General features: G+C 48.1%; 1 protein-coding gene across 1 annotated transcript; it reads left to right on the top strand.

The window, feature by feature from the left end:
* The first annotated feature begins 24,691 nt into the window (after window positions 1-24,691).
* On the top strand, window positions 24,692-62,637 carry LOC140424868 (phthioceranic/hydroxyphthioceranic acid synthase-like). Its single transcript, XM_072508406.1, has 6 exons — window positions 24,692-24,761; window positions 37,177-37,330; window positions 40,640-40,800; window positions 41,308-41,511; window positions 56,062-56,243; window positions 56,360-62,637. Exons 1-6 carry the CDS (start codon window positions 24,704-24,706, stop codon window positions 61,934-61,936), a joined length of 6,336 nt encoding a protein of 2,111 aa, XP_072364507.1. The 5' UTR covers window positions 24,692-24,703; the 3' UTR covers window positions 61,937-62,637.
* The last annotated feature ends 9,452 nt before the right edge of the window (window positions 62,638-72,089 follow it).

Here is a 72,089-nt window from a genome sequence, read left to right as displayed (position 1 = left end):
GAGGAAGAGTTAAGGAAATACTTAAAGAGGAAAGGATGGCCGAATTTTTGCGCTAATGATGAGTCAGGTCCAGGAAATCATAGAATTTACAGTGCAGAAGAAGGCCATTCGGCCCATCGAGTCTGCACCGGCCCTTGGAAAGACCACCCTACACAAGCCCACACCTCCACCCTATCCCCATAATCCCATAACCTAGTAACCCCACCCAACACTAAGGGCAATTTTGGACACTAAGGGCAATTTAGCATGGCCAATCCACCTAACCTGCACATCTTTGGACTGTGGGAGGAAACCGGAGCACCCGGAGGAAACCCACGCACACACGGGGAGAACGTGCAGACTCCGCACAGACAGAGACCCAAGCCGGGAATCGAACCTGGGACCCTGGAGCTGTGAAGCAATGTTGCTAACCACCATGCTACCGTGCTGCCCTCAAGGTAGGACAGACGTGGTGGGAGAACCCAAGCGAGGTCCACAAGAAAATGTAGGGAAAGTCATAAAGCCGATGGCAATAGTGTCCTGTTTGGCACAGTTGCGAGGCACAGAAGAGGTCGGGAAGAACTCTATAGGCAGTTAATTGAGAAGGAAGAAAAGAACGAGGGAAACAGTAACAAAAGCGAGAAGATAATTGAGCAACTCCGGGAACAGTTAGCCGTTAAGGATAAGGAAATGGCCGATGTAAAACGCGCACATCAATCCTGTCTAGTTCACCTTAGTAGCTTCCAGACCCTGTATGATAAAGCCTACCAAGATAAAGAGCAGTCCTGGTAAGTGAGGAAACAGAACAACAGGTCGCCCAGCTAACAAGCAAATGCGCAGGTTTAAAAGCAGCTTTGAGAGCGCTCCACAACTCCACTAAGGAACAGAGGCAGAGAACCATTGACCATGCTAAATGCCGACAGAAGATAGAAAGGTTAGAGTCGCTACTCTCAGTATAGAATGGCTTCAGGTACACTTTCGGGCAGGATTTAGATGAGGAAGATGCTCGATTGGCAAGAGTTAAACGAAAACTCCCAGAAATACGTAGAGGACACGGGAAATCAAAATCGAACGCCCCATGCCCCAAAAAGAAAAGCACCCGCAGCACCGACTGCACAGACAGCACACCCCCCACTCACAATTCGACCCCCATGAATCCGGTTACCACAGAACGCAGGTCATCAGATCAGGAGGAGCCCCACTATCCATAACCCAATTAAGAGACACATGTATGAAAATTATTCCATTCCAGCCCACTGCAGACCCACACAGCTTCTTTGAGGAGGTGCGCCAACAAAAAGTTATGTACGGCCTAGATGAGAGGGAGGAAGTAAAGCTAATAGTTATGAGCCTTAGCCAGTCTGTAAGTTCAGCTTTGCTAGAACCCCAAAATGTAGCAGGAGGAACCCTACAGGAATTGAAAACAGCCATATTAGATGCCATCAGGTATAACAGAGGAGATCCAGTCGAGAGTTTAAATCACTGAAGGCAAAAGAAGGGAGAACACCCGACCGCGTTTTCTGGTCGCCTATGGATACATTTCATGGCAGTCTACGGACAATTGAACCGCGCACACCTAAATGAGGAGGACACCACTAAATGGTTCTGCACCTTAGTCTCGCATGCCACAGACGCAGGTCAAAGGGCTTCTGTAAACTACGACCCCGCAGACCACACACACAATGAGGTTTGGGTATTGAAACGACTTTCTAGAGCATGGGAACAAACCCTACACCGACAGACAGATCAGGACAAGATAGAAGCAAACATGCACCCAGTTAGGCCTAGCCAGGACCCAGCATGGATAAACGAGGGTAGACATGAGGAACAGTACCCCAGAGCACAGGCACCACAAGGTTGTTACAATTGTGGGCACGTAGGACATTAAGCCCGCGATTGCTGACAAAACCCCCCGAACCATCAACGATACCAACAACCAAACCCCCCACCCAGGAACAATGTTAGGCCCATGCATAATGTTCACACCCGTTCAGACGACTTAGCGTTTAATTCCCTCGATTGACGGTGTTTGGATCCCTAACTTGGGTCTATAACACATGCTGGGACAAATCAGGCAGACCAGTCGTTACAGGCACAGTCCGGGGACATACAGTCGTTTTTCTTTGGGACACAGGAGGATCCCGCACCACATTAAAACTCATCCTCTATGTTTCAACAGGACAAATGGCCCACCACAGACACCATCAACTTGAGTGGATTCACAGGCCACATGCAACAAGGATATATCACAGCTCCCGTACCCATCCAGATAGGAAACATTAGACCCAAACACCCCGTCGTTTTAGTTGATTTACCCCAAACCGCAGAGCACATTTTAGGCATTGATTTATGAGCTCCCATAACCTTTTGTTTGACCCAGTAAACAAATGTGTATGACGAATGGCTAAAACAGCTAGGGCTCCCGCTCCGCTCACAGTAGGGTATTATGAAAACAGGATTTGCTCAGTAGGGGACTATTGGTTTAATCCACAAACAATAAGTGCAGACCAGACGATTAGAGATGTCCTCATAAAACACAAAGCTTCGTTCACACAACACAAACACAATTGTGGGAAGATTCAGGTACAGTGAAGATTTCAGGTCCTGAACCAAAGCCGTAAAAGCAATACGGTTTCCCACAGCATGCCCAGGGTAAGATTTTGAAGGTTATTAACAGTTTGTTAGACCACGGAGTTATTCGACCCGTAGCTTCCACAAATAATGCCCCAATTTGGCCCGTAAAAAAGGCCGATGGTTCCTGGCGACAAATGATCGACTACCGAGAACTAAATAAGGTAACCCTTTTAGCAGCCCCCACTGTTGCCACGGGTAACATGACCATGCTCAAACAGGGAGTACAGGCAAAGTATTTCACAGGGCTGGACATCAGCAATGGCTTTTGATCCATTTATACTGGCCTGCCAGTATAAATTCGCATTTACGTTTCAAGGGCAGCAGTACACGTGGGCATGCCTCCCACAAGGATTCCATAACTCCCCCTCCATTTTCCACCGACAGTTGGCCAACGGACTTTCTAAATTTTCCCGCCCCGAATGCCTAATACAATATGTAGATGACCTGCGCTTGCGAACGGACACAAAAGAGGAACACGTAGAGCTCTTATCTGAATTACTAGGCCTACTGCAATGAATCAGATGTAAGGTAAACTCCAAAAAGGCCCAGATTTTAAAGGAAAGGTTCTTTATTTAGGCACCATCATCACCCACGGGAAAAGAGAAATTGAGCAAAACCGGATTGAGACCATCGTTAAATTGTCCTTACCCCAAAATGTCACAGCACTCCGTTCATTCCTAGGTTTGGTAGGATATTGCAGAAATTATATAGATGGTTTTGCCACCAAAGCAGCCCCACTCTAAGAGCTCCTTAAAAAGAACGCCCCATGGGAATGGCTTCAGCAGCACACAGACGTCTTTGACGATTTAAAACTCACCCTAGGCACAGCCCCCTCTTTACAAGTTCCAGACCCAGACTTGCCCTATGTCATCGAAGTAGCAACCACCGACCGAACCCTATCAGCAATGCTCCTGCAAGAACGACACGATCACTTAGGACCCGCAGCCTACGCCTCAAGAGTGTTAGACCCTGTAGAGGAAGGATTCTCAGGCTGCGAACGGCACTTGCTTGCAGTCTTTTGGGCAGTACAGTATTTTGCGTACATCACAGGCCTCAACCTGATGTACGCAAGTCACGATCTTGACCGAGCACACCCCCACTCAGCTATTACTAGACGGTAGATTAAAGGATGGTTCAGTCAGCCAAATCAGAGCAGCTCACTGGACACTACTGTTACAAGGCAGGGACATCACGGTAAAACGCACCAAGACCCACACATTTCTGGCTGATAATCTCCAATATGCAGGGACCCCACATGAGTGCCAGATCATAGCAGCCCAACACCACACAGGACCCTTTATCCCAAATTCACTACACCCCCCGAGCAGGCAGTAGGACACAGAATTCCAAAGCCACAATCAAAAATAGAGTTAGAATGACTGGTTGTGGAAGTTACGTGGAAGACGCGCAGGGACACCCACTAGAAGAGATCTCTTTAACATTGCCCGGCCACCCAGGTTCACAAGCAGCAGAACTCACAGCCATAGCCTATGTAATTCAGCACCCCGACTCTTTTCCAACCCTGACAGACATACATTCCGACAGCCTGTATGTGTGTAACAGTTTAACAGAATTCCTGCCCCTGTGGGAATCTCAAGGTTTTGTTTCAGCCGATGGAAAATCCCTACCCTCTGCCCCATTGTTAAAGCTTGTTCTCAAGACAGCCTCAGATCATTAAAGTAAGAAGCCATCATCGCTCCTCCCCACCCGGTAATGTAAAGGCAGACGCCTTAGCCAAAGCAGGATCACGCCATGGTCACTCCTGGCAGCCACCCGAAAGCGAACCGATCGGCTCAGTCCAGGTTTCCCAGACCAATATTGAGGATCTATCTCAAGCCCAAAAAGCAAAGGACACCCTCAAACAGGTTTTAGACGGCACCTTCCCAGCTGCCTATGATAAATGGAAGGACGCACTGACTGTACAGAACGGCATAGTTTTAAAAACGGAATTGATGTGGTCCCCACCCAGGACAGAAACCAGCTCATTTACCAATTTCATGATGGACACGGACATCAGGGGATAGACAATACTATTGCCCATTAAAGACCTTTGGGTTGGTGGCCTGATTTAAAAAGCGATGTCACCTAGTATGTCGAGAATTGCCTTATCTGTGCTCAGAAAAATCCCGAACGTTACTCAAAGAAAGAACTATTATGTCACACCCGACCTGTGAATGGCCCTTGGACAAATTTGCAAATCAATTACATTGGCCCCCTTCCCCCTTGCAGAAACAGTTTCAAGTACGTGCTGGTTGTAATCGACACCTTTACTAAATGTGTAGAAGTATTTTCCTCACGGACAAACACACCAAAGGCCACCGCTAAGATTTTGACCCAACAGATATTCACACGCTGGGGTCTCCCCTGCAGCATTGAGTCAGACCAAGGTTCCCACTTCACCGGCAGAGTCATGCAAAATATTTTAACAATTTTTGGGATCAGGCATAAATTCCACGTAGCATATCATCCCCAATCCAGTGGCATAGTTGAGAGAATGAATCGAACTTTAAAAGTGACCATTAGGAAGATGGTGCAACAGAACAATACCATGTGGGACACAGTCCTCCCATTTGCTCTCATGTTTATTCGGAACACCCTTTCCAGTTCCACATGTTTCAGCCCCACACTCTCATGACCAGACGGCCCATGAAGGGTATTGAATATTTATTAGGCCTCGATCTGGCAAGCCCTACAGTAACCGCCCTCACCCACGAAAAAGCAGTCCAACAGGTTACAGATAACGTTTAAGCGGCACAACTCGCTACAGCTGTCCGATTGGCGCTAGAAAGCAGAGTAAAGCCTGCTTTGACAAAACCGTCCACCCCAAGGAGTACACAGTCGGTCAGCAACTCATGGTTTCACTTTACAACCCCAGTTCTTTCCTCTCCCCCAAATTTGCAGGACCCTACTCCATTTCAGACAAAGTGAGCCCCTCCGTGTACTCGATAACGTACCCGAATGGTAAAACTGGTTGGTTCCACATCAACCAACTCAAAGTCTATGGATCACAATGTAGCCACTCACACCACATCTCTCTGGCAATAGGAGACGATTACGCCCTGCCCATCGACAACCTAGTTCAACTCCTATGCCAACCATCCCCCAGTCTTGCCGGCATTGATCCCTTGTCTACGCCCACAGACCCGAACTTGTCTCTGCCCACAGGTACAGACTTTCACCTTGCACTTGATTCCGATGACTGCGAGAGTCTCCCGAATTTGATTACTATCCCTGAACACTGGCGCGATCTCTCTGCCACCAGTCACCCCAGCCCCCGGAACCACGACTTAGATATCTTTGACCCCCTATATGCCCTTCCCCAGCCACCGCCACAGCCACCGCCTGACCACAGTAACTTGCCCTCCACTCCCACTGCCCCTACGCTTCATGACAAACAAGCCCCTCTTTGGCACCGCGACAACTCTTGCAGACTGGTAAGGCATGACGATTTGGACCATCCGACAGCCCACATGGCTAAAGCACAGAAACGGCAGACACGAGTCTGGCAACCGGGAGTTGGTGATGATTCAGATGCTGACTCTCGTTTCGGTAACGGTTTTACAACACTGTTTGGTACAGAACCCGGAGGTGTCCAGATGATGAGAAAGAGACACCGTCTAAGTATTAAAAGATGTCCAAAGTTCTAATGGAGCCTGGCCGCCTTTTTCCTTCTTCTTCTTCTACCACATGGTTTTAATTCATGTCACCCAACACAAAATTACTCTTCTGATTTGAGGGTAAGATGCCCAATGTCAGTTAAAGGCACACATTTGTTGGGAAACAGATCACTGTTCTCCCAGTCTTTATCACAGGTTTCCACACGACTACAAACTCTTTCCGTCCACCCAGGTCAACCAGGTAGGGAGTAACAGCACTAATCCCCGCCCTACCTGAGGACCCCAAATTCATGCAGTCAGGCAAGCTCGGGTAGTGGAATAATGGCACTAACACCCGCCCTACCCGGGGATTCCACCCATTCTTCTCCCACAACGGCCCACACGCACCTCATGTTCCCTTCACTTCATACGCTCTGGAATGGTTCTCTACACTCTGCATTGCCTTTGGCAGGCCTTAGTTTCACCTTCTCTGCTCTATCTTTGGTTGTGGTATAAAGAATGCATTTTGCCACGTTCCGTACGCTCACCCCTTCTTTCCTTTACTTCCCGTGATCCCCTGGTCATTCTCCACATTCTATTTACACGTACGATACAATTGGTTGCTGCTCACTGCTGCGATACACGCTGCTCCACGTGAACTACCTCTGAGTCCTGGGACGAAACTCTATAAAACTGGCCGCCCTGAAGTTCGGCTGATTAAGATAAGCCTCAACCACCACTGGTTGCAAGTAAAGAAAGACTGGTCGAAGAATTGTCTGACCACTCCCCGAATCGACCACAAGCTGCGAGAGTCTCCGTACTTTAAAAATTTGCATTTCTTGCCTCTCCAAAATGGTATTTAGAACACAAAATGAGGGAGTCATACATGGTGACAATCATAACGAGTAATTGGAGTAAGGAGAGAAAGACTAATAAAACGAGATATTAACCAAAGATAATAACAGATACGATGCTTGCACCCCCAGGAATACACAGGAAACAGACAACACAGGATGAAGCAAGGACTGCTGACATGGGTTTGGATCATCGCTGGATTTCTGCAACTGTGCGCGCAACAGAATTTTGTCACAAACCCCACACCAGCCCCGAACACAACCACCCAACAGGCCACCACCAGCCCGGACACTACACCACACATAAAGACAGACATCGAAACCCCCACCTGGTGCGAAAACATTGCCAAATTGAACCACCTTTCACACAGAGTAATTGTAATAATTTACAGTGTCATTCAGACACTCCGACTCTGTAAATGGCGAGCAAAAGCCTCCCGCTCCCCGATGTATACAGTCCGAGCCCCCTTCTTTGGAATTCAACAAAATTGAACTCATGTAAGAATCATTGCTAAAAATAAACCATGTACCTCTTTAACTTTATTAGGATTAAGTGGAAATGTGATGCTGCTGTTTTAAATTTTGTACTGAATATAAGTTCTTTTATATTCACCAGCAGCATGAGAGTAGCTTAGATAGCGTTAGCTTGAGATCAATTGTGCGGATAACTTAAATATTATAGTGACCTAAATTATAGTAACCGTTAGAGATGAATTAATTTATGAATCGGGTCCACCAAGATTGAATAGGGATCAACAGTGTGATCCACCACGCTTCGCTTTCAGGATCAAAAGGACGGAATGTAGCCATTTAAGATGGCCACCTGCAAAGGACCATGGGAATTATGGCCAACCCAGGACTCAGACAGATACACAGCCTATGTGTATCTAAAACACAGGTAACCAGACCTGACCGAAACCTCCCGCTCGTTTACATTTTAATGGCCCATTTTCCCAGGACAATAAAACTCAAATCAAGCAACCGGTACAGCCACAGACTGCTCGGCTCCACTCCCCTTACTCAGAAAGTACAACTGCCGAGGTCAATGACGGCTAAGGACCTGCCCAGCTACCAAGGCGCCTTTATTGGCCGAATTCGAAGAGAGTGATCAGAGCCCTGTCGAACTATTGGGTCCAAGGTTAAGGACCGTCCCAAAGAGCGTGAAATCCCAGGGGGATAAAAGAAAGCACAGCCATGTGTTCTGTCTCTCTTGGATCCAGCCTGTGCCACCCAATTGCAGCAGGAACAGCCAGCTAAGTTCAAGACCAACAATCGCTACCTGAGGGAAGAGCCCAGCAGAGACAGAGCCACTTTCTTCGAAACAGCCAAGTGAAATCTAGATAAAGGCCTTTATCCATTTGCACAGTGCTGGTTGCCCTGAAGTTAAGTATAGGATATTGTAGCTGATAGGGGTAGTTTACCTTGTAGTAGATATTGTGTTTGCATGTTGAGATAACTCTTGTGTATGTAAATAAACCATCTTTTGAACTAACTAACTGGTTGTGTGGTCATTTGATCGATATAAAGGAAAGGCTTGTAGGTCACCGAGATAAATAAATAGAGCAACAAGTTCAAGCTTTTTTATGGTCTTTGTGAATACTACGCCAATCATCCTGAAATAAACAACACAAAGAACACCTCAATGGGGAGCCACAACTCAGCGGGGTCTCACTTGCCCTCCACCCCGGCGACCTCCCTTTCCTCGGGGCCACTGGCCACGTTCAGGCCCTCTGCTCGGGCACGGTGAGGGGCCGTAAGTCTGGTGTTCCTCCTTCGGTCTTGTCCCGCTCCCGGCAGTTGTGCGTGGCCTTCTCCTGGGGAGGGGGAAGGGAGAGAACACATACAACAAAACTGTTAGACGGTCTGACGCATGCAGCCCAGGTGTTAGGTAGATGGTGGCGTCAATCGAGGATGGCATGCTAGTCCAGGTGGCGCTGACCACCTCTGCCACCTGCGCGCAGGCACGGTGAACGCCGGCGCCTGGCGGCCTTCTTTCCAGGCCCGGATACAGGGTCATCCGCCTCTTCTCCACTGTGTCCAGGATGGTGTCCAGCTCAGCGTCCCTGAACCGTGGCACTGCTCTGCTTCCAGCCAACCTGTTGGCTGGGACGGTGTGTCTGGGGGGGAAGGACGGTTTAAGTGCAGCTGCGGTGTGCGAGCCTCATGTGTGCCAATCATGGATCCGACATATCCGGCACCGTTTTTCGTGGAATTGATTGTGCTCCACGTGGCGCCGGTGCTAGCCCATTAAAGGTTGCTGGATCGGTGCAGGTGTTTCGCCGATTTCTTTGTCGTAAAACTCCACACATCTTCCGCTGGCATCAACACTTCGCCGCAAAAACAGTGAATCCAGCCCATATTGTCCCAAATGGAGAATCCCACCCCCTTAATCTGTGCACCCTGGTAACTGACCCCCTCAGCCAGGGGAAATAAGTCTTTCCTGTTTACCCTGGTCGGCCCTTCATAATCTTGTGTACCTCAATTACGTCACCCCCCCAGCCTTCTCTGTTCTGAGGAAAGAAACTCTAGACAATCCAAACTTTCCTCATGGCTGCAATTTTCAACACTCGCAACATTCTTATAAATCTCTTTTGTGAGAGCTACAAAGAGTCCAGCACAAATTTGTAGAATCAAACAGAAAGTAACTTTTATTTACAACAATATTTACACAGTACCACTAGTTCACTACTGGTTCTCTCTCTAGCCACTACCACACTGGCCAGCTCTATTTATCCAACTTAAAGAACAAAGAACAAAGAAATGTATAGGACAGAAACATGCCCTTCGACCCTTCAAGCCTGCGCCAACCATGCTGCCCGAATAAGCTAAAATCTTCTACACTTCTGGGGTCCGTAGCCCTCTATTCCCATCCTATTCATGTATTTGTCAAGATGCCCCTTAAACATCACTATCGTCCCTGCTTCCACCACCTCCTCTGGCAGCGAGTTCCAGGCACCCACTACCCTCTGTGTAAAAAGGTTAACAATTACCCTGCCCCTTTATCGGGGGAGCTCATATTCCCCAAGGTTCCTGGGGTAACCAAATGTCCCCAACCAATAGGACCCGGGCAGATTATAACAATCTGCTCTGTAATCTCTCCACAGCTGTCCTTCCTGTAAAGTGATGACCAGAACTGAATGCAAAATTTTTGCTGCGGCCTAACCAGCATTTTATATATTCCATCATTACATCCCTGCCCCTGTATTCTGCACCTCATCCAATAAACAAAAGCTTTTCATTTGCTTTTATAAAATCACCTTGCACCTCACCTACTACTTTCAGGGAGCTGTGGACATATCTCCAAGGTCTCATCCTTCCTCGACCCCTCACAATATCTTCATGTTTATTTAGTATTGCCTTGCTTTGTTTACTCTCCCAAATTCAATACCTCACAATTCTGTGGATTGAATTTCATTTGCCACTTTTCCACACACTGAGCCCTGTGGAATGCCACCGGAAACCTCTTTCCATTCACAAAAGCATCCAATGATCTTTTGTTTCCTGTCACTGAGCCAATGTTGGATCCAACTCACTGCATTCCCTTGTATTTGATGGGACCTTACTATTCTGACCAGTCTGCCTTTTGGGACCTTGTCAAATGCATTTCTAAAATCCAAGTAGACAACATCCACTGCACACCCCTCATCAATTCTCCTTACTTATTCCTCAAAATATTCCATTAATTTACTTAGACATGACCTTCCTTTAACAACAAAATGCTGTCAATACTCTTGAGGGTTCTACCATTCACTGTATATTCCCTACCTGTATTAGACCTTCCAAAATGCATCACCTCACATTTTTCCAGATTAAACTTCATCTGCCACCTCGCCGCCCAAGTCTCCAAACAATCTAAATCCTGCTGTATCCTTTGACAGTCTTCATCGCGATCTGCAATTCCACCAACCTTTGTGTCATCCGCAAACTTACTACTCAGACTTCTGCATAGGTCTCAGTTTGTTGTTTGCAATCCACGGAGGCTGTGTCCTGTCTATGTCCCAACCTGACCACAATGCCCATCATCCTTTATGAGTAGCCATTTTAGATGGCCACAGACACGACCCCACACCCCCCAAGTGAGGACACCCCACTATGTGGTCCCTGGTGGTTCCCCCTCTTCAGACCCCACCAAACCCCCTTGCAGTACCCCCTCCATTCTAGGACCCTCACCCATCACCGACTTAATCTCCTGGAGGCCCCTACTTTCCTTCCCTGCCTTCCCCCAGCCTTCAAACCCTACCTCCACCCTCATTTCATGTGCATGGCCCCCCTTGATCCTTGACCCTTGTCAGTGCCACCCTGCCACTCAGGCACCCTTGCACTACCACCCTCGCACCCAGGCAGTGCTCCTGCTGGCTTGGCAGTGCCATTCAGGCACCTTGACAGTGCCAGGGTAACAGTGTCAAGATGCCATCTGGACAGTGCCAAGGTGCCTATGTTCCCGGGGGAGGGCCAGGGAGCCACCCTGCACTTACCCTGACCACACTGGGTTCTCTGGTGGCTCGGGACACCCCTGGGTGCTGTTCCGCTTGATCCACGTTTGTGTGGGCCAGCACAGATCAGCGCCTGTCTGCATCGTTGCTGGGGAGGCTGAGAAATCACGGGAGGCTGCTGGATCCCACGTGAGTAAGTGGTAAGTAGGCTTACGACCTAATGCCATGAGCGTCATTCGGTCATGCCCATTTGGGATGGAGTTCCGACTTCGACATCTCGTGGGGCTTCGGAGAATCCCAGGAGGTGCAGAGCATGTCAGGAGACTCACTGCAGGCCTCTCCTGGCATTCTCTGGCTGCGTTGGGCTCTCACTTGAGCCCAACACAGCCAGAGATTTGCTCCCTTAGAAATTGTTTGGTTGAAGTCTGCCCGGAAGCTCCAAGAGACAAGGATGATTTGAGAAATGTCTTTGTTTTGACCCAGCTTGATCCAGTACATGAGATCTGTCATGCTCAACACAAGCATGTCATAATGGCTCTTATAAAATTATCAACATTACTTCTCAGTCAATAAGTCGGTTGTGATAAAAATGGAAGTTTTCTGAAGGCTATTATAAAGCTCAAAATTATTTGAGGTTTGTGGTGATTCATATTGCAACTGGAGAACAAAGAACAAAGAAAATTACAGCACAGGAACAGGCCCTTCGGCCCTCCCAGCCTGCACCGATCCAGATCCTTTATCTAAACCTGTTGCCTATTTTCCAAGGATCTACTTCCCTCTGTTCCCCGCCCGTTCAGATATCTGTCCAGATGCATCTTAAATGATGCTATCGTGCCCGCCTCTACCGTCTCCGCTGGCAAAGCGTTCCAGGTACCCACCACCCTCTGCGTAAAATACTTTCCATGCACATCTCCCTTAAACTTTCCTCCTCTCACCTTGAAATCATGACCCCATGTAATTCACACCCCCACTCTTGGAAAAAGCTTGTTGCTATCCACCCTGTCCATATCGCTCATAATTTTGTAGACCTCAATCAGGTCCCCCCTCAACCTCCGTCTTTCCAACGAAAACAATCCTAATCTACTCAACCTTTCTTCATAGCTAGCACCCTCCATACCAGGCAACATCCTGGTGAACCTCCTCTGCACCCTCTCTAAAGCATCCACATCCTTCTGGTAATGTGGCGACCAGAACTGCACGCAGTATTCCAAATGTGGCCTAATCAAAGTCCTATACAACTGTAACATGACCTGCCGACTCTTGTACTCAATACCCCGTCCGATGAAGGCAAGCATGCTGTATGCCTTCTTGACCACTCTATCGACCTGCGTTGCCACCTTCAGGGTACAATGGATCTGAACTCCCAGATCTCTCTGTACATCAATTTTCCCCAGGACTCTTCCATTGACCGTATAGTCCGCATTTGAATTAGATCTTCCAAAATGCATCACCTCGCATTTGCCTGGATTGAACTCCATCTGCCATTTCTCTGCCCAACTCTCCAATCTATCTATATTTTGCTGTATTCTCTGGCAGTCCTCCTCACTATCTGCAACTCCACCAATCTTAGTATCATCTGCAAACTTGCTAATCAGACCACCTATACCTTCGTCCAGATCATTTATGTATATCACAAACAACAGTGGTTCGAGCACGGATCCCTGTGGAACACCACTAGTCACCCTTCTCCATTTTGAGACACTCCCTTCCACCACTACTTTCTGTCTCCTGTTGCCCAGCCAGTTCTTTATCCATCTGGCTAGTACACCCTGAATCCCATGCGACTTCACTTTTTCCATCAACCTGCCATGGGAAACTTTATCAAACGCCTTACTGAAGTCCATGTATATGACATCTACAGCCCTTGCCTCATCAATTAACTTTGTCACTTCCTCAAAGAATTCTATTAGGTTTGTAAGATATTACCTTCCCTGCACAAAACCATGCTGCCTATCACTGATAAGTTTATTTTCTTCCAAATGTGAACAGATCCTATCCCTCAGTATCTTCCCCAACAGTTTGCCTACCACTGACGTCAAGCTCACAGGTCTATAATTCCCTGGATTATCCCTGCTACCCTTAAACAAAGGGACAACATTAGCAATTCTTCAGTCCTCTGGGACCTCACCCATGCTCAAGAATGCTGCAAAGATATCTAATAAGGCCCCAGCTATTTCGTCCCTCGCTTCCCTCAAAAACCTGGGATAGATCCCATCCGGACCTGGGAACTTGTCCACCTTAATGCCTTTTAGAATATCCAAACCTTCCCCCTTCCTTATGCCGACTTGACCTAGAGTATTTAAACATCCTTCCCTAGCCTCAACATCCGTCATGTCCCTCTCCTTGGTTAATACCGATGCAAAGTACTCATTAAGAATCTCACCCATTTCCTCTGACTCCACGCATAAATTCCCTCTTTTGTCTTTGAGTGGGCCAATTCTTTCTCTCGTAACCCTTAACCCTTTCCTTAACCCTGTTAGCCAAAGATATTTCATGACCCCTTTTAGCCCTCTTTATTGTGCGTTTGAGATTTGACCTACTTTCCCGATATTCCACCAAAGCTTCATCAGTTTTAAGTCGCCTAGATCTTATGTATGCTTCCTTTTTCATTTTAGCTAGTCTCACAATTCCACGCATCATCCATGGTTCCCTAATCTTGCCACTTCTTTCCCTCATTTTCACAGGGACATGTCTGTTCTGCACTCTAATCAACCTTTCCTTAAAAGACTCCTACATTTCAAATGTGGATTTACCCTTAAACAGCTGCTCCCAATCCACATTTCCTAGCTCCTGCCGAATTTTGTTACACTTGGCCTTTCCCCAATTTAGCACCCTTCCTTTAGGACCACTCTCGTCTTTGTCCATGAGTATTCTAAAACTTACAGAATTGTGATCGTTATTCCCAAAGTAATCACCGACTGAAACTTCAACCACCTGGCCGGGATCATTCCCCAATACCAGGTCCAGTATGGCCCCTTCCCGAGTTGGACTATTTACATACTGCTCTAAAAAACTCTCCTGGATGCTCCTTACGAATTCTGCTCCATCTACGCCTCCAACACTACGTGAGTCCCATTCAATGTTGGGGAAGTTAAAATCTCCCATCATGACCACCCTATTGCTCCTACATTTTTCTATAATCTGTCCACATATTTGTACCTCTACTTCACGCTCGCTTTTGGGAGGCCTGTAGTAAAGTCCCAACAATGTTACTGCACCCTTCCTATTTCTTAGCTCTACCCATATTGCCTCAGTGCTCGAATCCTCGATATTGCCCTCCTGAATCATAGCTGTGATATCATCTCTGACCAGTAATGCAACTCTTCCACCCCCTTTACCACCCTCCCTATCCCTCCTGAAGTATCTATACCCTGGGATATTTAGTTGCCAATCTTGCCCTTCCCCCAACCAAGTCTCAGTAATACCAATAACATCATGGGCGCGATTCTCCGCTCCCGCGCCGGTTGGGAGAATCGCCTGCGTCGCCAAATTTTCCCGCGACGCCGGTCCGACGCCCTCCCGTGATTCACAGAAGCGACGCGATCGGCACAATCGCGTTTTGCACGGCGTGGTACAGTGAATCGCCCGAGACAGCCAAAATGGCGATTCACCGGTACCCCCGCGATTCTCCGGCCCGGATGGGCCGAGCATCCTGCCCAAAACGGCGGGTTCCCCCCAGCGCTGTCCACACCTGGTCGCTGCCGGCGGGAACAGTGCGGGAACGCTGGGGGGGCGGCCTGCGGGAGGGCAAGGGGGGATCCTGCACCAGGGGGGGCCTCAAATGGGGTGTGGCCTGCGATCGGTGCCCACCGAACGTCGGGCCGGCCTCTCTGAAGGAGGACCTCCTTTCTTCCGCAGCCCCGCAAGATCCGTCTGACATCTTCTTGCGGGGCGGACTCGGAGAGGACGGCAACCACGCATGCGCAGGTTGGCTCCGGCCAACCCGCGCATGCGCGGGTGATGGCAGTTATGCGGCGCCAGCCGCGTCGTGTATGCGCGCGTAAATGACGCGGCGCCACTCCTAGCCCATTATTGGGCTCTGAATCAGTTGGGATAGGGGCCGTTTCGCACCGTCGTGAACCTCGCCGGCGTTCACGACGCCGCAAACACTCTGCCTCAATTTCGGAGAATCCAGCCCCATATTCCCAGGTACTAATCCAAGTTCTAAGTTCATCTGCCTTACCTGCTACACTTCTCGCATTAAAACAAATGCACCTCAGACCACCTGTCCCTTTGCGTTCATCATCTCTTCCCTGTCTACTCTTCCCCTTAGTCACAATGAGTTTATTATCTAGCACCTTACTGGCTTTAGTTGCTGCCTCTTTACTGACCTCTAACTTCCTAATCAGGGTCGTCATTCTCCGCCGGCGGGAGTCTCCGTTTTGCCGGCGCCCGGGGGTTTCCCGATGGCGTGGGGCTGCCCCACAATGGGAAACCCCATTGACCGGCCGGTGTAACGGAGCATCCCGCCGGCGGGCCGGGGCAGAAATGTGGCGGGGCGGGATGGAGAATTTCGCTCCTGGTTCCCATCCCCCTGCCACATTAGTTTAAAACCTCCCCAACAGTGTTAGCAAAAGCACCCCCTAGTACATTGGTTCCAGTCCTGCCCAGGTGTAGACCATCCGATATGTAATGGTCCCACCATCCCCAGAACCGGTTCCAATGTCCCATAAATCTGAACCCCACCCTCTTGCACCATCTCTCAAGCCACGTATTCATTCTGACTATACTTGAATTTCTACTCTGACTGTCTCGTGGCACTGGTAGCAATCCTGAGATTACTACCTTTGAGGTCCTACTTTTTATCTCCTAACTCCCTAAATTCTGATTGTCGGACCTCATCCTGTTTTTTACCAGGTGCCTATATGCACCACGACAACTGGCTGTTCACCCTCCCACTTCAGTATGTCCTGCAGCCGATCTGAGACATCCCTGACCCGTGCACCCGGGAGGCAACATACCATTCGGGAGTCTCGTTTTCGACCACAGAAATGCCTGTCTACTCCCCTTACGATTGAATCCCCTATGACTATAGCCCTGCCAGTCCATTTCCCACCCTTCTGTGCAGCAGAGCCAGCCACGATGCCATAGGGCTGTGAACTTTCATTATTAAACTAAACAAGTTTAATAATTCAACCAATTAAAATTCCCCCGGTGATAGCTGCGAAAAATAACACTACTTCCTCTTGTGAGGTAATTTATATGGAACTCCGTGAGGTAAATCACTGCACTGTTCTCTCACAGAGCCAGAGAAAGCAGGAGAAGCATGTGAGGTAGGAACCATCGTTTCTGATGAACTTCCATCTAAAAGCAGGTCTCGCTTTACTATCTGAAAACATTTCATGCTCTCATTTCCATAAATTGATATTATTTTTGCTAATTATGGTAATTTATTTCAAGGTAGGAGAGTTTTGTAAATTATGTAGTTTATTAGAAAGCCTGAAATGATTTCACATTTGTGTTGATTGAAATTTTCATCTTGACCACACGGATAGTATCTGTCCGAGTGGGTCACCCACTTATTCAGACAGATTTCAATGGATTGAAAATTAGCAATCTCTACAATGGGTGATCACTCTTCCAGATTACAGGCCATGTGGCAAAGTAAAAAAATTACACAATATATTTTTGGGCATTTCTAACTTTGGGTTGGCTTTTATTTAAAGTGATTTAAAGTGATTTATTTAAAGTGATGGGTGCAAAATTCACATGCCCTAATTTTTAGGCATGTGTGCTGCAATCTGTGGTGTGCCTGTGCCTATTGAGTTGAGGTGAGTAATGCTACTTGAATGATTTATGTGCCGGTTCCTGTACCTCGACAGCAGGTTGGCCCATTTCAATGTTGCTGGAGAGCTCAGCACAAAGCAGAAGGTGCTGGCAGCATTCCAAAGACCACATGCACAGTCAGCCTGGATTTTCTTAAAGACAGGTGCTGGATTCTCCGTCAGCCGATGCTGAAATCGCGAATCGCGATCAGGCGGAGAATAGGTTCCGAGCCTGACTCGGGTTTTTCGCCAAATTGGGATTCTCCGGCCACCCAAAAACGACGGATTTGCGGCACCCGCCGCACGGCCTGAAAGTACAGTACGCATATCGTTAGCAGGCCTGACGACCGATTCTCCGGGGCATCCACGATTCAGTGCCTTACATGGGCCAATTTCCTGACGGCGTGTTTCTAATGTGCTACCAAAATTTGTGAACCTGGCAGAGAGAGCAGGTAGGAAGTGGAGTGACTCCGGGCTCCCAGCTCGGACTCCGGCCGTGCTGGCTGCGGGGTGGGGGGCCCCGCCAGGGCCGGGGAGGGGAGGGGAAGGGGGGGGTCAGTCAGACCAGCTGGGAAGCACCCCAAGGACAGGGGCGGTGCTCAGGAACAGACCTCATTACGGAGGCTATCTTGCTGGCCACCCACCCACGGCCCCTGGGTGCACACAGTGACAACGGCCGTATGAATTTCCCCCCCGCCCCTCCCCCCCTGACCACCCCACCAAACCAGCAGCCACCTATCAGGGGACCACCCAGGGCCACACTCACGGCAACCCCCAGAGAGGGCAGTGCCATCCAACGGTGTTCCCGGCAGCAGGGACAGGCGCCAGGACCGGGTGCACCGACGGGGCCGGGGTGCGGGGGTGGGGGCATGCGTGGTTGGGTCCCGCGGTGCCAACTGGGTCCACCGTGTGGCCCATGGTACCTGCTTGGGCATGGGCGTATGCGCCATGATAACATGTTGGCCTTTCACCCCCTGCAGGAAGTTATGGCTTTCGGACACCAACCCGTGATGTTGGCCGGCGTGGCGATGGCCACTGCCCTGCAGACAGCCCTGTGGCAGCATGAGCGGGAGCGGCTCAGAGGAGGCGGAGGCTGCAGCAGAGGAGCGGGCTGCAGAGGGGCAGGTGGCAGCCGCTCAGACTGGATGGCTCCCCGCCCAACAGGACGAGGAGGAGGATGTGCCAACGAGGCGCCGGATGAGGCCACACGTGTACTGCGACCGCATGTCATTTGAGAACCTTCTGGACCGGGCATGCAGAAGGAGACTGCGGTTGAGCAGGGAGACAATGCAACACATCTGCCAGAGGATGGCACACCTGGCACCGCATGGGTATGGGGAAGGACACCCGCTCCTGGTGGCCATCAAGGTGGCGTTCGTGCTGATTATTTATGTGATGAGCTTGTTCCAGTCGCCGAGTGGGGACCTGTCCAGAATTTCCCAGGCATCGGCACACAGATGCATCCGTGCCGTCACTGACGCCCTGTATGCCCAGGCGGAGTAGTACATTGACTACCCCGTGGACCGCACCCACCAGGATTCCCGGGCAGCGGGGTTCGCTGCCGTTGCCATGATGCCCCGGGTCCAGGTGTTGATCGATGGGGTGCATGTTGCCCTACAGCCTCCGGGGGATAACAGGCTGTAGGGTGACATGCACCACACTGAGAGTTGGTGCCACATCAGCCAGTGAGTGGGCCGCATACCTCAGGGTGTGGGCCGCATACCTCAGGGTGTGGGCCACATCCCTCAGGGTGTGGGCCACATCAGCCAGATGGACTCCTCCACCTGTGCTGTAGGTGCTGTACGCTGGCCGTCACTCCCTCCCACAGTCCCTGGGTCCCTGCCTGCACCTGCACTGTGGATGGGACTGGATGTTCCAGGAGCCCAGGACCCGTCTGGGCGGTAGTTGGTTCCTGGGGCCAGCCTGCGCTCCGACTGTCCGGCCCCTCAGCTGCTCCTACCTCCACCTGCTGTACCGGAACGACTGTGTGGTGCGCACCAGGTAGTGTCCCAGCAGCCTCTTCACTAGTTTACCAACCAAGGTGATAGTCTCTGAGATGGTGGAGGGTGTTGGAGACAGCAGTGACGGAAAGTCAGTGTCCACCTCTGACCCGAAGTCCGGGGTCTTCTGAGTCTCGGGCAAAGGGCTGGTGTTCGGGCTGCTCTCCCCGTCGGTACTCTTCCGTCCGGGGGGCACCGGCTCTGGCACTGGCTGGGGGCCCCAGGTCCATCTCCGGCATGTCTTGTAAGACACAAGATGCCAGGTGTGGTTAGGCATCCGGCCGATGGTGAGGTGTGGGTTGGGGAGCTGAGGGGGATGGTGAGGGGGGTGGGGGGTGAGGGTGTGTGTGTGTGAAGGGGGCACACATGTGTCATGAGGATCCGAACAAGTCTCACTTCCTCGTCCTCCGTCGACCTTTGCCTCGGCCTTTTTGCACCCTCAGGCTGAAGTTGATTATAATTGTCCATGGCACAATTTCCAAAACTAGGTGATTTGTGGTCCAGTGTCTTCAACTGAAGTTACTGAAAAAGAGAAGGAAGAATTTCTACCTGGAGGCAGCAGTAGATTCTACCAAAAGAAACGTTAAAACTACACTGATTTATTGGACAGCTTCTTACTCGTAAATGTTCAGTGAAGTAAAAGTAACTTTATGTCTTGTGGCCTGGGATAAAAGTCACCTTAATTTTAATCATAAAGTTTTAATGCCCAGAAAGTGGCCAATTAACAAAGGTTGCAGCGCCCTCTTGAGGCCATGATGTAAATTGTGGTTCATTGATGCCAATTTGCAAACGTTATTGAGACTTTTAACTGAAAATCATTATAAATTGCACTGATTAGTACCCCCTTCCCCCTTTCAGGCGGCTGCAACTGGATATGCTTTAATTATTACCGTGGGGCAGCACGGTAGCACAAGTGGATAGCATTGTGGCTTCACAGCGCCAGGGTCCCAGGTTCGATTCCCAGCTGGGTCACTGCCTGTGCGGAGTCTGCACGTTCTCCACGTGTCTGCGTGGGGTTTCTCTGGGTGCTCCGGTTTCCTCCCACAGTCCAAAGACGTGCAGGTTAGGTGGATTGGCCATGATAAATTGCCCTTAGTGACCAAAAAGGTTAGGAGGGGTTATTGGGTTACGGGGATAGGGGGAAAGTGAGGGCTTAAGTGGGTCGGTGCAGACTCGATGGGCCGAATGGCCTCCTTCTGCACTGTATGTTCTGTGTTCTATATTAAACTAATCAAGTGATTAAACAATTTCCAGTAAATATCTGTGAAACTTCCTCTTGTGATATGAATGATTTAATAGAATTTTTTGAGATAAATCACTGCACCGCTCTCAACGGAATCAGAGAATATGAGGTAAGAACTATCATTGCCAATGAACTTCCCTCTTAATACAGTCTTACTTAAGTATTTGAAAATATTTCTGCCTCTCCCTTCCTTAAGTCAATTGTTACTATAGTTTTTTTAATAAAAGGAATATTTTCTGAATAATGTAGGTTGCCAGAAAGCTCAAAATGATTTGATGTTTATGAGGGTTGAAAGGAATAAATTTTCATCTTTGCCACGTAATATGTCAAAGTGGATCACACACCTGCTATAGACCCTGTCCAACTCTCTATTCACTTATTTCACTGGATTGAAAATGAGCAGTCACTCATGGACATTTACTCTGCCAGATTACTGCATGCCAACTTCATGATGCCTGCTCATTTGAATGATAGCTGCTTGCTGCCAGTGCGAACCACGCTGTTATAGACTGATTGCTCAAGATGTAACTGGCTCGTACCAGGTAAAACAAGCTTGACCAGGGCCTCTTAAAGGCGAGGTGTGTTGTGGCTGAAGCAGCCACGTTGGCAGACATTCAGGAACTGAATTTGACTCGGGAAACAATGAAGAATGAACAATGTGGGAGATCACAGGCATCCAGGTTTTTAGGAGTTTTTGGGAGCAATCTATCGGCCGCGTTGTGTCTGAAAGGTGGCATGGTCGGTAGATGCCAGGAGATCCCTATTCCGGGATCTACCTGACTCACCGTCATTTCAAAGGTGTGCATTGGCTATGTTAAATTGCCCTTAGTGTCCAAAAAGGTTAGGTGGGGTTATGGGTTACGGGGATAAGGTGGAGGTGTGGGCTTGGGTAGGCAGCTCTTTCAAGGGCCGGTGCAGACTCGATGGGCCAAGTAGCCTCCTTCTGCACTGTAAATTCTATGATTCTATGATTTTATACCATGCCTCACGAGTTCTAACGTGATCTCTCTGAATCTTGCCCATTGTGGGTGGGATCACGATCTGGTAAATCTGCATTCTAAGCAAGGCAGTCTCACTCTAATGTGCATTAGCCAGGTCTACCAAGGTCCTGGGATCTAAGCCTTGGTCTTGGGAATATGGTCGCCTTCCTTAATCCTAATTCCGTTTGCTTTAGAGTCGCCAGGTATCTTTTGATACCGCCACAAGGTTCAAACCCGAATACTGATCAAAGAGCCAAGACACCAGTTAGTTAGTTCAAAGGCAATACTATTTATTTACATACACAGCAATATCTACTCATGCACTCATGGGCCCATGCACTCATGGGCATTATCGACCACCCGTGTTGCACCCGAAAGGCGGCGCATGCGGCCAGTAGATGCTGGGAGATCCCTCCCCGGGATCCACCCAGACTAAACTATCTCTAATGCTAAACGCCTATACTTAGCTTCAGGTGCCCACTCAGTCAGAGGAATAATGGCCGTTGTTCGGATCTGAGGCTGCTGGGGTCGAAGTGGTACAAGGGAACAGCTAAGATCGTCCATCTGGTAGTGAGCATTGACCTTGGACTTACTTGCTTCTGGTGTGGCTGGTGGAAGGGTCTCTGCGCTTTGAGAGCCGATTCCAAGAGAGCGATTCTCTCTCGGGGCCTTCTTCTTATACACGAAGGGGCTTTGCGTGCTTTTGGGCGGGCCTTGAACTTGGCCCCAATCAATTGGACCGTATCTTGATCACTTGTATTGATCCTGACCAATAAAGGGGTGGGTGCCCTGATGGCTGGGCGTGTCCTAGGTGGCCGTTGGCCTGGTTTTGTTTGTGCTTTCGGCTTGGGGAACTGGCACCGTGAGGTCTGGAGCCAGATCGGTTACTTGAGTATTTCCCTTTGTTCCCGGAGATAGGCCATCAATATGCTAATGTACCTACAGCTTCAGTCTCATCTGGGAGCTGCAGTTCCAATACACGTACAGGCTCTGTGCCTGCCTGCGTTCCCTGTGCCTGCCTGCTTTCCCTGTGCCTGCCTGCGTTCCCTGTGCCTGCCTGCGTTCCCTGTGCCTGCCTGCTTTCCCTGTGCCTGCCTGCGTTCCCTGTGCCTGCCTGCGTTCCCTGTGCCTGCCTGCGTTCCCTGTGCCTGCCTGCGTTCCCTGTGCCTGCCTGCGTTCCCTGTGCCTGCCTGCGTTCCCTGTGCCTGCCTGCGTTCCCTGTGCCTGCCTGCTTTCTTAGCATTGTCCATAGTTCCCTGCAATCTTTTCAAACTTCCATTTTGTATTCTGGAAGTGGCCATCCCAGATGGCTACATGTTTAGTCCCCATCTTTGGAGTCCAGCACTGAATGGCACTTGCCCGAGGTCTCCGAGGCGAAGGGGTTAGATCCCAGGGCCTCGTTAGATCCGGCAAGTGCATATTAGAGTGAGACCAGCTGTCTCACTCTAATATGGAGATTTACCAGAGAGTGATCCCGCCCACAATGGTCTGGATTCAGATTGCGACAACACACGAGGTTGCGTTAGATCTTGTGTGGTGAGCTGGGTGGATCCCGGGGAGGGATCTCCCAGCATCTACTGGCCGCATGCGCCGCCTTTCGGGTGCAACACGGGTGGTCGATCATGCCCATTACCTTTAAGTAATAGAATTGATAATCCATCCTTTTAGCACTTGTCATTTATGTTATGTTTCAAATACATTTTCCCTCAGGCTGATGACTGGCACAGTGTTAACAATAATAATATGTCACAATTTTAAAATGAATAATTGCAGGACTTTCAGTAATAACCAAAGAACCAGGATATTCATCTGAAGCAATTGCAAAAGAGAGTAACAGAATTTGTGTCTCACCTTGAAGGAGAAGTAAATTGCGATCTTTGACAAAACTAGGCAGTTTGTACAATACAAACTCCCACCGGCTTGTGTGATTTAACTGCAGTCTAACCAATGGCCCTAGGAGGCCACCCAAGAAATATTAAGTTCAATTATCCTAATATAAATGGGGATAGCAACTGAGGTGACAGAGAGGAAGAGGATTTTCAGCAGAGAGTTCCAGAGTTCTTGATTCGTATGTTTCTGATGTAACAAACAAAGAAGGAAGCATTGCTGGATCTGGTTTTGTGGACTGAGGGGATCAACTAGGTCAGTAAGGTAACATTGAGGAAACAGCGATCAAAGTAACATCAGGTTGGTAGACACAATGGAGCAGTGATTAGCTCGGTGCCGAGGACCCGGGTTCGATCCCAGCCCCGGGTCACTGTCTGTGTGGAGTTTGCATATTCTCCCTGCGTCTGCATGGGTCTCACCCCCACAACCCAAAGATGTGCAGGGTAGGTGGATTGGCCACGTTAAACTGCCCCTTAATTGGATTTTTTAAAGTAACATAAGATTTAGATTGCCTGTCGAAAAAAAAACATAGCACAATCCTGAATGACAATACTTATTGGAGGAAGTCCAATTTGGATGGTTTGAGAATGGAGTGTCCCTGGTAAATTAGAATAGAAGATCCTTTATTTCAGGGAAAATGTGGGGTAGTGGGACTAGCTGAATTGATCTTACAGAGAGCTCGCACAAACTCAATGGGGTGGATTTGCTCTGTGCTGTAAGCATTCCAGGACTCTATAATTGTCAGTCCTTGTTACGTTGTTGTCGTACCCTCAATAATGGCACAAGAGTGCAGATTGGCAAATGAAGGCCTGCTGCCGAGATGTGTGCTTACTGGGTGCCGCCTACAGGGCGTCACCTTATAAACGGCTCCCTGGTGGGCGGAGCCGGAGGCGGAGTGCCCCAGGGTTCCAAACACGGTCTTAAAGGGGCATCACCTACATGATGTTAAGGGTACAGTAACCATTCATCACATTTGTTCTACATTCTTAATGGAGGCAGGAATATCAAAAGTACTCGTGGCAGGGCAGCACGGTGGTGCAGTGGGTTAGCCCTGTTGCCTCACGGCGCCGAGGTCCCAGGTTCGATCCCGGTTATGGGTCACTGTCCCTGTGGAGTTTGCACATTCTCCCCGTGTTTGCCCTCACAACCCAAAGATGTGCAGGTTAGGTGGATTGGCCACACTAAATTGCCCCGTAATTGGAAAAAATGAATTGGGTACACAAAATTTTTTTTTAAAGTACTCTTGGCAGTCTGATAATAACCAAGTATTATTTAAAATAGTTAAAATTTTGCTGTATTCTTTTTTTTACCAATAGACACAAACAACAAAAAATGGAGAACAAAGGTGAAGAAATAGCAATTGTTGGAATAGGATGCAATTTTCCTGGAGGTAGGTAAATGAGGATTGGAATTACGTATTGTTATTGACATTATTATACAATGCAGATGAATTAGGGCAGATTTTACTCTAATGCTTGAGCATAAAGGGCTACTTGCTCACAGGTGTGATAACTCACTCGCTCGTCATGGGACCAATTAATTTTCTGCCCATTTATTTGAACACAAATGTAACTTCCCCTCCCGAGTCACTGTGTATGGATGACCCTGATAATCCTTTATGCCCATGGACAATATAAATCAGAGGATTAATCATAAATTTCCAATTTATACACAATTTATATGTTCAACATTCAGTTTCAACTGGGGGGAACAGTGAAGAGCAGAGAATTGTTAGTTTTGTTTCAATGAATCAAATTAACTAAGATCAGTTGGTGCCTCTTTGCTGCTCTGGTGACTGAAAATGAAAGAACAGTCCATCTCATCCTGATTTCCAGACACAGTGACTGCGATGCAGGCTGTTGTATCAGCTTTCAGGATGTGACAGCTGCCATTAGACCAGCCAATCCACTGATAGTTGGGGAGATTCAAGACCCAGTACAATGGCAACAGCTCTCGACCTTCCCAAAACTGCTGGACAGGATTCTCCGTTTCTGAGAAGTGTTGACGCCAACGGAGAATCCGTGGACTTTTATGACAGAAAAACTGGCGCCGCACCTGGACCGATTTCACACACGTGATTCTACTGAGAAATGGTGCGGGTTACGCCGGGTTCGTGATCGACTCTGGGGAGACTGACAAGCTGCAGCTGCACATACACATTACACGACCCACACACACTCACCCCAGCCCAAAAAATGGCACTGGTTGTGCTGGAACACACCCATACAGCTGACAGGTCATCTGGGGCCAGAGGGCACCCAGGGGGTGCACTGGGGGGACACCTCTATGACCAATAGCACCAGGTTCAAAGCGGGCTGTTAGCGGTAAGTGCAGCTGCATGGCTGCCTTGCCAGCTGCGGTGTTCCATGTCCGTCCACCCTGACTCCACAGCCCACCTCCTGGCCAACCCACACTACTCCCCCCAGCCCTGACAGAAGCCCCCCAGCTAGCGGCACAACTGTCAACACGCTATGCCCATGTTGGACATTCTCCGTACCCTCTCTCTCTCCCTTAGCAGCTGCCACTCTAGTTTCACGATTTTTAGAAGCAAAAGTGAACTACGCAGATAGATCCTCTTATCTCTTACACAGGAGGAGGTACTCAGTCCGGTTGAAGAGGTACACAAAGCAATTATTTTCAATAATTCACTTGGTACATTTGCATAAAATTAAATCAAAAAACTTTTGAGAAAACATTGAAAGGTCCTTGAGATGCTGAAGAGTGAAAGCAAAAAGCTTCAACGTAAAAGTAACTCCAGATTTACAAAATAAAAGTAATTTCAACAAAAGGCTTTTTTAAAAGTAATTTTTCACGATTGCTTCAAGAATATCGGAAGGCTAAAATTCTTCTTCTAATCAGGCACATGGATCACATTCTCAAGGAATTCTTTATCTATGCCTCAGCCCCTTATTTACTTCATTGGTTCTAATTCTCAGCAGAGGCTATCTGATTTATTCAAACAACTGTCTGTCACTCAGAACATGATTTGTTATCCAGGCATTGGTCGTTACTTAAAATTCACGAATGTCCACCAAATTAATTAAGTGTCTATGTGCATCTGCCATGTTAGCCATTTCTACAAAGGTAAGGAGCTGGATTCTCCGTTTCAGCAGCTAAGTGCCGGCGCCAGCGGAGAATCTGTGGTCTTTACGACCAAAAAATTGACATGCAACCCTCACCGATTCCGGGACCGGTGAGGGTCGAACACTGGTGGCGACTGAACTCCCGCCTACCGTGCCGAAAACAGCTGGAGAATGTCCGGGTCACAGGCCATGCACGAGCAGGGATGACGACCTACACCGGGTGCACCGTACAACATGGCGCCAGCCATGCGTGACCCCAACCTGCCAAACTCGACCCCACTGCCCACCCCCTGGCCGACACCCCACCAGTACCCCCAGCCCTTGCAGAATGCCCCCCCGGCCACTGGCACGAATCCCTAGATTTGGCGGCGCTGGACACAGTCCACAGCCCTCACCCTGGCTTCCCACACGGTTGGGACCACATGTGTCCCACGCCGTTGATAACTCGGCCAATCGGGGGTGAAGGACCAGCTGATGAAGCGCCAATGGCATTTAAACGGCGCGCAGCACACATCCGCATTGTGATGACGCCAGTTTGGGTTGCGGAGCATGGCAGATGGGTGTCAAACTGGCGCCGGCCACGATTTTGACGCCAAAATCCATTCTCCACCCGATTGCCGAACGTAATTTCGGTGTCTGGCTATGGAGAATCCACTGCGCATGCGCAGACCTGCAGCGCCCATCTGACGCCGGGATCGGCAGCTGGAGCGCCGTGGGTCGTTCCAGTGCCGTGCTGGCTCCCTGTAGGGGTCAGAATGGCTGCTCCCGAGGCGATGTTGATGCCGTCGAGAAACACGACAGCGTTTAGCCTCAGGATCAGAGAACCCGCCCGTTGACTTTGTTTGCTGGGCACTCGCTTGTAGATTGATAGGTTGATTGATTGATTGATTGATTGGTTGATTGATTGATTTATCTATGTATCTTTATTCCACAAACAGGCTTACAGGAACACTGTAATGAATTTACTGTGAAAAGTCCCTGGGCAGGATTCTCCAAAAATGGGGCTGTGTCCCCATGCCCGCCGGAAAACGGGTGCGAATCACTCCAGACTTTTTTTGAAAAGTCCGGAGTGATTCTGCGCCGTTCAGGGAGCTGGCAGGGCACCGATGTGCTCCCCGCAGCTGCTGCTGTGGATATGGGTCCCTGCACTTCCGACCGCGGATCCGCGCACGTGCATGGCGGCCGGCCGCGGGTCCACCATGTTGCGCGGTGGCCGTATTCGCGCCGGCCACCGCGCAACATGGTGGAGCACTACAAGGGTCCAGCCAGGAGGAACATAGCCTCCTCCCCCCCCGGAATGAGCGCGCCCGCCGATCGGTAGCACCCGATCGCGGGCCTGGCCACTGTGGAGGCCCCCCCCCCTGGAGTCAGAACCCCCCCCCCCACCAGGACGGCCCTCGCAGCCGCGATGCCGAGGTCCCACCAGGTGGGACCATACGCGAAGGAGCTGGCGGGACTCGGTGGATCCCGATGGGCACTCGCCCCGTCGAGCGCGGAGAATCGCTGCGGGGACGCGTCAATCGCGCACGCGCAACTGCCGTGATTCTCCAGTCGCCGGGGAATCGCGTTTAGGCGTGGGAGCCTATTTTGGGTAATTCTCCGCCCCAGCACTGAGCGTGATTTCGGCGCGGAGGGTCAGAGAATCCCACCACCTAGTCGCCACACTACAGCACCCGTTCGGGTGCACAGAGAGGGAGAATTCAGAATGTCCTATTCACCTGACAAGCACGTCTTTCAGGACCTGTGGGAGGAAACTGGAGTACCTGGAGGAAACACACGTGGAGAACATGCAGATTCCACACAGACCGTGACCCAAGCCGGGAATCGAACCTGGGAACCTGGTGTTGTGAAGCAACAGTGCTAACCACTGTGCGACCGTGCCGCCTAGTCATGAGGGTTCTCCTCATGGTTGCAGCAACTGGTTTCATTTCAGTTTAACAAGCCTGAAACCATCATTCCTCTAATTTATTTCCCCTGCATAGTGATTGCAGAATTATGGATGGTGTTGAGTAAATGATCTCCTTTGACACTGCACTGTGACCTTGAGCATTGCTTTAAAAAAGAGCCTGAACAAGGATGTTGAGGAACTCCTAGGTCCTTTCCGGGCCAGTGGTACAGTAAGTGTTGATCTGATGATGACCTTTCTTTTTGCGGCCTGACCTTGCTGCACACCAGAAAGTGGTCAGCGTCTCAGTCAGGGCTGCGATAGCTACGAATGATGAGGACACTTTTGAGGGTTGGATGTCTGGTGATGATGGAATCTAGCTGGTGTTAGTGGCGTGTTCTCGGATGTCTCCAGGACACCTTGTGGCACAGCTTAGTTTGGAAGTAACCATTTGTCACACAGAATTCATAGTAATCGCATAGCTCCAGTAACTTCTGTCCATTTTCATTCATTTTGTCAATTTGCTGGTGTCCTACACACATTGGCCAAGCTGTGTAGTTGGTACTCACTCTTGCATTGAAGATCCCAAGAAGATACAGGGCTGGAATCTCCGATCGTCAAGCCAGAGATTGAGTTTTTACGTTAGGGCCTGTGCTTGTGGAAAAGCAAAGAGCACAAAGTCAATTTGAGCCTTCTGTGGGACAGTGCGGGGTACATGTGCAATTATCAGTAGGGATAATTTACTGCAAATCCAACTACATGCTCAAGTGTTTCCCTGCCAGAAGAACATGTAGTATTTCTCTTTATGGGATCCACTTTGAGTGAGCTTAGTTTTGTCAGCACAGCAATGTCCACATTGAGCCTTGTAAGTTCTTTGATCACAGCTTTCTTGCATGTGTCATCAACCTGCAGAAGGTTATTGCTCAGGCCAAGATGCGTGGTCCTTACGTTACAGCTTGAGATGCAAATTTGTCTTTGTTGTTCATCCTGCCTGGTGCATAGATTAACAACCCACCTGGCAAGAGATGACACTCTTAAGGTCCAAGCGTTCACTGAAGCAAGCAGGCTGTGGAGGAACAACACCTACCTGACTGGGGGATGCCCAGCTTGAGGCGAGCGGTAGTCATCCAATGAGGTGCTATGATCTCTTCCACTGTTGGAAGTAATCTCTGGTGCTCATGTTCTACACCAATCGAGTGAGAATCCGCATTGTGCCAATGTGAACCAGGAAGCTGGAATGTCCTCTCCAGGGCTCAGGCCTGGGGAAGAAGCATGGAAACCCTGACTTGCCCAAGAATTGCTGATGGTGTCCACGGGATTGTTTGGTACAAGCTCAGCTGCAGGAGCTTCCAGAAATTTAGCAGATTACTGCCTACGTGACTCCACTCTGGATTTTCTGTCAGTATTTAGTCTTCTGATCTCCTGGAACACCCACAAAGCAGTGGAGCAATTTACCCAAAACTTCTCGGCCTTATGCCTCAAATTAGGTGTAAACTCTGAGTTGTGAGCCTTCAGTTTTTGGGTAACCCTGATGCCGGCTTCGAAGTGATGACGACAATGGTAGTGATGAATAATAATAATCTTTATTATTGTCACAAGTCGGCTCACATTAACACTGCAATGAAGTTACTGTGAAAAAGGTGGGGGTAACCTCAATGCTCGCTTTGGAGTAATGACAACGATGGCCGTGATGAAGAAGACAGTAATGAAGACCATGCTTGAACTTTGCTGTAATTGTTGCCCCTTAATGCTGGTCGAAAGGAGCAGCAATGCCCTGGATGAGGAATAGAGTAGAATAACAGCACCATTTGAGAATAACCCAGCCTTCCCTGGGTACACGGCTCCCCTGATGTCACCCAGTTCGAACAAGCGTCCCCGGGCAGAACAGGATTGTTATCTCAGGCCTGAGAGTGTGTAACAGTCTGCAAACACCACGGGTATGCAGAGCGCATTCAGGAAATTGAACATTAATAGACTTTTGCGCTGGTAATCTAAAATAGTTAAATGGGTAAACAAATTGACACCATAAATGTGCAGAGCATTAAATCCATTTTGTGATGTGTTTTTGCCTTGGATTACCTGGCCAGTGTCAAAGTTGACCTGCTGTTCCTGCAGGACTGTGGGACACTACACCTCGGCAACGATAGACAATGATCAAGCTGATGGTCTCACAGGCCATTGATCTGGTCAGGAGGAAATTATTGCTGTTCCTCTGGTCTGGATACTCTGCTGTGGGAGGCAACTTCACCAGCACCAAAAATAAGATGGTAGAGGGTAGTCGCCCCTTCGAAACAGACATAAAATATAAATGCTTCCCTAAGAATAATTAATGTGTGTACCCCAGCTGTAAAGAATGAACACTAGCCGGCCTTCAGCAGTTCCCACTGCAACTGGCAACATCCAGGCCGGTCGTTCTGGGCAGTGACTTCACCTCCATCATCGGTGCAACTGTATGATCCAGCAGGGCTGACAGCAACTTAGATGTCATGTCCAGACTCCTGATGGAAATGGTAAAAGATCCTAAGCTGCACGATATCTAAAATAAATTTAAAAATAAGTAATCTTTGTTGTCACAAGTAGGCTGCATTAACACTGCAATGAAGTTACTGTGAAAATCACCTAGTCGCTACACTCCGGTGCCTGTCCGGGTACATAGAGGAAGAATTCAGAAAGTTCAAATTATCTCATTTCTTTCGGGACTTGTGGGAGAAAACCGGAGCACCCGGAGGAAACTCACACAGACACGGGGAGAACGTGCAGACTCCGCACAGACAGTGACCCAAGCCGGGAATCGAACCTGGGACCCTGGCGCTGTGAAGCAACAGTGCTAACCACTGTGCTACAATGCTGCCCTTGGATCACTGCGTAGATACAGATGGTTATGGCCAGATGTGCTCATCCATTCCAGGATAGATGTCCTGTTTGTGACCTGAGTATTCACAGTCAAATCCACTGATGTGCAAGCCGATGTTCATCTCTGACCACTGCCCCCTACTGGCTGACTGTCACTTACAGGAAGACCAGGGAGTTACATGACTTTGTGACACCATGTTAAAAACTCTGGATAGAGGGGGGAGTTGAAATGTGTCAAGCGTTACCCCATCCTGATGGCGATCTTTGTCTGCAGCTGCATCAAACTGTGTGTGAACCCTGTGTCACATCACCTGTCCCTCGTAGAAATGTTTGTACAGAAGAACCACTTTGGCCACTTGCCCATCAGGAATTGTGTTGCCCATAACATACTTGAGGTCCTGGGGGAATAGGAGATGTTGGGTCCTGATAGATTGTTCCCTGAGCAGACTGTCAAAGTCATTTGGCAGAATGTCTCATCGCCAGAATTTCCAAACAAGAAGCAAGATGTAGTTTGACGGGTGATGAGAAGTGCACTCCCCATCAGATCCTTCATGTATGACCAAAGTCTTTGCACCATCGCATGTTGTCCTCAAAGCAGCTGTGATGGGGAAGAGACTCACACACCTTCTTCAGGAATGAGCCATTCCAAAAATGTCTGGAAAGACATGCAGTGGTGTGGTAGTACCAGGTATTGCGGTACCTAAGAGGCTGATGACCATTGGTTAGACCCAGGAGTCTACCATTGGCTGTTGTACGTAGCTCTGCCCTGACAGGCGGAGTATAAGAGACGGTGCCGTCCCAGCAGCCTTCACTTTCTGTATCGAAGCTGCTGGGGAAAGAGTTCTAGTAGATTAAAGCCTTCAGTTATGAAATCATTTTGCCTTGAGTGTAATTGATTGCGCATCAATTTAATCTACTACAACTTAAGTTGGAAGGATGGATCAAACAGGAGTGCCTTCAGCTCAGCCCCCACGCGGAGAACTCTGCTGCAATTTTTAAACACTGGCTGGCGTGCTTTAAGGGCTACCTCGAGACGGTCGTAGGCACCCCAACGGAAGGACAGAAAATGCATTTACTGCGCTCACGGGTCAGCCCTGGGATCTACCCCCTTATCGAGGAGGCGGCGAACTATGCTGCCGCGATCGAACTGCTAGAAGGACATTATAGCCGCCCTATAAACCAGGTCTACGCTCGTCACCTGCTTACGACTAGGCGGAAAAGCCCCAAGGATACGTTGGAAGATTTCTAGCGGGCGCTATTGGTGCTGGGCCGAAACTGTGGCTGCCCGCAAGTTTCGGGGAGTGAGCACACGGAACTTTTAATCAGGGATGCTTTCGTAGCAGGTATGAGCTCCCCAGATATCCGCCGAAGACTCCTAGAAAGGGACACTCTGGGACTTAGAGAGGCACAGGCCCTGGCAGGGTCCATGGACATTGCCTACAAATACGCGCAGTCCTTTGTGCCCGACCGTGCGGCGGCCCCCTTGGCTGCGTGGCACCCTGCAGCGGCAGCCCCACAGACCTTCCGCCTGACCCCGCAGGCGTGCGCTACGAGATGGCCCGCTAACGCCGCCGGGCCCTGCTGTTTCTTCTGCAGGCAAGCGAATCATCCGCGCCCGCGCTGCCTGGCCCGCACCGCCGCCTGCAAAGGGTGCGGCAAGAAGGGCCACTTTGTGGGGGTCTGCCAGGCCTCACCGTGGCCGCGGTCTCCAGTGACTATGGACCGCCGCGGCAACCCCCCCTTCAGGCCCCGAACGGCCAGCGCTCACCACCACCCCCCTATCCTAGGGCCACGTGCGACACACGGGCGCCGCCATCTTGGCCCCCGGACACCACGCTGGATGGGTGGGCACCGCCATTTTGTCCATCGTCGCCGCCATCTTGTTAATCCCCAGACGCCATGTGCGACCCATGGGTGACGCCATCTTGGATGGGGCCCGAGGCCCCCAGCACGGCCGACTACACTCTGTCCGATCAGAACACGCAATTGCTTCATCTGGCCTCGGTGACACTGGACCAAAGTCGACCCCGGACACTCGCAACAGCTACAACGACGGTCTTCATTAACGGCCACGAGACGTCTTGCCTGATTGACTCTGGGAGCACAGAAAGCTTTGTTCACCCCGACACGGTAAGGCGCTGTTCACTTGTAGCCCACCCTGTAAATCAAAGGATCTCCCTGGCCTCCGGGTCACACTCGGTGGAGATAAAGGGGTTCTGCCTAGCGAACCTCACTGTCCAAGGCAGGGAATTCCACAATTTCCACCTGTACGTCCTGCCGCACCTCTGCGCAGCCACCCTCCTGGGGCTGGACTTGAAATGCCATTTGCAAAGCCTGACCTTTAAATTCGGCGGCCCTATACCTCCCCTTACTGTCTGCGGCCTTGCGACCCTTAAGGTCGACCCGCCTTCCCTGTTTGCGAACCTCATCCCGGATTCAAACCCGTCTCCACCAGGAGCAGGCGGTACAGTGCCCAGGACCGGACCTTCATCAGGTCAGAGGTCCAAAGGCTGCTGGGGGAAGTGGTCATCGAAGCGAGTAACAGTCCCTGGAGAGCTCAAGTAGCAGTGGTAAAGACCTGGTCGAAGCATAGGATGGTCATTGACTGCAGCCAGACCATTAACAGGTTTACGCAGCTGGACGCGTACACTCTCCCCCGCATAGCCGACCTGGTAAACAGGATTGCACAATGCAAGGTCTTCCCCACGGTGGATCTCAAGTCCGCCTACCACCAGCTACCCCTCCGCACTAGTGACCGCAAGTACACTGCCTTCGAAGCAGGCTCTATCAATTTTTAAGAGTCCCCTTTGGTGTCACTAATGGGGTCTCGGTCTTCCAGCGAGAGATGGACCGAATGGTTGACCGGTACGGCTTACGTGCAATGTTCCCGTATCTGGATAACATCACCATCTGCGGCCATGACCAGCAGGACCATGACACCAATCTCCACAAATTTCTCCAGACCGCGAAAATCCTTAATCTGACATACAATAAGGATAAATGGGTGTTTAGCACCAACCGTCTAGGCATTCTAGGCTACGTAGTGCGAAGTGGAGTCGTAGGCCCTGAGCGCATGCTCCCTCACTGCCCCAAGGCCCTGAAGTGCTGCCTCGGGTTCTTCAGCTATTATGCACAGTGGGTCCCAAATTACGCAGACAAAGCCCGACCCCTGATCCAGTCCACAACCTTCCCCCTGTCGACGGAGGCCCGCCAGGTCTTCAGCCGCATCAAAGCAGGCATTGCAAAGGCCACGATGCGCGCCATCGACGAGTCCCTCCCCTTCCAGGTCAAGAGTGATGCGTCCGACGTCGCTCTGGCGGCCACCCTCAACCAAGCGGGCAGGCCCGTGGCTTTCTTCTCCCGTACCCTCCATGCTTCCGAAATTCGCCATTCCTCGGTCGAAAAAGAGGCACAAGCCATAGTAGAAGCTGTGCGACACTGGAGGCATTACCTGGCCAGCAGGAGATTCACTCTCCTCATGGACCAACGGTCAGTTGCCTTCATGTTCGATAATGCACAGCGGGGCAAGATTAAAAACGACAAGATCTTGCGGTGGAGGATAGAACTCTCCACCTTCAACTACGAGATCTTGTACCGTCCGCGGAAGCTAAATGAGCCTCCTGATGCCCTGTCCCGCGGCACTTGTGCCATCGCACAAGTGGACCGCCTCCGATCCCTCCACGAGGACCTCTGCCACCCGGAGGTCACTCGCTTATTCCATTTTGTCAAGACCCGCAACCTGCCCTACTCCATCGAGGAGGTCAGGTCAGTCACCAGGGACTGCCAAATCTGCGCAGAGTGCAAACCGCACTTCTACCGGCCAGAGAGGGCGCACCTGATAAAGGCTTCCCGTCCCTTTGAACTCCTTAGCATGGATTTCAAAGGGCCCCTCCCCTCCACCGACCGCAACACATAATCCCTGAACGTGATTGACGAGTACTCCCGATTCCCATTCGCCATCCCCTGCCCCGACATGACCACAACCACCGTCATCAAGGCCCTCCAGGGTATCTTTACACTGTTCGGTTTCCCCGCGTACATTCACAGTGATAGAGGGGCCTCCTTTATGAACGACGAACTGCATCAATTCCTGGTCAACAAGGGCATCGCCTCGAGCTGGACGACCAGTTACAACCCCCGGGGAAACGGGCAGATGGAGAGGTAGAACAGAATGGTCTGGAAGACCGTTCTACTGGCCCTACGGCCTCCCGCTGGCAAGAGGTCCTCCCGATGGCCCTCCATGCCATCCGGTCGCTGCTCTGTACAACCACAAATCAGACACCTCATGAACGTCTCCTTGTTTTCCCCAGGAAGCCCTCCTCCGGGACCTCGCTCCCAACCTGGCTAGCGACACCCGGACCCATCCTGTTTCGGAAGCACGTGCGGGCACACAAGTCAGACCCGTTGGTTGAGAGGGTCCACCTGCTGCACGCTAACCCCCAGTATGCCTACGTAGCGTTCCCTGACTGCCGGCAAGACACAGTATCCCTTCGGGACCTGGCGCCCGCCGGAACCCCACGCGCACCCGAACCATTGCACCCACCCCCACCTCCCCCACAGCACCTCACTGGAGGGTCAGTACTCTCGCCGCTCCTGCCTAGGCCCGACCACCCACCGCCGCCCCCTACAGGCGCCCCCCCCCCCCCTCGTGTCAACCTTTTGCCCCCACAGCTCCGCCTAGGGGTGACAAAGCTGCCAGGGAGGACGACACCACGCTCCCGGAGTCGCAACCACCGGGACCCCCATCAGAACCACCACCGAAGCCCAGATGCTCCAGAAGGATGACCAGGCCACCCGATCAACTGATTGCTGCACTGTGAACACTTTGTAAATATCCTCAACATCACGGTACCTCCATACCTGGTCATACCATGCTAAAAGCGACTATTAACGCTGGCCACCACCTCCGCCGGGCTCTTTTTTAACAGTGGGTGAATGTGATAGTACCAGGTATTGCGGTACCTAAGAGGCTGATGACCATTGGTTAGACCCAGGAGTCTACCATTGGCTGTTGAACATAGCTCTGCCCTGACAGGCGGAGTATAAGAGACGGTGCCATCCCAGCAGCCTTCACTTTCTGTATCGAAGCTGCTGGGGAAAGAGTTCTAGTAGATTAAAGCCTTCAGATATGAAATCACTTTGCCTTGAGTGTAATTGATTGCGCATCAAGTGGTTTTTGTCAAGGTTTATCCTGTGCAGTTCCGTGACTCCACGGGATGTTCTCAGGGACACATACTGAGACAAATATCAACCATGGCTGGAGGATTATCAACTCAGTGAAAGACACTTTTTGGTCTGCCTGAAACTTGTTGGCCTTCCAGTACAAAGAGTTATCCATGCCCGGGTGTTGTAAACTGGCACATTCTATGAGCCAGGACTACATGCTGAGGGAGGCACTAAAGCTTGGGGCATGCTCCACAAACGGCGCAATAGGGAAAGGTAATTATCTCTGGCCTTTCAGCCATAGTACATCGAGGGGCTGGAAACTGTGTATCTGGTAAATGTCATGGGCTGGATTCTCCACTGGCAGGATTCTCCGTTGCTCCGGCAGCGCGCCCACGCCCGGGGATTTCCTGATGGCGTGGGGCTTCCCACAATGGGAAACTCCATTGGCTGGCTGGTGGGACAGGCAATCCCGCTGTCAGCAGGGCACGCTGCAGCGGAAAACTGGAGCGGTGGGGCGGAGTCTCCGCCCCACATGTATCGCAATTGAATTGAGACATGTCAGGGTGCAACATGCTCTACGAGAAACATGTAATGTGATTGCATTCAGTAATTACCAATTTGAAATGTTTTGGAATTTATTTTTAGATATTTTATGAATGAAGCATATTTGGAAAAAAAGGATGTGAGCATTGGCCATGTGGCCAGCAAGAGCTGTCAGAACCAATGACACCGTCTTTCTTCAGACAATTTTACTGACGTATTTAGAATGAATTTTAATACCTGTGATTCCCGTCTGAATTCTTGTGTTTTATTTTCAGGGGAAGGCATTGACAATTTCTGGAAAGTTCTTCATGAGGGAAGAAACTGTGTTGTAGATATTCCACCAGATCGATTCGATACTAAATTCTGGCATGACACAGATGACAACAAAGTTGGAAAAATGATCACAAAACGCGCATGTTTAATCGAAGGGTAATGCTGCAGAAAATATTCTACAATAATAACGTCAATGATGAGAGAGTCTTAATGATTATAAATCAATAAGGAGCAATCAGCCAATTGAAATATTGTATTCTAAATCTTGAGATCTATTTGAACTTGGAGGTAAATGCAGCAAAAAACAGTTTGACTTAAATAAGAAATCAAAGAATGTAACCATAAATGATCATAAATTCAAACTTCTCTCTCTGTTCCTGTGCCAATTAGTTTATATTGCATCTCCTTTTCTTCCGTACACAATACATAACTTCACATTTCTCTCACATTTCTAATTTGGCTGCATGGGGGTTGGGGGGGTGTGGTTATCTGCATAGAACAAAGAACAATACAGCACAGGAACAGGCCCTTTGGCCCTTCCAGCCTGTACCGGTCATGATAGCACCCTTTGCCAAAATCTTCAGCACTTCCTTGTGCCGTATCCCTCTATACCCATCCTAGTCATGTGTTTGTCAAGATGCCTTTTGAATGTCGTTAATGTATCTGCTTCCACAACCTCCCCTGGCAACGTGTTCCAGGCACTCACCACCTTCTGCATAAAAAAATCTGCCTCGCATATGTCCTTAAACTTTGCCCCACAAACCTTAAACCTATGCCCACTGGTGACTGCCCCCTCCAACTTGGGAAAGAGTGCCTGCCCATCCACTCTATCCATGCACCTCATGATCTTGTAGACCTCTTTCAGGTCACCCCTCAACCTCCATCTTTCTAATGATAGCAGTCCAAGTCTATTCAGCATTTGTACATAGCTAACACTCTCCAGACCAGGCAACATCCTGGTAAACCTCCTCTGCACCATCTCCAAAGCCTCCACATCCTTCTGGTAGTGTGGCGATCAGAATTGTGTGCAATAGTCCAAGTGCAGCCTTACCAAGGTTCTATACAACTGTAGCATGACTTGCCAGTTTTAATACTTGATACCCTGTCCAATGAATGTAAGCGTTGTGTATGCTTTCTTGACTACCTTGCCCACTTCTGTTGCCACCTTCAAAGATCTATGGACCTGCACACCCAGATCTCTCTGACTTTCTATATTCCTAAGAGTTTTACCATTTACGGTATATTTCCCCTCTATGTTAGACCTACCAAAATGCATTACCACACATTTGTCCAGATTAAACTCCATTTGCCATTTTTCTGCCCAAGTCTCCAACCTATCTATGTTCTGCTGTATCTTCTGACAATCCTCAACACTATCTGCTACTCCACCAACCTTGGTGTCATCTGCAAACTTATTAATCAGACCAGCTACATTTCCCTCCAAGTCATTTATTTTTATAATTAAAAAAATAAATTTAGAGTACCCAATTCATTTTGTTTTTTGCAACTAAGGGGCAATTTAGCATGGCCAATCCACCTAGCCTGCACATCTTTTGGGTTGTGGGGGCAAAACCCACACAAACACGGGGAGAACGTGTTTGTCCACACAGACAGTGACCCAGAGCCGGGATCGAACCTGGGACCTCAGCACCGTGAGGCAACAGGGTTAACCCACTGCGCCACCATGCTGCTCTCCTGCCACATCATTTCTGTACACCACAAACAACAGAGGCCCAAGCACCGATTCCTGTGGACACCACTAGTCACAATCTTCCATTTAGAAAACCATGATGTGGAGATGCCGGCATTGGACTGGGGTGAGCACAGTAAGAAATCTTATAACACCAGGTTAAAGTCCAACAGGTATATTTCAAACACTAGCTTTCAGAGCACTGCTCCTTCCTCAGGTGAATGAAGAGGTATTTTCCAGAAACATATATTTAGACAAAGTCAAAGATGCAAGACAATGCTTTGAATGCGAGCATTTGCAGGTAATTAAGTCTTTACAGATCCAGAGATAGGGCTAACCCCAGGTTAAAGAGGTGTGAATTGTTTCAATTGAACTGTCCTGGCTTGGCACAATATAGACTTTGTCTACATGTATGTTTCTGGAACATACCTCTTCATTCACCTGAGGAAGGAGCAGCGCTCCGAAAGCTAGTGTTTGAAACAAACCTGTTGGACTTTAACTTGGTGTTGTAAGACTTCTTATTGTATTCAGAAAAATACCCTTCTACTGCTACCCTTTGCCTTCTGTGTCCGAGCCAGTTCTGTATCCATCTTACCACCTCACCTCTGATCCCGTGTGACTTCACCTTTTGAACCAGTCTGCCATGAAGCACCTTGTCAAAAGCTTGACTGAAGTTCATGTAAACAACATCCACCGCCCTCCCCTCATCAATCATATTAAGGTAGGTAAGCCTCCTGGGCCAGATGGGATATATCCCAGAATACTGAGGGCAGCAAGGGAGGAAATTACTGGGGCCTTGACTGACATTTTTGTATCCTCATTGGTACTGGTGAGATCCCAGAGGACTGGAGAATAGCTAATGTTGTACCTCTGTTTAAGAAAGGTAGCAGGAGTAATCCTGGAAACTAGGATTTGTCACTTCCTCAAAAAACTCATCAAGTTAGTGAGGCACGACCTCCCCTTCACAAAACTATGCTGTCTATTGCTTATGAGTCCATTTGTTTGCAAATGTGTACAAATCCTGTCGCTGAGAATTCTCTCCAATAATTTACCTCCTACAAACGTGAGGCTCACCGGCCTATAGTTTCCAGGATTACTCCTGCTACCTTTCTTAAACAGAGGTACAACATTAGCTATTCTCCAGTCCTCTGGGATCTCACCAGTACCAATGAGGATACAAAAATGTCAGTCAAGGCCCCAGTAATTTCCTCCCTTGCTGCCCTCAGTATTCTGGGATATATCCCATCTGGCCCAGGAGGCTTACCTACCTTAATATTTTTTTAAAGACCCAATACCTCCTCCTTTTCGATGTTAACATGATCCAGACTGTCCACACACCCTACCCAAGAATCAACTTCTACAAAGTCCCTTTCTTTAGTGAACACTGATGCAAAGTATTCATTTAGTACCTCGTCCATTTCCTCTGGCCCAACACATAGATTTCCCCCCACTGTCCTTAAGTGGTCCAATCCTTTTCCTGGCCATCCTCTTGCTTGTTACAGATGAATAAAAAGCTTTGGGATTCACCTTAATCCTACTTGCCAAGTACTTTTCATGACCCCTCCGAGCCCTCCTAATTTCCCTATAATTTATTAAATTTCAGCAATAAAGCCACAGAAACTCTGGAATAACAATAAATTCCATCTCTGCCATGTTTCCTGAGTTTTCACAACTCTTCAGCTGAAATTATATCCGATGAGCAGGAGAACCCCCCACCCATTGTAAATTCACCTTCATGTCATTAATGTAAACTTGTTTTTAAAAAAATTTTCCAGGTTTAATGAATTTGACCACAAGTTGTTCAACATTAACCAAACAGAAGCCAACAGTATGGATCCACAGCACAAACTTCTGTTAGAGTGCACATACAAAGCATTTGAAAATGCAGGGATGCCTATGGAAGACATTAGTGGCAGCAGAACAGGAGTTTTCATCGGTGAGTTCCATCTGTTACATGGAAACAAACCATTCTGCCCCTCAAACTTGTTCAGCCATTCGACTGGATCTTGGCTGATTTGTATTTCAACAACATTTACCCATCTTTCATAACTTTTGATACCCTGACCAAACAAAAACCTAACTCTTGAAAATTTAAGTTCACAAAGCATCCATGCAGCCTGTTGGGGAAGTGCATTTACACTACTCTTTGGATGTCCATTTACTAAATGCTAGTCCACAGCTACAAAAGGAATCACAAAGGTTAATGTCTTGATTTGATTTATTATTGTCACATGTATTAGTGTGCAGTGAAAAGTATTGTTTCTTGCATGCTGGACAAACAATGCATACCGTACATAGGGAAGGAAGGAGAGACTGCAGAATATAATGTTACAATTATAGCAAGGTGTAGAGAAAAGATCAACTTAATGTGTGAGCACAGATATACTCCTCATCAATATTCCTCAGTAATATATGACAACTTCATTCTTGGCTTTTCTTTTAGGACTCATGAATCGTGACTATGAAGGAATTTTAAATAGTGCTGCCAACAAAATCACCCATTACAATGGGACAGGGACATCAATGAGTATCGCAGCAAATAGGATTTCTTTCACTTTCAACCTTACAGGACCCTCATTGGCTATCGACACAGCATGTTCATCATCCCTTGTTGCTCTACACTATGCTTCAATGGCTATCAAGCAAGGTACGAGTAATTATTTCACTTTTTAATAAGCATTTAAAAACAGAGGAAATAGGAGCATGAAGAGGTTATTTGCCCCATCGAGCCTACCCCACCATTCAGTAAGATCATCGCTGATCTGAATTTGGCCTCAATTCCATTTTCCTACCTGTTTCTCGACCCCATAACCTTTTGATTCTCTTGTAGATCAAAAATCTGTCTAATTCAGCCTTGAATATACTCGATAACGCAGCCTCCGCTGTTCTATGAGGTAGAGAATTCCAAAGATTAACAATCCTCAGAGAAGAAATTCCTCCACATCCTCTTAAATAGGAGACCATTATTTGGAATGTATATGTACTGTACTTATTAAAAACACCTTAAATAAAAACGTTTGGCTGTTAAGCTTCATGTGAGCTTTAGGCACAGGGGAGATTTGATAGAAATTTTCAAATTTATGAGGGGCCTGGAGAGGGTAGATGGGGAGAAACTGTTCCCATAGGTGGGAGAATCGAGAGCCAGAGCGCTCAGATTTAAGGTAATTGGGAAAAGAAGCAAAAGTGATATGAGAGGAAGTTTGCCCTGGACTGAACGCCATAAAGACTCAACGCGGTGGCGGAAGGAAGAGCATTCCCGTCGTGAGACTCCCACCCCAGTCCGCAGACGGTGAGACAGGTCAATGTGGCACACATAGGTACTAACGACATAGGCAGGAAGAGTGCTGAGGTCCTCCAGAAGGAGTTCAGGGAGTTAGGCAGTAAGCTCAGAAGCAGGACCTCTCGGGTTGTAATCTCAGGATTACTCCCTGTGCCACGTGTCAGTGAGGCTAGAAATCGGAGGATAGTGCAGCTAAACATGTGGCTAAACTGGTGATGTAGAAGGAAGGGTTTCAGATTTCTGGACAACTGGGATCTCTTCCGGGGCAAGTGGAACCTGTACAAGAAGGACGGGTTGCATTTAAACTCAAGGGGCTCCAATATCCTGGCAGGGAGGTTTGCTAGAGTCACTTGGGAGGATTTAAACTAGTATGGCAGGGGGGTGAGAACCAAAGCGTGAGCTTAGAAGGTGTAATAACTGAAGGGGAAATAGAGATCAAAAATAAGAGAACAACAACATTACCCTGTATGCTCAACCACAGTGGTTTGAAGTGTGGTCAAAGAGACACAGTCTGAGTGAGACACATCCAGGGTGGGAATTTGGAACTTGGTAATTTGGTGCAGTGAGGTAATCAGGAAAGGTAAGTTGTAAGTCTAATTCCGCTGTTTTTTAGTCAAAAGTGCAGTGTGTAGATTAGTGTCTGATTGGCTGAAGCTGCCCCCACCCTAATTGCTGAGAGGCAGTTATCTGGCAGTCACGTGAGGCCTGTTTAGAGGCACAAAGGTACACATTGTATTCAGACAAATTCTAATAATTTGGTGCAGTGAGGTAATCAGGAAAGGAAAGTGGTCAGTCTAATTCTGTTGTTTTTCAGTCAAAAGTGCAGTGTGTAGATATAGTGACATTTAAGGGGCATCTTGACAAATACATGAATAGGATGGGAATAGAGGGATACGGACCCAGGAAGTGTAGAAGATTGTAGTTTAGTCGGGCAGCATGGTCGGCACGGGCTTGGAGGGCCGAAGGGCCTTTTCCTATGCTGTCCTTTTTTTGTTCTTTGTTCTTTGTTCTAGTGTCTGATTGGCTGAAGCTGCCCCCACCCTAATTGCTGAGAGGCAGTTATCTGGCAGTCACCTGAGGCCTGTTTAGGGGCACAAAGGTACACATTGTATTCTTCTCTTTGAAGTATAAGTAGTGTGAGTCATCCTGGTCAGCTAAAGTCTGTATAAAAGACAGACAGAAAGCGCACTCAGTAAGCGTTGCACAGGTCAAAGAGACACAGCCTGAGTGAGACACATCCAGAGTGGGAATTTGGAACTTGGTAATTTGGTGCAGTGAGGTAGTTTGGTGCAGAGTGGGAGAAGGTGCTTTGTCCCTACTGTTTTGCTCTCTCTCTTTCTTCTGGCCTGTAACTTTTAATAAGCAGGGAATGAACCAGAGAGCATCTGAGACCCTCAGAAGGCAAGTAAGTGATTTGTACTAATTTTTACTTTTATTACATTTTGAAATTGTGTGTGTGGAAACTGAATTGACATCACAGAAAAGCTGTGACCTGATTAGCTGGTTGGGAATCTACACTAAATTAAAAAAATTAAGCATTGGTAAACTAATTAAACATAATTACTGAATTATAATTTAGAGGTGTATCTAAGCCAGAGATCGGAGAGTACTGTATTTAGCTTTCACATTTATAGTAGAAATCTAGTGCTAGGAAACATATAGTTAACAGTAACTTTTTTTAAACTTTTAAATTTAATTTACTAATTAATTGTTTCTGGAACATACCTCTTCATTCACCTGAGGAAGGAGCAGTGCTCCAAAAGCTAGTGTTTGAAACAAGCCTGTTGAACTTTAACCTGGTGTTGTAAGACTTCTTATTGTATTCAGAAAAACACCCAAAGTGCATTCAACTGGAATTAGACGTGCTGGTGGACAAGGATAAGAGTGGTCCTAGGGTAAATGTGCAAAATTGGGGGAAGGCTAATTATAACAATATTAGGCGGGAACTGATAGATTTGGGGTGGATGTTTGAGGGTAAATCAACATCTGACATGTGGGAGGCTTTCAAGTGTCCGTTGAAAGGAATTCAGGACTGGCATGTTCCTGTGAGGAAGAGGGATAAATACGGCACTTTTCGGGAACCTTGCAAAACGAGAGATATTGTAGGCCTCGTCAAAAAGAAAAAGGAGGCATTTGTCAGGGCTAGAAGGCTGGGAACAGACGAAGCCTGTGTGGAATACAAGGAAAGTAGGAAGGAACTTAAGCAAGGAGTCAGGGGGGCTAGAAAAGGTCACGAAAAGTCATTGGCAAATAGGGTTCAGGAAAATCCCAAGGCTTTTTACGCGGACATAAACAAGAGGGTAGCCAGGGAAAGGGTTGGCCCACTGAAGGATAGGCAAGGGAATCTATGTGTGGAGCCAGAGGAAATGGGCGAGGTGCTAAATGAATACTTTGCATCAGTATTCACCAAAGAGAAGGAATTGGTAGATGTTGAGTCTGGAGAAGGGTGTGTAGATAGCCTGGGTCACATTGAGATCCAAAAAGACGAGGTGCTGGGCGTCTTGAAAAATATTAAGGTAGATAAGTCCCCAGGGCCTGATGGGATCTACCCCTGAATACTGAAGGAGGCTAGAGAGGAAATTGCTGAGGACTTGACAGAAATCTTTGGATCCTCACTGTCTTCAGGTGATGTCCCGGAGGACTGGAGAATAGACAATGTTGTTCCTCTGTTTAAGAAGGGCAGCAAGGATAATGCAGGGAACTACAGGCCGGTGAGCCTTACGTCAGTGGTAGGGAAATTACTGGAGAGAATTCTTTGAGACAGGATCTACTCCCATTCCGTATTAGTGAGAGGCAGCATGGTTTTGTGAAGGGGAGGTCGTTTCTCACTAACTTGATAGAGTTTTTCGAAGAGGTCACAAAGATGATTGATGCAGGTAGGGCAGTGGATGTTGTCTCTATGGACTTCAGTAAGGCCTTTGACAAGGTCCCTCATGGTAGACGAGTACAAAAGGTGAAGTCACACGGGATCAGGGGTGAGCTGGCAAGGTGGATACTGAACTAGCTAGGTCATAGAAGGCAGTGAGTAGTAATGGAAGGATGCTTTTCTAATTGGAGGGCTGTGACTAGTGGTGTTCCGCAGGGATCAGTGCTGGGACCTTTGCTGTTTATAGTATATATAAATGATTTGGAGGAAAATGTAACTGGTCTGATTAGTAAGTTTGCAGACGACACAAAGGTTGGTGGAATTGCGGATAGCGATGAGGGTGAGGTAACGCATTTTGGAAGGTCTAATGCAGGTAGAGAATATACAGTGAATGGTAGAACCCTCAAGAGTACTGAAAGTCAGAGAGATCTAGGTGTACAGGTCCACAGGTCACTGAAAGGGGCAACACAGGTGGAGAAGGTAGTCAAGAAGGCAGACGGCATGCTTGCCTTCATTGGCCGGGGCATTGAGTATAAGAATTGGCAAGTCATGTTGCAGCTGTATAGAACCTTAGTTAGGCCACACTTGGAGTATAGTGTTCAATTCTGGTCGCCACACTACCAGAAAGATGTGGAGGCTTTAGAGAGGGTGCAGAAGAGATTTACCAGAACGTTGCCTGGTATGGAGGGCATTAGCTATGAGGAGCGGTTGAATAAACTCCATTTGTTCTCACTGGAACGACGGAGGTTGAGGGGCGACCTGATAGAGGTCTACAAAATTTTGAGGGGCATAGACAGAGTGGATAGTCAGAGGCTTTTCCCCAGGGTAGAGGGGTCAATTACTAGGGGGCATAGATTTCAGGTGCATGGGGAAAGGTTTAGAGTAGATGTACGAAGCAAGTTTTTTTACACAGAGGGTAGTGGGTGCCTGGAACTCGCTACCGGAGGAGGTGGTGGAAACCGGGACGATATTGACATTTAAGGGGCATCTTGACAAATGCATGAATAGGATGGGAATAGAGGGATACGGACCCAGGAAGTGTAGAAGATCGTAGTTTAGTCGGGCAGCATGGTCGGCACGGGCTTGGAGGGCCGAAGGGCCTGTTCCTGTGCTGTACTTTTCTTTGTTCGTGTTCTTTGTATACCACCCGGCTTCTAATGGTCTGGCGGAGTGAGCAGTGCAAACATTTAAATGGGTCCTCAAGAAACATTCTTCAAGATTGGCTGGCTCGTTTCTTGTTTCGCTACAGGACCATCAGCACACAGTGACTGGGGTAAACACTGCGGAATTGCTGATAGACCTAAGACTTTGTCACCGCCTTGGCATGCTTTTTCCAGTATAGGTGCAAAGTGCACTGCAATCAGGTGGAGCAAGGGCGTTGCCCCATTCGATGTCAACCTTCGAGACACTTTGTACCAGGTGACTGTTTGTTCAAAACTTCGCTGACAGCGCCCAGTGGATCTCCAGTGTTATCCATCTCCAGACAAGGCCAATTTCTTACCAGGTGCAAGCCCAGGATCGTGCAATGAGAAAGCACCATGACCATATTGGGTCCAGGTGACCACTTCTTCGGAAAATTCCTCATCCTTACAACCGCACCTGCTGCCTGACCAGGCCAGGCAGAACTCCAAGAGGGTCAAGATGTTGAGTTGACTGAGGTCGGCAATTCAGACTTGGAGATGAAGACACAGGAGGTCTCCGATTAGGAACCCTCAATGCACAATCTTGGGAATTGCAGCCGCCACGTGAGTCCTGTCGGAATCGGTGCAGCCCTATCCGGCACCTTGGGTGCACAATGCCCAGTCAGATGCCAAGATGGTCTGACGCCGTCCTTGCCACGGTCTTCAGAGGATTCTTTGGACATTGTGGGGGAGGGATGTTACAACTCACATGGGTCTGTGGGGTACCATAGAATCATAGAATTTACAGTGCAGATGAAGGTCATTCGGCCCATCGAGTCTGCACCGGCCCTTACAAAGAGCACCCTACTGAAGCCCACCCTGTACCCGTAACCCAGTAATTTCCACTTCATATTTTTTGGACACTAAGGGCAATTTAGCATGGCCAGTCCACCTAAGCCACACATCTTTGAACTGTGGGAGGAAGCCTGAGCACCCGGAGGGAACCTTCGCAGACACGGGGAGTACGTGCAGACTCTGCACAGACAGTGACGCAGCTGGGAATCGAAACTGGGACCCTGGAGCTGTGAAGCAACTGTACTAACCACTATGCTACCATGTTGCCCTAAAAACTGTTATCCTGAACATGGTCAAAGGGGTAGGGGTGATTAATTACCCTGTGGATCTTACAGAATACGAGCTCCCCTGATAAGTGGGCGGGGGGCTGTTAACAATCTCTGGCTATGTATAAGTGGAGTTGGCCAGCAAAACACCGACTAGAGAAGATCCAGGAGGGAACTATTGGAGTTGTATATGATAGTTATTGTAAAACAATGTAAGGTTTTTTTTCGACCTACTCGGTGTGGATTCTTATAAAATTAACCAACTGCCAAACTGATGCACCGTCAATTACTACAAAGAGGAGAATAGTGGAACAATCGAGGCTTTATCGAGCAAGATGTTGTGCCTCCTGTAGCTGGAACCAGAATGGCTGCAGCACAGAAGAGCACACACTTTTATACGCCGCCTACTGGGCGGAGCCATCAGGCAAGGATTTACCCTTGAACCTCTAATATACGGGCAGTGCCGCAATACATATTGTATGCCACTAGTGGTGACTATCACATTCACCCCCTGTTAAAAAATAGAGTCCGGCGGGGGTGGTGGAACATTACAAGTTAAGTCTGTCTGGGGCCTTGACCCTCCTCTGCGATCGCCTCAGTCCTGGTGGTGATGTGGGCGCCGACTTGGTCACCTGCGACTCTGGAGGTGAAACCAGTGTGAGGACGGATCCTGTTGGGGTGGAGGCTGCGGTGAGGTTCACTGGAGGGAGGGTGAGTGGCGCAGGGGTAAATGAGGCAACTGGGGGGGGGGGGGTGGTCAGGTAGGGGGTTGTGGGTGGGGATGCCACGGGTGCCAGGTCCCGGAGGGAGACTGTGTCTTGCCGCCCGTCGGTGTGTGCCATGCAGGCATACTGCGGGTTTGCATGCAAGAGGTGGACTTTTTCGATCAAGGGGTCCGACTTATGGGTCCGTACATGCTTCCGGAGGAGGACGGGTCCAGGAACTGTCAGCAATGTTGGGAGCGAGACCCCGGAGGTGGACTTCCTGGGAAGGCAAACACACGTTCGTGCAGGGTCTCGTTATTCACGGTGCAGAGGAGCAAATGGATGGAGTGGAGCGTGTCGGGGAGGACCTCCTGCCAGTGGGAGACAGGGAGATTTTTAGACCGCAGGGCTAGCAGGATGGCCTTCCGGACCGTCCCGTTCTCCCTCTCCACCCGTCCGTTTCCCCAGGGGTTGTAGCTGGTCGTCCTGCTCGAGGCGATGCCCTTGCTGAGCGGAAACTGACGCAGCTCATCGCTCATGAAAGAGGATCCCCGATCACTGTAGATATAGGTGGGGAAACCGAACAGAGTGAAGATGCTATGCAGGGCTTTGTCGGGGCATGGGATGGCAAAAGGGAACCGGGAGTACGCATCAATCACATTCAGGAAATACGTGTTGCGGTCAGTGGAGGGGAGTCCAAGGTGATGCATTCAAAGGGGCGGGAGGCCTTCACCAGGTGCGCTCTATCTGGCTGGTAGAAATGCGGCTTGCACTCTGCATAGCCTTGGCAGTCTCTGGTGATGGTCCTGACCTCCTCAATGGAGTCGGGCAGGTTGTGGGTTTTGATGAAATGGAAGAACCGGGTGACCCCCGGGTGGCAGAGGTCATAGTGGAGAGCCCGGAGTCGGTCCACTTGTGCGCTGGCACATGTACCGCGGGATAGGGCATCAGGGGGCTCGTTGAGCTTCCCCGGGCGATACAAAATCTCGTAATTATAGGTGGAGAGCTCGATTCTCCACCTCAAGATCTTGTCATTTTTGATCTTGCCCCGCTGTGTATTATTAAACATAAAGGCAACCGACCGTTGGTCAGTGAGGAGAGTGAATCTCCTGCCGGCCAGGTAATGTCGCACAGCTTCCACAATGGCTTGGGCCTTCTTTTCGACAGAGGAGTGCCGAATTTCAGAGGCATGGAGGGTGCGGGATAAGAAGGCCACGGGCCTGCCCGCCTGGTTGAGGGTGGCGGTCAGAGCTACGTCCGATGCATCGCTCTCCACCTGAAAGAGGAGGGACTCGTCGACCATGTGCATCGTGGCCTTGCCGATGTCCGCCTTGATGAGATTGAAGGCCTGGCGTGCTTCAGCCGCCAGGGGGAAAATTGTGGACTGAATGAGTGGGCGGGCCTCGTCCGCATAATTAGGGACCCACTGGGCGTAATAGGAGTAAAACTCCAGGCATCGTTTCAGGGCCTTGGGGCACTGGGGGAGAGGGAGTTCCAGGAGGAGGCGCATGCGGTCGGGGTCGGGCCCTAGGACTTCATTTTCCACGACATAGCCAAGGGTGGCTAAGCGGTTGGTGCAGAACACGCTTCTCTCCTTATTGTGTGAGATTAAGGAGTTTGGCGGTCTGGAGGAATTTTTGGGGGTTTGCGTCGTGGTCCTGCTGATCATGGCCGCAGATGGTGACGTTATCTAGGTACGGGAAGATGGCCCGCAGTCCGTACCGGTCAACCATTCGGTCCATCTCTCGCTGGAAGACCGAGAACCAATTAGTGACGCCGAAGGGAACCCTCAGGAATTGATAGAGGCGGCCATCTGCTTCGAATGCAGTGTATTGGTGTTCCTCCGGGCGGATAGGGAGATGGTGGTAGGCGGACTTCAAGTCCACTGTGGAAAAGACTCGATACTGCGCAATCTGATTGACCATGTCAGATATGCGTGGGAGGGGGTACGCGTCGAGCTGTGTGTACTGATTGATGGTCTGACTGTAGTCAATGACCATCCTGTGCTTCTCCCCAGTCTTCACTACCACCACTTGAACTCTCCTGGGGCTGTTGCTGGCCTCAATGACCCCTTCCCGCAGATGCCGTTGGACCTCCAACCTGATGAAGTCCTGTCCTGGGCACTGTACCGTCTGCTCCTAGTGGCGACGGGTTTGCAATCCGGGGTTAGGTTCGCAAACAGGGAAGGTGGATCGACCTTAAGGGTCGTGAGGCCGCAGACAGTGAGGGGAGGTATGGGTCCGCCAATTTTAAAGTTAGGCTTTGGTGATGGCACTGAAAATCCAGGCCGAGTAGCAGGGCAGCGCAGAGGTGGGGGAGGATGTAGAGCCGGAAGTTGCTGAACTCTATGCCTTGGACGGTGAGGGTCGCGATGGAGTACCCCCGGATTTCTGCGGAATGGGATCTGGAGGCCAGGGAGATTTTCTAGGTGACGGGGTGTACCGGGAGGGAGCAGCGCCTTACCGTAGTGGGGTGGACGAAGCTCTCGGTGCTCCCGGAGTCAAAGACGCAGGTCGTCTTGTGCCCATCGATCTTCACTGTCGTCGTAGCGGTCGCGAGGTTGCGGGGCCGAGACTGATAGCGTGATAGAGGCGAGCTGCGGCAGATGCTGGGAGGTCTCAGGCTGGTCAGCGGTGGCGGAGGTAGCAGCAAACGATGAACGGCCAGACGAGCAGGTGTCCTGAGGCGCCGTCCAAAATGGCGGTGAAGATGATGGCGCCCACGAGGTGCACACGATGTGCGGCATCAAAGATGGCGCCGTCCATGGGCCGCACGTGGCTTGCGGTGAGGAAGGTGGCAGTGCCCACGGGCCGCACGTGGCCTGTGAAGGGGATGATGGCGGCACCCCTGGGTCGCACTTGGCGGGTCTAGGAACGCCGGGCCTGGAAACAGCGGCGACCGACCGGGCCTGCCAAACAGCAGCAAAGTGTCCTTTCTTCCCACACCCGTTGCAGGTCGCGCTCCGTGCTGGGCAGCGCTGCCTGGGCTGTGTGTTTTGCCCTCAAAAATAACACTTGGGCCCCCCAGGGTTGGCTGGCAGCCGCACTGCACAGACTTGCGGTGAGCTGGAGTCGGCAGCTGGTGGGGCCCATGATGCCCACGAGGGTGCCGCGCGGTCAGGGGCATAGGACTGAACGTTACTGGAGGCCACTTCTAACGAATTAGCGAGCTGCCTAGTTCCCGCAAAATTGAGCTTACATCCTTCCAGTAGCCGCTGGCGGACGTAGGCAGACCTCATGCCCGTAAAGAAAGCATCTCGAATTAAAAGTTCTGTGTGCTGGAGAGCCGAAACTGCCTGGCAGTCATAATTCCAACCGAGAATGTGCAGGGCGCGCCAGAAATCGTCCATTGACTCCCTGGGGAGTTGCTGTCTCGTGGCCAGGAGGTGCCTGGTGTATACTTGATTCACTGGTCGAACGTAATGTCCCTTCAGGAGCACCATCGCTTCGGAGTAGGTGGGAGCATCCCGGATGAGGGGAAAAATGGCCGGGCTCTCCCGTGAATAGAGGACTTGGAGCTTCTGCGAGTCTGAGGGTTCTTCCGCGGCTGTTCCCAGGTAGCTTTCGAAGCAGGCTGGCCAGTGGTCAAAGGTGGACGTAGCATTGAGGGCTCGGCTGCAGGCGATCAGGCTTGATTCGGAGATCCATCATTTCAAAAATCTTGCTCAATAAATTGATGCATTATCAATTACCACAAAGGCGAGAATAGTGGAACAATCGAGGCTTTATTGAGCAAGATGTTGTGCCTCCTGTAGCTGGAACTAGAATGGCTGCAGTACAGAAGAGCACACACATTTATACGCCGCCTACTGGACGGAGCCAGCAAGCAGGGATTTACCCTTGTACCTCTAATATACGGGCAGTGCCGTAGTACATATAATATGCCACTAGTGGTGACTACCACACAAACAAAAATATACTGGTTAGATTTGGTTACATTTATTTGCCGTGCAAATTGATTGTACCAGATTTCTGATTTGTTTTCCCTTTGGAAGGCGAGGCATGCCCAACAGTTTGTCTTGAATGTATAATTTGATCCTGTCTGCTGCAGAGTAATTTGATGTTCTCTCTAATGTGTAATTTGATCCAGCCTTTATCAGACAGACAAGCAAGTCTCAGGGCTGTTGTGGTTGTGCTGTATGGTTCAGGTCATGTGAAAACAATGATATGGTAGAGTGTCCAAATGGAGCTGTGTTTAGTTTTGTGAAGATTTCTATGATCTAGTGACTTGCAATTGTGATTATAGTCACTCTTGGTTGCTAAACTAAAAGACTTTATGTTCTAATTAGTTAATTGTTTGGAGCTTTGTTCTTTCCCCCCAAAGTGATGAAAAACTCAGAGTGAATTGTCCAAGTTCAGGATAACAGTTTTTAGGCAGTTAAAAACTGCGAACAATCAAAGGCCTCAAGAGCTCAGTGGTGCGAATGGAGCAGGAAGCGAGTCTGGATTTGCGAGTCAATAAATCAATGGGTTCTCTTGTGTTTTATATATCAGAGATAGACAGAGATAACAAACTCAAACTTCTACGTGCGCAACAGGAATTTTATTCAATGCTTTAAAATGTCGGCTCTCATGTTTACAGCTGCATAAACTGTGAAACACTTTTGTTTCTTTTCTTCATAACCACACCCAGGCTTAACTAATGTAGTGCTGAGAAGAATCAACAAATACACATAATCAAACACCGAACAACTGGATGTGTGTGTGTGGGGGTTATGAGTCTGTGCATGTGCATGTGTTGCAAGGATCCTCCCTGTTTATTCCCTTATCTACCCTTTTATTTTTGCCGTTACATTTTTGATCCATGGATGATTAATGGACATGTGTCTTTAAAGCAAGCAGCCTGTCTATTTAATCCAAGCAAAATAATCCAGAAGCGGAAGAGATCACTGCTAGTTGTTGCTGGTTTACATGGGAGTTGCCGACTGACCAGCACCTCTGAGTAAGGTGGGCTGGGACACAGTTCGGTTGATTTGTCTGGTGGCCAATGAATTGGCACAAAGTGCTGTGTTCTGCCCGGTAACAGGTGGTGATTGGATCTTATTCCACTGAAATGGTTCTTAGAGACCTGAAGGTTTTAGTTTCAATGCCAGCAGCACGGATACAAAAGGTCAAGCTAATCCTCTCCAGAAAAATCCAGCTAACTCTCTCCAGAAAGCCTGCTCTGAGGGCTGTCACTCTCTCCAGTAGACGGTAGGTGCTGCGTTCCTGAAACTACAGAGACCTGAAGACAAACCACAAACTGAAAGCAAGGTTTTATGAAACAAAGACTCTGTCTCGTCAGGAATGTTGTGAGTACTTTATTTCTAAGCTAAAGAGAAGACCAGTACAGGCTGGAAAACAAAGACTTTAATTTGCAAGCTCACTGTGAGGAAAGTGTGATAAAAACAATCATCTGAAACAAACTCTTTTTCTTTCACCTACCATTTTTACCCCTTTTCAGCCCTCTATGTTGGTCCATTGTGTGTGTGTATAGGGTAGGGGGAAAGTTAAAGTGGGAGTTAGGTATTAGTTAAATATTAACCAACTGTATCTGCTGCGTATTTCATTATAGTTCTTGTTATAGATAAATAAGAATTGTGTTTACATTAGGGGAGAATGGTTGCACAGTGATTAGCACAGTTGCTTCACAGCTCCAGGGTCCCAGGTTCAATTCCCGACTTAGGTCACTGTCTGTGCGGAGTCTGCATGTTTTCTCCCTGTCTGTGTGGGTTTCCTCCGGGTGCTCTGGTTTCCTCCCGCAGTCCAAAGATGTGCAGGTTAGGTGGATTGGCCATGATAAATTGCCCTTAGTGTCCAAAAAGGTTAGGTGGGGTTACTGGCTTACGGGGATAGGGTGGAGGCATGGGCTTAGGTAGGGTGCTCTTTCCAAGGGCCGGTGCAGACTCGATTTGCTGAATGGTCTCCTTCTGCACTGTAAATTCTATGATCTATTTGCAAACTTGCTGACTGTAATTATCGGACAGCCAAGAGCCAAAGCCTTGGGTTTTTTTTTAAGAGTTAATTCACTTGTGTTGTGACTCCGAGTCAAGTGGGGCTGGAATTGACCGTGCACTAGCCCAGTCGTAACATAATTTCGTAACATAATTTGGGGACTTGGGACTGGGATCTTTGGAATGGTAGACAGCGAAGTTTGGGAGACAGTATAAATTAAAACAAAAAGAGGCCCCAATTTTGTAGCAATATAACGGGATGGCTCTGGAAGCTGCTAAGAGTTTTCTTCAGTTGGACGATTTGTTTCTGGTTTAATTGAAAGAGCTTTGAAAGAACTTTTTGTGAGCATTATTGGTTAATTCACTTGTGACTCTGGGATGAGTGGGGCTGGACTTTACCGTGCACTCGCCCAGGGTATCGTAACACTGTGTGGACAATAAGATTATTTTTACTGGTTCGTTCTACTCCTTTCATGGGAGAGACCCAATGCATTAGACAGAGTTAATAACACAGACACCGGCATGCAGGGCATGATTCCCTCCAGCCCAAACTACTCCAGTACAGTCATGGCAGTACCATCTACCTGTTAATGTGGACAATCAACTTTTTGTTTTCTCTTAAAATATTATATTGCGCTTTGAAATATTAGATTAAGAATTTAATTAATCATCTGATGTACGTTAGCTCTGCACACCACATTAAAAAAAATGTTGAACCACACTCTGGAGTTCCACAGATACTGGGTGAAATTCTCTGTTTGGGAGAATATGTTCTCCCACTGAAGTTGAGTTGCAAGTGATGAAGAGCAAATCACGATGCAATTCACGATTCCTTGGCATGCAAATTTATGCATTGCGAAGTAGACAAGGGATCCTGCTGTCGGGACGCCATTTTGTGCGGGTCACTTGATAGCTAGGTCCTGCAGCCAGCCACCTCCCCCCACATGGCAAAGAAGGCCCCCACCCGCATCCCTGCATTGCGAATCAGCCCCACATCCCCGGATTTTCTGCCTTCCCCCAAGTACGGAGGTGACCCGACTCCCCCAACTCTCTGAATAGTGAGACACCCAGAAACCCCCTAAATCGGGAGACCCCCCCACAGGAGCCCGTAACTAAGGGGACCTTTCGAGACACATTAACTAAAGGGACTCCACCCCCTGCACAGACCCCCCAGGAAAAAGATCCCTGTCTGGAAGCTAGACAGCAGTCCAGACAGTGGCAGTTAAAACATTTACTGTTGTAACACTCACCTGGAAGCACCACGTGACTATTCCTGGAAGAAAAGAAGCAGTGTGTTTAAATCCCTCACATCCTTTGGCTCCAAGCCATTCATTCATTTCTCCTAGTGGGCTGTGATTGATAGCTTTCTCAAAACAGCTGTGAGCCTTGCTTCACTCATCTTCCTTCATGGATAGAATCACAGAGCCTGTACAGCACAAAATAAAGCCTTTCAGCCCACCGAGTCCGCACTGGCTCGCTAAAGAGCATTTTACTTAATCGCACTCCCTGCTTTATCCCCGGAACCTTCTACCTTATTCTTCTCCGATAACAATCCAATTCCCTTTTGAATACCTCGATCGAACCTGCCTCCGCCTTCATTTCAGGAAGTTCGTTCCAGACTCTGACACCATCTGGGTGAAAAACATTTCCTCACATCACTCCTACCCCGTTTGTCCATTATTGAATCTGTGTCCTCTAGTTCTTGATGTACACTTCAGAGCAAACGGTTTCTCAATGTTTAGCCTGTTTATATCCCTCAGGATACCTGTATCAAGTCTCTTCTCAGCTTTCTTTTCTCCAAGGAAAACCGACCCAACAAGAGTAACTCAGAGGTGCTGTATCCACAATGTTTACAAACATCAACCCTCAGCACTTGAAATCACTCAAGGCTGAGCATCCATAAGCATCCTCCCGCTGGCGCGGGAGTGAACCCCGATCCCGCTGCCAGCGGGGGAATCAGAGCAAAGCGGTCGGTTCAGCAATTTCGGCTGGATGCCCAATTCAGCACCCAATCAAGATCCACGGTGCATGCATCGTGGTGCAGAAAATCCAGCCCACTGTTGTTAGCTCCATATATGTTACTTTGTCAATATTTGTATTACGAACCAACTAAACTTATCAAGCTCAACTTTATCCACAAAGACTTTGTTCAAACTCCATGTTCATCTTTCAGGTGATTGTGAGATGGCCGTTTGTGGGGGAGTGAGCTGTATCATTGAACCAAGAGTCAATGTAGCACTTAGCAAAGCAAAGATGATATCACCAGATGGAATAAGCAAGCCATTTTCCAGCAACGGTAATGGGTATGGAAGGGGAGAAGGTTGTGGAATTCTTCTGTTGAAGAACCTTACAAAGGTAATGCATAATTATCACACCTGTCTCTACATTTTTATCCAAAATATGCACTTACATCTTGATATTCATTCCAATATCTATCATTAAATTACCATTTCCATTAACCTTGTTAACAGGCTCAGAAGGACCATGATCATATTTGGGGAGTAATAGTCCGTAGTGCAGTCAATCAGGATGGTCGGACAGTCACACCCATCACCAGACCCTCAAAAACACAACAAGAAGAGTTATTGAGAAGTATTTACCCCAGAAATGTTGACCCATCAGAGGTTCACTACATGGAGGCTCATGGAACCGGAACACCAGCTGGTGATCCTACAGAAGCAGCCAGCATATCAAATATCCTTGGGCAATCCAGGCATCCAAACCTATCTCCACTTATCATGGGTTCTGTCAAAGGAAACATTGGTCACACAGAGTCCGCTGCAGGAGCAGCAGGTTTAATTAAAGTGCTCCTCATGATGTATCATGGAAAAATTGTGCCATCACTCCACTACTCTGAGGAGAATTCAAGCATCAATGCAAAAGCTTTGAATCTACATATTCCTACCAGTGTGAAACAATGGAATGAAAGTTGGATGAAACAGAAGATGGCAGGGGTCAATTCATTTGGTTTTGGGGGAACAAATGCTCATGTAGTCGTAAGGGAGTACCGGCAGGATTCTGTACATAACTGTGCACAAAAACCATTCGAGATATTTGTGCTTTCAGCTGCCTCCCAGAATTCCGTTCAGATGATGCTAAAGGACACAAGTCACCAAATAAAGGAAAATGGTGACATTGTGCTCCAGAACCTGGCATATACATCTGCCTGCAGAAGAAGCCACAAAAATAACAGATACAGAAAAGCATTTGTGGCATCTTCTCTCAGTCATCTGCAGCAGCAGCTTAAATCAGCCACAAATACTGAAGTAGCTCAGGTAAAGACAGGGGTAAAGCTAGTATTTGTATTTTGTGGCAATGGTGTTTTATATCGAGGTATGTGCAAACAACTTCTCCAAACAGAAGCAAAGTTCAGGTCACAAATTGAAGAGATAGAACGAATACTCAAACCATACACAAACATCAAATTGCTAGATTTAATTCAAGACGACTGTGCCGACTTCACAAAACCAGACGTAGCACAGCCGGTGCTATTTGCCATTCAGATGGCAATTGTGTCTCTTTTGAAGTTTTGGGGAGTGCAGCCAGATGTTACCATTGGTCATTCTGTTGGGGAAGTTGCTGCAGCTCATTGTGCTGGGATACTTTCACTACAAGATGCTGTAAAGGTGCTTTACCACCGAAGTGTATTACAGTCGACAGTAACAGGAGGGAGAATGTTGGTGGTTAGCAATTTACCCCTGTCAACAGTGTCAGAGAAACTTGATTCATATTCAGGGAGATTGTGCATTGCTGCATTCAATAGTCCTTCATCGTGTACAGTGTCAGGTGACTCCAAAGCAGTGGACGAACTGCACACAGAATTGTCCCGTTCATTTGGTGACAGAAATGTATTCCTTCATATTTTAGATGTTCCGGCAGCATATCACAGTCACTTAATGGAACCAATTTTAAAACAGGTGGAAGTCAACATAGGCAACTTAGAAAAACATGAAACAGAGACAAAAGTAATTTCCACTGTTACTGGACAACTAGTTTCAAGGGGTGACTGTGTCACAGGGGAATATTGGGCCAGAAATATTCGCAATCCTGTTGCTTTTGAACAAGCTATAAGAACTGCAGTTGCAGAAGTGAAAAATGCTGTGTTTGTAGAAATAGGTCCAAGAAGGGCCTTACAAAGGTACATCAAAGAAATTGTAGGGCATGATGCTCTGGTTCTTCCCACAGTACAGCCAGAGAGGGATTATGAAACACTGATTTCAGTTTTATCAAAACTATTTGAACTAGGGTACAATCCTGACTGGAAAAATATGTATGTAGGATGTGAGACTGCTCCAACATTGTATCCTTTCTACAAATTTGATCGTACTAAGCTTCAGGTCAATTTTGAAGACTTTAGGCAAAGTAATGAAAATGCAGCATCTACCATACACCCCTTCTTTTGCAGTTCAAACAGAGATGGCAAGGAATTCAACTACAACCTAACACCAGCAACAGTGCCATATATATTGGAGCACAAAAACAACAATGTCCCTATATTACCTGGCTCTATTCATGTGGAGCTTGGCGTAGCATCGGCCCTGGCAAGTATTGAGCCAAAGATACCACTCAGTTTGTGTCAAATCAGTACTATTTTTTTGAATCCCTGTATTGTGCAAACAAACTCAACTGAGCTCAAGGTACAACTTAGCAAGGAAGACAAAGTGACCAAGTTTGTTGTTTTTGCATCTTCTGCCACTTATGCAAAGGGCGAGGTTCATCAAGTACCGGAATGCATTGTTGAAGAAAATACTATCGCTCTTCAAAATATTTCACAAAGGGCCAAGGAAAAGATAAAGGCAGAAGACATCTATGATGAGCTCTCCTCTTTAGGTTTCCAATATGGTTCAGTTTTCAGACGCCTTGGGAATGTGTTCTGTGGAGATGAATTAAAGGAAGCTATAACATGTATTAAGGTACCTGACGAGATTGTGCTGCAGATGCACGATTACCACATTCATCCAGTCATTTTAGATTATTATATGCAAATGACAGCTGTCGTAGCAATGAAAATGTCAAATTCTAGAGCAGGATTCCCGACATCCGTGGGGAGTTTGACAATATGCCGACCAATGCAACAGGAAATGATGATGTATATGAGGACATGTAAAAGCACTGCAGAGTTTTATGAGGTCTCCGGGGGGTTTACAGATACAAAGGGAGCCCTCATTGCAGAACTAAAAAATGTCAGAATTACATTTCTTGGCAAACAGAATTCTTCAGAATTGAAAGACTATTTTTACCAAAATAAGTGGGAGGAAATAGTTCACTTTCCGACAGGTATGGATCATCCTTCTGCCCCCAAATTGTTGGTCTTTGCAGATAACTGTGGAATTGCTGGTAGCCTTCAAAAGTACTTGCACAAGCAGTCCTCATATATTCCTTACCAAGAACCTAAGACATTGATGGACACAGAAATTTCACAGGTTCTAAGGCAGCACAATATAAATGATTTGAGCAGCTTTGATGAAGTGTTATTCATGTGGGGGATGCAAAACGTAACTGCACAGAACAGCAAAGCAGTGGTGGAGCATATTAGCAGCTGCTGTGAGATTTACCGTCAACTCCTTCAACTAGTTCAAGGGGAAAATTCCACAAAGTCAATCAGAACAATCACATTCAGGACATCAGACAAAACAATAGATCAGATCACGGCAGGCTTTGCGTTATGGGGCATGACCAGATCATGTGCTGCAGAACTTCAAGAGGTTACTTTTCACCTGATTGACATCAGCTCTGCCGTTGATGCAGATATTGGGGCATTAGCAAATGCAATTACCTTGCCTGACAATTATCCTGAAGTAATGATTAGGCGAGGAAAGCTGTATACAGGCCACATCACACGGATACCCAATAAAATGTCTGATAATGTTCACAGCATGGTTCCTTACTCTGGTTTTGAAAATGTTAGTTTCCAAACATTTGATCCCTACAAAGTTGTAAATTTCCATGCAACACCACAGCAAGGGAAAGTGAATGAGCCAACAAAACAAATTGTGCATATTAAAATTGATAAAATTTGCATCCATTCATCAGATTACTTTCCAATCAGTGTATCAGAAATGCACTTTGGACAGACAATGTACTGGAACAAATCAATGACAGAGGGGCACAAACTACTTGCTCTAGATTTCAGTGGCACAGTCACAGCAGTCAGCAGTGATGTAAAGACATGTAAAATAGGAGATCACGTTGCTGCATGTTACCCAGTTGCAGCATTTTCTACAGTCACTCTTTCTGCATCTGTTTGTTACAAGAGCAGTAAGATTCCACTGTTGAAGCAGACGCCATGTGTTTCATACTTTGTCCTTGCATGGGAAATACTGCATAACATTTTGCCTCGCGTTAAATATCACGAACGTTTGCTAATTGTTTCCATGGAGCCAGAATCATGTCTGATTAAAGTGCTGTCCATGGCAGCCAATGGATTGGGGTGGAGAGTTCAGATTGAATCTCATGACTTTTCACCTGCTTTCACTCATTCTGATGCATTGCTTTTCCTGCCCCCTATTAATACATCTTTAGTTGCAACATCTGTCAACAGCTCTTCTGCTAAACATGTTGTTGTTCTATTTGACAACAACCAGGTGTTTGGTTCTTCGCAAATCATTCCTGGTTGTGAAAAGGACAATGTTTATGTTCACTTTTTGCAGGTAGCTAACATATTTCAGAAGGGATATCTTACAAAATCTGCGCGTGATATTTACAAGTGGATGAGATCAATGCATTTCGAAAGAAAACAGCTTGATTTACCAAAAGTTGATTTTCAGCAAGTGATCTCTGATGTGGATGAATGCAGGGCAGAATCATACTTTACCTGCAAAGCTGTTTCAATTGTTGACCTGAAGAGCACGCAGGCATCAAATAGTAGGATGTCACAGATACAAGTATATCACAGCCAAAAGCAACTTTTTAGAAGTGATGCTGCATATATAGTGACAGGGGGACTTACAGGGCTTGGCTTCCTCACAGTAAATTTCATTGCCAAACATGGTGGTGGACATGTCATTGTTCTGTCAAGAAGCACTCCATCTAATGAGAAGCAGGGAGAATTTAGAAATCTCTGGAATCAGTTTGGGACTAGGGTAACTAGCATGACCTGTGACATTTCAGTGCTGTCGGATGTTGAGAAAGCCATCAATGCCTTTCATGACATTTTTCCAAAGATTGCAATTAAAGGAGTTTTTCACAGTGCTGTTGTATTGCATGATGGCCTTCTTCAAAGTCTAAATCAAACGTTGTTTGAAAAAGTTCTGAATCCCAAAATTGCAGGTGTCCTGAATCTTCACTATACAACACAGTCCCTCCAGTTGGACTACTTTGTATGTTACTCCTCAATTGCATCATTTAGCGGGAATTCTGCCCAGTCAAACTATTCTGCAGCAAACTCATTTCTTGATTTCTTTGTCCACTATCGGAGAAACCAAGGGCTTGTAGGGCAATCTTTAAACTGGGGTGCGTTAAACCTCGGCCTGTTACTCAATAAGGACAGCACCCAAAGATTTCTGGAATCGAAAGGGATAATGACACTGGAAGTTTCAGAAATTTCTGAATGCCTTGAACACTGCTTGGTATTGAACAGTCCACAACAAGCTGTCTGTAAATTCAATTTCTCGAATTTATATCAGAATGTTGTCTCTCAGAATCAATTTCTCAAAGCACGATTCCTTTCACTTGTACAGGATGAAATCAGTAAAACACAGCTCATCCAACAGCAGGTTTTACCGAGTAATTCAGCAATGACACCTGAGCAGTATGTCATTGCATTGTTGTCTGAAGTCAGTAATACTGACCCTGCAGAGTTTACGAAAGAATCATATCTTTCCAGCTTTGGCCTTGATTCCATGCTCAGTATGACAGTGCAGAATCGTATTTATCAGGAAAAAAACATCAACTTGCCACTCGTAACGTTTCTTGATCCAAAGACAACAATACATACTGTAGTGTCACTGCTGGAAGAGAAAACTGCTGTTCAACCACACTTTGGAAAACCAACTCTGCCACTGAACACATCTTTGAGTGATACACTTGAAGAGCTCACCCGGTTATAAAATAATTACTATCAACTGCACTGACGAGAAGAAAGTACTTTCCATGTCTAAAAATAGGAATGCTTTTCCAGCAATTCCCAAACAGTTAGACACAGCGTCTAGATTCTGAATCCTATATTACTCAAGTAATGATCTGGACATTAGTTCACGGTTAAAATATAAATATTTTTACAAAGACATTTGCAGAAGTTTGCCATGGTGACAAGTTCATGGGAACCTCAGATTCTGAGAGTCAGGAAGGACTTGCTGGCTTATTGCTTATTAGGAGGTGATTAATTGGTGACATGTAGATTAGCTATATTCTTTGTTAATTAGCTTCTTTTATTGTTTTCTTTCTATATTAGAGGAAATGCTCACAACTAATGAGAACTGAACAGTAAATCATTCACCTGCAGTGCCTATGAATAAGTATGATTGCTTGGAATGATAGTATATTTCAAATATTTTCCATTAGGATGTTCCAAAATGTAAATAATGAAGTGCACAATATGTTTCTAACACTATTCATCACTTGGGAACATTTTCACTAAATGTTCAGACTTTGTTTGATTGTTACTGTGGAATTCTAGCTGAACATGTTATAATTTTCTTAATTAAAGGGCTAAGTTGAACTATTTTTTATTTATGGTGTATATGGATGTAACTGTTAATGTTCTTATCAAACTGTCCTGCAATAAAACATTTGACTATTGGAAATACAACTGAATACTAATACAGTCTTATGATACAAAGAACAAAGAACAAAGAAATGTACAGCACAGGAACAGGCCCTTCGGCCCTCCAAGCCCGTGCCGACCATACTGCCCGACTAAACTACAATCTTCTACACTTCCTGGGTCCGTATCCTTCTATTCCCATCCTATTCATATATTTGTCAAGATGCCCCTTAAATGTCCCTATCGTCCCTGCCTCCACTACCTCCTCCGGTAGTGAGTTCCAGGCACCCACTACCCTCTGCGTAAAAAACTTGCCTCGTACATCTACTCTAAACTTTGCCCCTCTCACCTTAAACCTATGCCCCCTAGTAATTGACCCCTCTACCCTGGGGAAAAGCCTCTGACTATCCACTCTGTCTATGCCCCTCATAATTTTGTATACCTCTATCAGGTCGCCCCTCAACCTCCTTCGTTCCAGTGAGAACAAACCGAGTTTATTCAATCGCTCCTCATAGCTTATGCCCTCCATACCAGGCAACATTCTGGTAAATCTCTTCTGCACCCTCTCTAAAGCCTCCACATCCTTCTGGTAGTGTGGCGACCAGAATTGAACACTATACTCCAAGTGTGGCCTAACTAAGGTTCTATACAGCTGCAACATGACTTGCCAATTCTTATACTCAATGCCCCGGCCAATGAAGGCAAGCATGCCGTATGCCTTCTTGACTACCTTCTCCACCTGTGTAGCCCCTTTCAATGACCTGTGGACCTGTACTCCTAGATCTCTTTGACTTTCAATACTCTTGAGGGTTCTACCATTCACTGTATATTCCCTACCTGCATTAGCCCTTCCAAAATGCATTACCTCACATTTGTCCAGGTTAAACTCCATCTGCCATCTCTCCGCCCAAGTCTCCAGACAATCTAAATCCTGCTGTATCCTCAGACAGTCCTCATCGCTATCCGCAATTCCACCAACCTTTGTGTCGTCTGCAAACTTACTAATCAGACCAGTTACATTTTCCTCCAAATCATTTATATATACTACAAAGAGCAAAGGTCCCAGCACTGATCCCTGTGGAACACCACTGGTCACAGCCCTCCAATTAGAAAAGCATCCCTCCATTGCTACCCTCTGCCTTCTATGGCCTAGCCAGTTCTGTATCCACCTTGCCAGTTCACCCCTGATCCCGTGTGACTTCACCTTTTGTACTAGTCTACCATGAGGGACCTTGTCAAAGGCCTTACTGAAGTCCATATAGACAACATCTACTGCCCTACCTGCATCAATCATCCTAGTGACCTCCTCGAAAAACTCTATCAAGTTAGTGAGACACGACCTCCCCTTCACAAAACCGTGCTGCCTCTCACTAATACGTCCATTTGCTTCCAAATGGGAGTAGATCCTGTCTCGAAGAATTCTCTCCAGTAATTTCCCTACCACTGAAGTAAGGCTCACCGGCCTGTAGTTCCCGGGATTATCCCTGCCACCCTTCTTAAACAGAGGAACAACATTGGCTATTCTCCAGTTCTCCGGGACATCCCCTGAAGACAGCGAGGATCCAAAGATTTCTGTCAAGGCCTCAGCAATTTCCTCTCCAGCCTCCTTCAGTATTCTGGGGTAGATCCCATCCGGCCCTGGGGACTTATCTACCTTAATATTTTTTAAGACACCCAACACCTCGTCTTTTTGGATCACAATGTGACCCAGGCTATCTACACCCCCTTCTCCAGACTCAACATCTACCAATTCCTTTTCTTTGGTGAATACTGATACAAAGTATTCATTTAGTACCTCGCCCATTTCCTCTGGCTCCACACATAGATTCCCTTGTCTATCCTTCAGTGGGCCAACCCTTTCCCTGGCTACCCTCTTGCTTTTTATGTAAGTGTAAAAAGCCTTGGGATTTTCCTTAACCCTATTTGCCAATGACTTTTCATGACCCCTTCTAGCCCTCCTGACTCCCTGCTTAAGTTCCTTCCTACTTTCCTTATATGCCACACAGGCTTCGTCTGTTCCCAGCCTTTTAGCCCTGACAAATGCCTCCTTTTTCTTTTTGACGAGGCCTACAATATCATTCGTCATCCAAGGTTCCCGAAAATTGCCGTATTTATCTTTCTTCCTCACAGGAACATGCCTGTCCTGTATTCCTATCAACTGACACTTGAAAGCCTCCCACATGTCAGATGTTGATTTGCCCTCAAACATCCGCCCCCAATCTATGTTCTTCAGTTCCCGCCTAATATTGTTATAATTAGCCTTCCCCCAATTTAGCACATTCATCCTCGGACCACTCTTATCCTTGTCCACCAGTACTTTAAAACTTACTGAATTGTGGTCACTGTTACCGAAATGCTCCCCTACTGAAACATCTACCACCTGGCCGGGCTCATTCCCCAATACCAGGTCCAGTACCGCCTCTTCCCTAGTTGGACTGTTTACATATTGTTTTAAGAAGCCCTCCTGGATGCTCCTTACAAACTCTGCCCCGTCTAAGCCCCTGGCACTAAGTGAGTCCCAGTCAATATTGGGGAAGTTGAAGTCTCCCATCACCACAACCCTGTTGTTTTTACTCTTTTCCAAAATCTGTCTACCTATCTGCTCCTCTATCTCCCGCTGGCTGTTGGGAGGCCTGTAGTATACCCCCAACATTGTGACTGCACCCTTCTTATTCCTGATTATTCAGTTAAGGCCAGTATTGGATGGTTTGAGGTCGGTTTGGTTGGGAAACAGATTTCTCACATCGAAAACCCCCACCCAACCCAAACCCACCTGTTCCAAAAGTTAGAATGGCAGAATGTTAACACGGCACCAGATTATCTGAAGCGAGGAGGTTAGGAACCTGTGTAGGAGACACCTAGTGGGCATGGTGGGTATTGTAGTCAATGAGGAGCCCCGGAAAACAAAGTTTATTTCCTCGGAAATACAGCAATAAAGCAACACTCCAAGTCCCAGACGGGACCATCCCAAGGTGCCAGCTCCCTCTTGGGCCGGCTTTTTTTTAATCTCTGGGAATTAACGAGCCCCGCTGTTGGGCCTCCGTCCCTCAGCGGGTGAGCTTGTATTCCACGAGTCTCACAGGGAAATCGATTGGGTTCTCCGGGTGGGTTTTGTGGCGGTTATAATGAGGGGTGGGGGGAGGGCGGCAGCCAGGGGTCAAAAGCCTCACTGGGGGAGGGGGGTCTACGGGGGAAACGGAGGTCTCAGGGTTAAAAGTGCATTTGTGGCTCTTTGAAGGGATCCGTGGTCTGGGCGTGGGAGGGAAAGAGGTCAGATTGAATTTGAGGTCTCGGTGTCATAGGACGGGTGGGAAAAAGGCCACATTGTGAAGATAGATTACCCGATTTCAAAAGTTACTCTGACAGACCCTCTGCATCCAGAAAGTAGATGTAAAGACACACTTGCTGTGTCAACCAAATGTTTGTATGTAGTCGCTGTGTTTTTGGAAGTTCTGGCTTCCATTGCTGAAGTTAAGAAGCTAAATAACTATGAGGTTCCCAACTCACCTCAAAGAACAAAGAAATGTACAGCACAGGAACAGGCCCTTCGGCCCTCCAAGCCCGTGCCGACCACGCTGCCCAACTAAACTACAATCTTCTACACTTCCTGGGTCTGTAACCCTCTATTCCCATCCTATTCATGTATTTGTCAAGATGCCCCTTAAATGTCACTATCGTCCCTGCTTCCACCACCTCCTCCGGTAGCGAGTTCCAGGCACCCACTACCCTCTGTGTAAAAAACTTGCCTCGTACATCTACTCTAAACCTTGCCCCTCTCACCTTAAACCTATGCCCCCTAGTAATTGATCCCTCTACCTGGGGAAAAGCCTCTGACTATCCACTCTGTCTATGCCCCTCATAATTTTGTAGACCTCTATCAGGTCGCCCCTCAACCTCCATCGTTCCAGTGAGAACAAACCAAGCTTATTAAACCGCTCCTCATAGCTAATGCCCTCCATACCAGGCAACATTCTGGTAAATCTCTTCTGCACCCTCTCTAAAGCCTCCACATCCTTCTGTGTGGCGACCAGAATTGAACACTATACTCCAAGTGTGGCCTAACTAAGGTTCTGTACAGCTGCAACATGACTTGCCAATTCTTATACTCAATGCCCCGGCCAATGAAGGCAAGCATGCCGTATGCCTTCTTGACTACCTTCTCCACCTGTGTTGCCCCTTTCAGTGACCTGTGGACCGGTACTCCTAGATCTCTCTGACTTTCAATACTCTTGAGGGTTCTACCATTCACTGTATATTCACTACCTGCATTAGACCTGCCAAAATGCGTTACCTCACATTTGTCCGGATTAAACTCCATCTGTCATCTCTCCGCCCAAGTCTCCAAACAATCTAAATCCTGCTGTATATCTGACAGTCCTCATCGCTATCCGCAGTTCCACTAAACTTTGTGTCGTCTGCAAACTTACTAATCAGACCAGTTACATTTTCCTCCAAATCATTTATATATACTACAAACAGCAAAGGTCCCAGCACTGATCCCTGCGGAACACCACTGGTCACAGCCCTCCAATTAGAAAAGCATCCTTCCATTGCTACTCACTGCCTTCTATGACCTAGCCAGTTCTGTATCCACCTTGCCAGCTCACCCCTGATCCCGTGTGACTTCACCTTTTGTACTAGTCTACCATGAGGGACCTTGTCAAAGGCTTTACTGAAGTCCATATAGACTGTTGATTCCCAAATTTCTTTCTCCGTCAGTCTGGCCTCAATAAAAGTCGAGATGGATTTGCATGTAAAAAGAAGTTATTTTATTCAGCTTGCAAGCTTGATTCATTTCACAGAAACATAAGAGACATCCAGTCTCCTCCTATCAAGTTTCACATACTCAACGCCCATAGGTCATCCTATATCCCTCCTGACCTGTTGATCTATTCTGATTGGCTCACTTCCAATCCTTTTCTCTGGCCCCTATCAATGCAGCATCACTCTCGTAGACACACCTCTTCCTGCTTTCCCCATGCGGTCTCAAATCCCTTTGTCTCTATCTGCCAGAATCAAAGTGGCTTATTTCTACATTACATTAACTAATATCTCTAAAGTAACTATTTTATATCACATTCGTCATTCCCTCCTTTTATCATTCCATGATAACCGGACTATCCAATCCATAGCTACGGTTCCCCATCTAAAAAGATCCGTCGCTGCATTTCCAATTCCTGTCTTAGCCCCTTCATCTGCCTCACCCTCATGGATTTTAACAGTTAAGTTTTTAGGGGCGTTGATCTGATCCAGTGCACCCCGCATTCTACCCATCACACATTTAAGGATGGCCAGGCCCACAAAGATGCAGCCGATAGCTACCACTAGATACATGGCCATATTTATCAACCAGTCCTTCCATCCTCCAAATCCCCAGTTACCCCAAGAGCCAGGATCCTGCATCCCGTCCAAGTGATCCCGTATGCGATCCATAAATTTAGTGATGTTAGCGGTCAAGTCCTGAACTCCCATGATACACTTGCCCTGTACTATGGCGCATACCCCACCCTCACGGGCCAGAAGATAGTCAAGAGCATACCGGTTCTGCATTGCAAACAACCGTAGCTGAGACAACTCCTTAGTTATTGCCCCGAGGGCTCCCAAGGTTTCATTTCCCAAGATGGTAAGGCCGCAAATAAAATAATTCCGATCACTGACAGCCAAGGAACCCCCCACACCTCCCAGTGTCAATAGGCTCAGAATGCCCCACCCGGCTGAGTGGCCCCGGTTGGGTGCAAGAACCTGAGGTTTTTTCCAGTTCTCGCAAAATTCAGCAGAGACTGCCCGGCGTGCTAACTGATTATGCAGGTTCCACGCCGAAGGGCAGGGGACTGTGGTAGGGACTAGAGTCCCTATAGCAATTCGGCGGGGAAATGGGGGTGACAAAACGTTGGTCGCTGTACCATTAAATAAAAAGTAGTATCCTTGTTCCGTGTGCAGGCTAGCATCACAATAAGCATATCGGTTGCGTAAGGACCTCCCAGTAGCCCAGTTTATCCAACTTTGAAATGCCCATTCGGGCCGCCCAGCAATGCGGAAAGCCCTAGTCCCAACAGTGATATGAGAGACATTCGCCCAGCCACAGAGGAGCTGGAGGCCGGTGTTCAATGGAACGCAAGTGGTGTTGTAACAAACGCGTTGGCCAGACGCCTGGGTGATATGGCACCTCCTGTCCGTACAGGTGGGAAACAGACATGTTATATTTGTGTCCACCTCTACCAGCAAACAGCCATATCCTTCACTGCTGAAGCAATTCTCGTACGACCGGGAATCCCTATTGGGAGTGAAGTGGCTAGGTATGTACGCCCTCCACCGTCGCAGCCTATCGTACTGTGAATGGGAATTATCCCGAGGAAGGGGAAGGCAAATAGCCGGTGGTGCTGAACCCGGATCGTAAGGAAGAGTGACCTGATCGGGCAGTGATTCGGAATGCTGACAATGAACCACCGTTTGGGGAGTGCCCCAAAGCAGTGAAACAGAAAATAACCTAGACACCGCTGCGGGGTTTGGGTAGCAGACAACCCGTCCCTGGCCATACAGACGGTGGTAAATCTGGTAGAAGAGATTCATACTACCCGGGTTTTCCTCAGTTTGGCCTTTAATTAACTTAAGTGTATCTCCCGGTAACCTACGTTCTAGCTGTACTTCCCTTCTCATATGCCCCGTCCTCCCTCTAGTCCCTTTCTCTTTCTCATAGCCTCTTCCTACACTCTTCTGACAGCCTGATTTTACCTTTATTGTACCACTCTTAACACATCCAAAATCAAATTTACATGTATTCCAAAAACAAGGCAATGTCCATATAATGTTCCCTTCCCATCGCCGGGACCGGTGCAACTGCTTCATGACTCCTGCATTCTCCTTAACTTTGATGACCTTCCATGAGTCGATACCATGTCCTCGTATATGGGGGCAGCGAAGAACATCACCTTTGCAGAGGTGATGTATCCTTGTAGATTGGTTGGGGCTACACAGATACATAATATTTCCCTTTTCCATGTCCATCGCCAATAACACGCCAAGCGAAGTGAGGCCAAATATCAGACAGACGATGCGTAGCCACTCCATCATGCTCCAGACCTGTAAAATAGCACTGGAGAAGGGAGGCAGGTTAGTATCCGACCTTTTACAGTAGTGGAGATGGACTCAATTTACAGTGATGTAGGTGGACCCAAGCACTTCGCCCCTCCACTTTAACTGCTGTGGGGGTGGTAAGGAGAACTTGGACGGGCCCGTCCCATCGCGGCTCCGACCCCTTCCTAGTCCAATTTTTGACCATGACATAACTACTGGGCTGGACTGAAAGTGAGCTAGGTACTGGGGCAATGGCTGGTGAGCCGCGCGGACCTGGCCATGGAGTTCCTTGAGCACTTGCGTAAGGGCTAGAACATAGGTGGTCATTTCTTCAGTCATCTGATGAAACTGAACCCGTCTGGGAACCTGCAGGCTCCAAGGAGTTCTAAGAGGCCTGCCATAAAGAATCTCGGCGGGAGAGAGCCGGGCCGGTCCCGCAGGTGTAACCCGCAGCTGGAAGAGGGCAACGGGGAGCAACTTAAGCCATGTCAGTCCCGTGTCTGCTCTTAATTTAGCCAATTTAGTTTTGAGGGTCTGATTGTGTCTCTCAACCAACCCGGCCGCCTGCGGTCCATAAGCACAGTGTAACTGCTGGCGTATGCCCAACTGGGAGCAAAACTCCTTGTTAATTTGTCCAATAAAATGAGGCCCATTATCAGAACTTAACTGAGCTGGTATACCGTACCGGGGAATGATTCCCCTCATCAAGACTCTAACCACAGTAGCAGCTTTATTATCGATAGTCGGATACGCCTCGACCCATCTGCTGAACACATCCACAATGATCAAAACATATTTATAACATTGACACCTTTCCAACTCAATGTAATCCATTTGGAGCGTCTCAAAGGGACCACTGGGCAACGGGGTTTGCCCCTTCCCACAAGGGATACCTTTTCCAGTGTTATATTGCTGACAAATCAAACACCGATTACTGATACTTTGGGCCAACCCCTGCATTTTAGGGTGCCACCAAGCGTCCAGCAACAAATCACTAGTCCCTCGAGCCCCACAATGTGTTGCAAAGTGTACACATTCAATGACCCATAAAGCCAGCACATCAGACATACAAGTCTGATGTGCAGGCGTGGTCCATAAAGAGGAAACAGAATCATATGTACAACCTAACCGTTTCCACATTTGTTTATCACTCTCAGGAGCGTCCTCCTGTAACCTTATGACGTCTTGGATGGTTGGCATTGACTTGTCAGAAGCAGACATATTTATAGTAGATCGTTTAGTCTGACTTAACATCTTAGGCACCATCACTTGCTGAATTTGCGCGGATGTTCGCGCTGCACAATCTGCTCGTTCATTACCAACGTCAACTGGGGTTGTACCATTCGTGTGGGCAGCGCATTTAATAACGGAAATCTGCGCGGGCATAAGGAGGGCCTGCAGTAGGTCATTAACTAAACCCCGGTGGGATATTTGACCACACATAATCATGTCAGGTTGTTCTGACGAAATGTCACTCAAATCGCCCCTTATTGTGGTAGTTTCCTGAATCAAGGCTAAACAGTCGTGGCCAGGTGCGTCTTCATGGACAGGGGGACCACTAAGAAAACAGGCTGGATTGATAGTGGTACAGTATTTAAATGTCAGACATGGATTGTTCAAAAGGTATATCTCATACCTATTCTGACGAGCTGCGGTTTGATGCTGAGTCTGCAGTTGCCTCAGTAGTGCGATGACCGAGTGGGAGCTAGACACCGTAATATCCTGTTGGAGGGTGAGAGCATGTAACGGCTATGCGATGGCATTGATTGAACGTAAATCCTGTACTAATCGGTACTGGTCTGGTTTGGCTGGTTTAGGCACAGCAAGTATGGGGGTGTTACATTCTGATTGGCAAGGGACCAAAATACCCTGTTTCAACAGCTCTTGAATTAATTTATCTATTGATGGAGCAGCTTGAGATTTCAGGGGGTATTGTCGAATGGAAGGTAGCTTTACATGATCGTTAATCATCACCTTAATAGGTGTAACAATTGTCTTTCCCACTTGTGATGGGTATTCCGCCCAGACCTGTGGATTGACATATTCCAACTCATCATGTCCCCTGTGATGCTGCAGTCGAGTGTTAATCGTTTCAGGGACCTCAAAATATTTTATGGTAGTGCCGTCCGGCATGACTTGAAGTGCGTAGTCTGTTGGATCTGAATGATCCACTGCCCTCCTGACCATTTGCCCCATAGCCCTGGCATGGTACTGGTCATGGACCTGACGTGTAATATGAGGGCTTACCGAAGCTGACTGTGGCCATAAATGTGGTGATATTGTAACACAATCGGCTGTACCTTCTTTTCCCGTGACTGTGGCTGTAACCTTGACTGGCCATTCGGTCTCAAGTAATGGCCGGTATTTGTCCTCCAACTCCCTGTTTCGTCCAGTTCTGTCATAGGCCAGGGTAACGTGATGCA

This window comes from Scyliorhinus torazame, chromosome 6 (genome assembly GCF_047496885.1).
Source record: "Scyliorhinus torazame isolate Kashiwa2021f chromosome 6, sScyTor2.1, whole genome shotgun sequence".
Classification (NCBI taxonomy): Eukaryota; Metazoa; Chordata; class Chondrichthyes; order Carcharhiniformes; family Scyliorhinidae; genus Scyliorhinus; species Scyliorhinus torazame.
The sequence above is the reverse complement of the archived record's forward strand: the minus strand, read 5'-3'. Positions and strand labels throughout refer to the sequence as shown.

What these genes read in the sequence shown, in the direction of transcription:
- LOC140424868 (XM_072508406.1), top strand. Translation starts at nt 24,704, where the DNA reads ATGGAGAACAAAGGTGAAGAAATAGCAATTGTTGGAATAGGATGCAAT. An exon ending in CGCGCATGTTTAATCGAAGG is followed by an intron (nt 37,331 to 40,639) that starts GTAATGCTGCAG and finishes AAAATTTTCCAG; the next exon opens with GTTTAATGAATTTGACCACA. An exon ending in CAGAACAGGAGTTTTCATCG is followed by an intron (nt 40,801 to 41,307) that starts GTGAGTTCCATC and finishes CTTTTCTTTTAG; the next exon opens with GACTCATGAATCGTGACTAT.